The sequence below is a fragment of the Varroa jacobsoni genome, unplaced genomic scaffold, assembly GCF_002532875.2.
Source record: "Varroa jacobsoni isolate VJ856 unplaced genomic scaffold, vjacob_1.0 scaffold_847, whole genome shotgun sequence".
NCBI lineage: Eukaryota > Metazoa > Arthropoda > Arachnida > Mesostigmata > Varroidae > Varroa > Varroa jacobsoni.
The window spans coordinates 8152-75532 of record NW_019213749.1 but is presented as its reverse complement, the minus strand read 5'-3'; the positions used below and the strand labels follow the sequence as shown (position 1 = coordinate 75532).

Here is a 67381-nt window from a genome sequence, read left to right as displayed (position 1 = left end):
AAAGTTACACACGTAGTACAAAGCAAAAGTAGAAAAATTTCATCCATATTTTTTTACCGTAACAAATCAACCAATTTTTGAAGCATTTTTACAATTAATTTGGCTTTCGAATTGTGTTTTTCCTATAAATATTTCAGCCAGGCCGGAGACTAGCTCTGATCTGACCGTTCCGAGCGTCTGCGGATTGACTGATTAATCGACCTAATTAGCGCTAGTTGTGTTGTATTTCGTTTTCTATTTTATCAAAATATCTACTTTTTACTATGCGCCACTTTAATATGTAGTAGACGCACTTGTAGGGGGTCGGCCCGCTGATCATCTCAATGAGTTTGATTCCTTCCTGATGATGAAATTATCTTCTTAACCTTTCATTTATAACATTATTGTTTCGCAATAATAGCTATTTTTTATAACATTATTTATGTCGCTAGACAACTCTCGACTTTTTTTTTGTTTGTGATATGTTGGTTCTGCTACATTTCTACGACGACATCACTGGCTTCTCAATGCTGGTTGGCTTTAGGATGCTCGCTAGGTGGACGTCCGTCGACCAATTTTAACGGACGTATGTATGTGAATTGAATGAGCCATTGGTACTACTAACAATAAACATTTTGATCGATGGAGCTGACTAAATTATTGATCTCGTCCCGGTATGTTGTCGGGTTTTGAAAGTGTTTAATATGTAAAAACAGACATATCTACACATATTACATCAAATGAGGATTGCCTCTGTTTCCAGAACACAAACAATGCTCAAGGGCCTTCCTACCTTTTTTTTTTTTGGTCAATAAATACATGTACATATATTGCTTTGGCAGTTTGGATTACTTCCTAAAAATATATCAGGGAGAAGCTTATTGACAAACATCAATCTCACATTAGCAGCTTTAATTTTCCAATTGAAATTATTATTAAAATCGCTCAAAAAATACGCAAAAGCAATTCGAAATGTATTTTTATCTACTGATTACATAAGTAAGCCGGTACAATCAACAGAGGTATCGCTAGTTACTTTCAAAAACTGCCATTTTCACCTATTGGGGTTGTTTCGTATTTGGAGTCGGCCCGTTAGGGTATTTCCATTGTTAGGTTAAATGTTCACCTGTGAAACGCCATTACCAATCTGAATACTAATTTTTATTGCTAAGCTCGTCATCTATAGAAAGAGGTGGGAAAATATTTTTTGTTATGTTTGCTAAACATTGCTTTTCGCCACACTAACCGCTTCAACCTTCTAACTGATAGCTATCAGAGTTTAGTTTGCAAAAACATCTGATTTTTCGTCAGAATAAATATTCATCCACAGCCAAAAGAAGGATACAACAAATGCCACGTTTGGCTTTCTTCCCCATTCACGCCGAAACACCCACGTCAAATATAAATAAATATACTGAATTTGTTTGCGATTTGACAAAACATGTCGATTGTTAAGGAAAAAAATCTCTCTCAAACACGAAGCCATGCTAAACAAAGCGTAATTTTTACTTGAAAACTGATATTGAGATATCGAAACATGTGGAACTAATAGATTCAGCCGACTGAAGACCTTCTGCTTGTAAGAAGAATGACCCCTTTTGCGTAGACCTCCATGTAAACATTCAGACTGCCATCAGAAGATACTTTCTACAAGAGTCCCAACAAAATATAGCATGTCTCAGCTAGCACAATTTTCTAATGTAAGCGCGTATAAGATTTCATGCACGATCCCTCAAATTTAACACATTAGCATTCTAACCCCCATAAAAGACACGAACTACTTCTCCTATAAAAAGTAATCTCATATTTAAAGAAATCCGATTATAAATCATTTAGGTAAATATCACCGATATGTTCCTAAAATGCAAAAAAGAAGAATATCAAAAACCTTTGCCTAAACCCAATTCTGTGCCTAAAGCTAAGAAAAACAAACAAATTTTACGTATAAATGTGTTACAAGTAACAATTGTCGAGCAAGAGAATGGCTAATTTACTCAAGATAACATTACGCTGTATGGGATAGAAAAATAGACTTCCTTGGGAGAAACGTATTTATCCAATTGGCTTCACCACATGGACAAGTTTTCCCAGGACAAAAGCCTTCCAGTACAGAAAATTGGCCCAATTTGATTGTATTTGAGAAGATTCGAGTCTCGCAAATAAACTGACCAAGAGATGGGCACGAATTTTTAGTATAGACAGATAGATTTGTTAGTGAACACAAAAACTCTGAGAACTTTATCTAGGTGTTCTTTGCGTGTAATAACGAACCCTGCCCGTAAGTATTCTGTGGACCGCATTGTCCTGTTGTATAGAGGGAATACGAACGGTTGGAACGAAACTGAATGGAAACGCTTCTCTTTTTTTTTGCGTACGTAATCACTAACTTTATAAGACTGCCTAAATGGTCGCCATGTAAGTGTATTTCTGTCAGAATAATCGCAAATACTCTTCAATCAAAAATCTATTTTTACTAGCTGTATGTTAATTTTTTTTTAAATGCATACAAAAGTCTTGTTGTTATTTTGAAATAGGTGTGGACAGACGGGCTGCGTCCTGTAATGCTTGCTGGGTAGAATCTCTTGCATAAAATTTTCGCTGAATTTTAGGTATACCCTGATATAAGCTCACCGCGAAATATTTGCTAACAGCTTGAGATTTGACCTGCTGTATATGAGGCACACCCGTTATCGACGTTCAGACGTTTGCGCATATAGGCCTTCTACGAGGAGAATTCCCTATTCTTTAGAGACCACTTCTACCACGTACTTGAAAACACTATTAGCAACCTACACGGAATCGAAAGGCAGGGCCCGACATTAACAGGCCTCCAAGAAAGATACATACGACTTCAGCCATATTGTCTTGTTCACGTTTATGTGTGTAGGAACGCTGCCTACTGCATACCACAAACGGCACCATTGAATTATTCAGAAAATGTATTAGTTCTTTATCCGTTGTGTCTAGTTTTTACTAGATACAAATAACAAATAAGATAGTTAGTTATACGTAAAGAAACTTCAATACAGATAACTCTGGTAATATTTCAGCAGATGCGCCACAAACAATAAGATCCAATGTAACGATAACTTGAACTTTCATTTGAAGCTCGTGTACATGCTTGTCCTGTCCTTACTGACCAAATGGGAAAAAAAAACTCATAAGTACCGTCAGGATATAATAACTGAGCTCATTGCGCAGCAGGCCTGAGTTCGAGCTTCGGTACGATTTAAAACAGAAGATCTGGACTGATTTGATACGTGTATCAGCCAGGTGTTTCTGCATCAAGTCAGAGCGAGGTCAGTAAACTGATACAGTTCGGCTCTGAGTTGGGTAAGACGATGGCAAAAGGAGTATGCGTATCAAACATTAAGGTGATCATTGTAATGCATTATGTATAAAGTGGAACAATATTAGAAAACACGGGCCCATTGCAGAATTTCGAAAAAAGAATCGATCGCGTCATTACGCTACACAGTATCGTTCGAACATCTGCGTACATAGTCAATCAATTTAGCATTCAAAGCTATTTCTATCTACTGTATTTGGAAGACTGACGAAACGCGGAACCACTCTTAGTTATTTACCGTCACTACGGATATGCACAATGGCTGTCTGAAATGGCAACTGGTAACAACTGTTGTAGGTAATACGCCATGAGCGTACAGAGAAACCGACTGCGACATCAGCAAACCGGGACTGACATGCCAAATCAGATCATGCGACTAGAGAGCAGGGTACCGCAGTAAAATGCTGGCTTAAGACATAATGCTAGGTGACGTATTCTATTAGTTTATCTATTTATCTACCATCTAACTAATATTAAACCTATATGACACTTTCGAAGGAATGTTCGCTGCATGCGGGCGGATAGCACCTCACAATATGCTGCAACTGCGGGCCATCAGTTGATTGAAAAAGGCCACTTTCAATCCAATTAGGCTCTATCTACAGTTGAACGATTACGAAATGTACCGTTCAACTCTCATAAATCGGGTTTGTATATAATATCGATGTGCTTCAACGGTACGGTTCTGCTTTTCCACTTGTTCAATATAGCCAGTTACTCTGTCCTGAATATATAATTAGAAGACATGTTATATGTCGTCGCTATGGCTAACGTCATGTAACGCCAACATGTCTAATGTTCGTGTCCGATGCGACCAGTTAGATAAATTTCCGTTACAGACTACATAATTTATGTGAAATAAATTATACAGTCTGGAACAGAGCGCTCAACACATTCATATATTTACAGGACATTGCATTTACAGGATCATTGGCTTTACATCATAATCTTCGAATGAACTCGTCTGAAATTGGACGCAATGGACTCACATTATAGGTTAACGTCATCACACTTCTCGATACGGATCAGCACAAGCGGCAAAGAAAGAAGGTGGCAAACTTGAGGTGTGTTCTACGACGATTTCGTAGCGGCGTTGGGCAATGATCGGCTGGTGAAAAAGGATGAGCCTATCTGGTCTCTACTAGCACAATTCACTGCTGCTGTTGCTATTGAAGGGTCGACCTGTAAGCTATTTCCGCCGGCTTACCTATTACCCTTACGTACAATTCAGCTTTAAATACACTTGACTAGTGACGCTGGTACGGCACGTACCAGCATGTGTGTCTAAAATAATCAAGATTTCATATTACGTTTGCGATTGCTAGTGACGTTGAAAAATCGAACAATTATGAAAGAAAAAAAAAAAAAAAAAAAAGAGTTTATTCGGGGGAGTTGTTTAACTTGAAGAGGGTAGTCATAACATAAAACTTTATTCTGGAAATAGACAAACGATAAGATTTCCTTGAGAGGAGAGTTAGGAACACAGTTCCAAGCTATGCGAAGCGGGCGATCCCGGGGCCTCGACCTGGCAATTAGTAACGGACGGTAAAGAAGAGAAAAATAAATGACGCGTAACAGGTAAGCCAGTAGAGCATATAATAAGGTTTTGTACAGTACTAAGATGGATTGATTAGCAAGCTAAGGCACCGGGAACTGGTGGCAGAAAGCAGAAACCGCACCGAGAATTCAAAAAATACCACGCAGGGCATCATTTCATTGAACGAAGATGCTGGCATAAACAGAGATTTCTGAACAAAGGTAAGTTTTGACGGCAGGCTAACGGAACCGAAATATAAAAGGGCAGAAGTAGCACAGACACATTTAGAATGAGAGCCAGTGATACGGACTTATCAAACGGAACTGCAGTGTAACAGGAGACGGAAATAGGAGAGCAGAATTGCTTAACCAATCAGGGTAGCTGTCAATAACGGTTATGAGGGTAGCACCCACATTTACTAGTAAAGTCGTGTTATGAATGTATAACTAAAACAGTAAGATCTTATTTGACTACAATATTATACACTATTAGAAATTCTAGTCACAGCTCTAAAATTGCCTCGCGGAACGACGTCCGCCTCAAACGGATATAAGAGGTAAAAAAAAATTGAAGCCAGAAGCCTTTTGGGAAATGGTGGTGGTCTTTACACGGTAACGGCGCGGTGAAAATTTTAGTAGGAACAACAAAAGTTTTACTCACGAGTCGGAATAGGCCATGGCGTTTCTGCATCGTATATTACTCGTACAGGCAACCGGCGTACTGCTCGCATTTACGCTACAGGCTTTTCTGGCTGTTAGACGCAAACAACGACGTCGCTGGTCGTTAAACGGGCAATCGAAATAAGTTTCGTGAAGTCGAAGTGCGTCATTTACTCAGACATAATTTCAGCGTTCCAATTGGCGATGCGGCAACGATTTATGCCTAATTCGCACCTTAATTTCAATCAGAACTCTATACAAACATTTATCTAGGTCGCAAGATCTAGGTCGAGTGTTCCTGCAAACAATTTTATTATAACTATTGCAATAGTGTTGTGCCGACAACGAAGTCCTCTACTTCGAATTCGACAGACCATCAAATCGAAATGACGGCCGCAGTAGACACATTGAATCTATTAGATTCGGCATAAACGGCACAGCTTTTGAACTACTAAGTGATCCAATTAGGAAAAATCAATGCTGAATGCTTTTATTGCCTCATTTAGTTGGTCTATTAATTTCCTTCACGTTGCCGTCGGTTCGTCTAACGCCCGAATGATGCTTTCTGTGCCATATAACGGTTGCTGTATATCCTGAATTGGCGTACTTCGCCTTCTTAGTTCCCCATCAAAAATAAGCAGTGACAAGTGTGCCACCCGTTCAAGGTATAGCGGAAAACAAATATAGCATAAGTATTTTCGTTTTAATTAAGCTAAAACTATTCGCTGTTTTGGCATATTGCGATATGCGCGAAGTTAATTGCAACTATGTAAAGGTCTTATAGTTCACCGCAATACGTCACTCCCTAGCAGCGGGATTTCGACGTGTCAGCCTGTGCTAACGTCAACACAAACCGACCCTTCTTAGGATTGCTACCTAATCAAGGCTAGCCGTCACTGGTTTTCGGCGGCGAACCTTGCGAGGGCCTGTACTTTACACAAATCCTTAGCCATCCTATTCAGGGTTATCTGCAAAAGTCAATTTACACTTGTTCTGGATCCATCTCGCTTATCCGCTCCTGTGATTCGAAATGCTTCTGTAGCCGCTTCGGAACGTTCCAGACTAAGTTTCGTGAACGGCCAGCCTACAGGTTCTGCAGGAAGTCATGATCGTATTGTGTATTATGCTCTTCATTTTATGAACTTGAACCATTCCATAACTTATATAAGATACGGAACGGGTGAAGATACTCTTTCGTATATCTTAATACGTTCGTGCCCTTCTGGCCGAATACGCGTTTTTCTTTCTTAAGTTTTCAAACGTACGCGAAATAAGACCAGCTACAATCTTTGGCGGCATAAGTTACAACGAGATATCTACATCGACCGTTGTTGCCTCTACCATTTTTCCTCCAGCCTTTTGCAATACCAAGTCTTTGCCAACAGCAACCATCAATAGTGGCGTCCTCTATGGCAGTTTTTTCGAAAAAACAGCAGCTCGGGCGAAAAAAATGTTTACCTCAAGCTACTTGTTCAATGGAACAGGAATTTCTCTCTAGTCTGTCTCTCTGCATAGCCTAGGCTAAATGTATTTTGCTATTATAGCACTGCTGATTATAGTCGAATACGACTTGCCGCCTGTTTCTGATGAGTTTGCCTCGGCATTTCCTCTTCTAAGTTTGATCGTCGCTTTGCCGTTATTGGCGAAAACCGCGGGGCCTACGTTAACAGGATTAATGAAGTCTGGATTCCTGAGTTTTTATTAATCAACGACTAAGGCCTTGTTTCGATCTTGACTTGAATAAGAAAGGCTTTTAGATTTTAAAAGTAAGCTGCGTATCGCTAAAAGAAAAAAACGATATACTGAAACCAATCAAACTAATTATAGACTAATTGAATTAGCAAAGGGAATTGAGAAATAAAATTTATTTTTGGGAATGACCATGTTTCCAACAAGTGTATACAAAACAGCCAGTTGAATGTCAATGTGTTGATTCATCCAAGATCAGAAGTTGTAGAGAGAGTATAGAAACCTGCTTCATCAAATGGCCATCGAAGGTGCTAACTATTGCATTGCTCCGTAATTTCAGCCTGTAATCTATTTTAGCTCCCTGTGATTGTGTGGACTTGTGCATACTGAACCTTTATATATGAACTGCCGTAAAATGCAGAACTGTGTCACATCACTGTGATAACTCTATATATAATCTATATATATATAGAAGCATCCCAGGACGATGCTATCTATCTAAGCTTCTTTAGGTCTTTTTAAATCGATTTGAAACGGCATACGTTAGATATATTTTATATGAGTTCTTCGCAGAAGCACGTTAGTATATGAAGAGGTTAGGTTCTATATATTATTATTCTCATAACGCAAGGCACCTTTCAAAAGATGTATAAGCTAGGGTAAACAAGAAAAATAATTGAGCATTTATTGCCGGGTTTTTGCCTCGAAAGAACTAAAGTTGTAAGAACCTACAACGTACCCCTGTTTATCGTGTATGGAGGGAGCTTAATGTTTCAGCATCAAGCCCAATCGGAAGCCACTGAAAAGACTGGCAGGTCACAAGCATATGTACATATTTTTTTTAATCAGAGATATATATATATATATATAGTAATCAGAAATTTGCGTATGATATACTTCGGAAACTGTATCTGAATAATCAGTGTGCTAAAAGCGTCAGTACTGACGTTCACATATGCTTATTTAATATAACTAACTTGCTCTCACCTCGATTATCGCTTCTTTAGGTAATTCTCAATAACGTTCCTTTGCTAATCCGCAGGTAAATGTTTTAAATTTAAAATTAAAATAAAATTTTTACTTTTTATGTGACTATAGGTCAAGAAAAATTGGTGTGTGGTTGTGTAGGTGTCGCTCAAATACACTGTGTAAGGAAACATCCAGAAGACTTATATGTTCCGGTGAAAGCGGGTCAGACGTCCTAAAAAAACACAAAAAGGTCTCAAGAAAGTTTGCCAATGAAGTTTATTTAGATGATTCATTTCTCAGTGGCGCCCTTTTTTTCGAAAATAGTGGTTCTTTCCATACCAAATATCGTGGACTATCCCATTTTTTTGGCATCTTGATCTTTTATTAAATTAAAAATTAACATTTGAAACCTTAAAATCTAAATCCTATCGAGGATCATTCGCTCTGCGTTACATATATCTTCCTCAAAGCTCCATGTGGGCTGGCAATAAGGTAACTTTGCAATGATAAGAAATCATTTGTTATTTTAGTACTTCGCGCGAAGGCATTGAAGGGTAGCTGAGCTTCGCCTTTATTCCCTTCCTGCCTCCGCCATAGTAAATATGTGGAAAAACAACTAGCTTTTCTGGCATGCCGGAAACAGCGGATGGGTAGATACATGCGCTGAAAAACAGCCTGCCGCTTAATGTTTGTATGTGATGTGTCCATTTAATTAGAATTGAAAACAATTATTGCCTAGTGAATTTAACAAAGTAGACTGCTACATATAAAGAGTGCGCTCGTCGTACATTGCCAGTTATGATGATTGGGAGTAACGGAGGAGGTCAATTAAAAGAAACTTGAACTAGTGAGGTGAAATACAACACAGCCGATGTATGTAAGCTTCAAACATCACGCCCGCCGTAGTAGAGCTGAACAGGACCAAAGCTGGAAAATTAGGCCCTTTAGGGATTTTACGACAGGATTATCTGAAGCTGTTGTTAATGCTGCAAAGCTATTTTGGCTCGTGAGGAAAGGACAGCGATGTGTTGCCGTAGTTGATACAGGGGGGGGGGGATAGGGCTGTAGGACTGAATATTTGGTAATACAGGTTATGGCAGATAGGTCGTGTTGTTTCGACGATGTTCTGCTGGCCCTAGCGATCGATCATAGCGGGAATGGTGAGTTCAACCAGAGGAGCCGTCTGCCACATGTAGCATAATACGCGTAGTGAAAGAGAGGCGCATGAATAGGAGTGTCTCTAGAAGCATTTGGTAGCGCTAACATTACCGTACATTTAAAGTGAAAAGCTGTTATGCCAGCAGTTTCCGTTATTACCCTGCTACCAGTAGCGTGCCAATCTATCATTACAAGCAGAAGAAACCTGTTGGTTCTTCCATAGCGCCAGCTATCCGATAGGTCAATAAAAAGTTGTGCGGGAATATGAATAATTGTATCATCAAAGTCTTCATTTTACTGTCGGCCCGCAGACGTTACTGCAACTACAAGTTTTGGGACACGCGACCAACGAACACACAGCACAGAAAGCTGTTATAGCGGTAAATTTTAAGTACTTCTTCAACGGGAGTCTAACAATTCGGACAAAATCAATCGCAGCTCGTTTCGATAGGGTTGGCCATAAGAGTCACTTTCTCTCATAGTTACTATGTGGATCTAAAAAATCTATAAGTAGAACTTTAACGATCATGCAGTGACGCTGCCCGCACCGAGCATCAGAGCGCTGCCTGACAATGGTGGTGTGAGACAACCTATCAGAACGAGATAATATTGCAAATATTACTATCAGTTAGACGAGATAGCTGTACAGGGCATTTTCAGCTAAAGTAACAATGAAAACACGTGTCACACATACGAGGTTAAGTATACGCGGAAGTTTGAAATGCTACCATATCAAGTAACTGTTACAAAATGAATGGATATGACCTGTGAAGTTTACAAATATCATGGAATAGTATTGTTCATTACTGTTATTGGACCTGGGGAGTTGCATTAGTAGGAAGAATGAGGGTGTCTCACTATGAAATTAATGAGTTTTGTCGGGTGTCTGTTGCTGTCTGATGGGTTGGCAATCAGGATACTTGAAGTTCATGGCAGTGCATAGTACGTAAGAATGTGGACATCCTCGATAATCTTAACAAAATAATTAAACCGCCCCTTCGCAAGCCAGCTATCTACTGAGTCACTTTTTCCTTTTTTGAAGTGAAGCTCAGTTCTCCTTGTCTCGAAATAGATACCTCTTTGTGAAATTTCGTTCGCATCACTTAACAACTGACAACTACTAAGATCTGCATAAATAAAAGATCTACTTCTGTAACACATTCGTGTAGAAGAATCTAAATTCTTACAATTAACTATCAACTAAATTACATCTTCAAGCAAAAATGATTGTTTCATATGTAACATAAGTAAAATGTTAAATTATCAAACAATTAAACAAATTATCATAGTGTTTAAATACTAAGTGTCATTGAGAGTCACGTTTTACAACGCAGTTGTTGATAATAGTTGCCCCATCGTGTCGATGGCGATAACTTTACGTTGGCATATGCGAGCGGCGGCCATATATAACGAGTTATGGTATTTTTACTCATTTATAATAACAATCTACATTTTTTTTTCATTCGAAACCTCCACCTATGTTTCTATATGAGACGTTGACGCTCAGTGTTGGGCAAATGAATCCAACTCGGTAGCGTTAGACATTAGCGCAAGCAATTTTAGTCGCCAGGATAATTTTATTAAGTTATTTGCTCACTATACAAAATAGGCTAGAGATAGCTTGGAACGATGCTCGTATACTTTTTGCCAGCCAACCAGCCTGAAGGTGAAAAACATTAGCCACGTTTTTTATTAGTTTATTACACTCAAATGCACGCGCTAGTGTTTGTTTTTAATTATTCTTATTATAATTGGCAGAATTTAAGTTTTCTTAATATAACAGCGCACGTATTTAGAAACCTCTGCCTATTTAGTTCACATTTTTGTATTGCTGTTTTTTAGTGCTATGCATATACGTATGTATATACATATGTGTGTATATATACCGTATATCGAGTATCCAGCCTAACATTGAAATGATTGAAGGAAATAGCGCTCTGAAGTAACTTCGTTTGCAGAGGTTCCAGTTATAACGCTGACACTATGACCCTTACGACACCTAAGAACTTACTTACGACGATATGCCCGGTATGGCCTCTAGTACTCGCAGTAGCACCTACAGCACAAAATAAAAAAACGTTAGCTACGACCATGAGAAGGGAAACCATTACGATGCAATGTACACAGTCAACTAGACCGCTTTTGCTGAGCGGTCTGATCAGGCCCATGAGGAGACAACAGTTATTCCAGAAGCGAACTTCTCATATTGGATTAAAGAAACTAACCATAGTATGCATCCAATATAAAATCCGCTGTTAAGTTGAATGAACTGGGTTATTTATGATGTAGGCGCAATAAAAGGTACATTCAGAGCTGTGGTTCGTTCAGTAAACTTGGTACTTGATAAAAGCCTTATGACGCTTTCGGGTGTTAATGGTTACTTATTCATTTTGGCAAAACTGAGTGATTTGAACGGCGTAATATACCCGCTACGGCAATATAGCACATCTGTGAAATAAGTGGAAATAAAATCTATTGGAAATACTCGTTGCAGAAAATAGAGCCCGTAATGTTGGGGTCGGGAAACGGAATTGATGACGGTGGCAGGTGCAGTCAATTTCAGCTCAGGAATCACAGGTTTAAATACATATTTCCTGGTCCAAAATTATGCAATGGAAAATACGTATGATGGCATTGTATTTGTACTTGGCCAGAGCATGATCTTGATTCGACGTATTTTACTGCACGTTACTTTAAATAGAAATTTTCAAATTAAAATATAGTTTTCGTCCGTTAATTAGCCTGTTAGTATAAAAGGTATCTATTGAAAATTTTTCTGCACGAAAGGTACGACTGACTACGACGTAAGTTAAAGACTGTTTGCAAGAGTCTAATTGGACTCAATCGACGTTTTCTGCTACAGTGGACCCATTCCGCTTCAATGATTTTGCCGCCTGACATGCACATTGCAACATAGTCATTTGTGACGAGTTGGGTAAGTTCTTCTTTCTCTTGCCCAACCTTAGCTTTATAAAACAGGGCATCCGTTTCTAGAAGTTTCCAACGTTTCTTTTCACATAAGTTATGAAACTTTGTCATCCATCGATTCAAACATGGTGATATCTAACACGCACATAGAAGAATACCACGTGATGCCGGTATTGAATCGTCTCGTGTGCTTATAAGTTTTGTTTACGCATGAAGACAAAACAAAACACTTACATTATCTTTGTACACGCAATTAGCAAACATATGGCCCTTTCCGTATATCAATTATGTGCAAGTGTTAGAAACAACAACAACAACTTAGTAGTTCCCTTTGAGCTCGCTTACTCGCCTTGAAGTTGTCCTATTTAAACCTTTCGTAGTATTTAACAGACGATGTATGCTATGTATTTGGTCGTGAGCCTCACCTTGAGTTTCTTTTTCTATGCTACTTTTTTTTTTACCATTCTTTTTTTACCTTCTAAATCTATTCGTCTGTGATCTGCGCTGATCAGCTCCCGTACCTGTCTCCTAAAACCAGTGTTAAAATAGGCGCTCTCATGATCAGTGCAAGAACAAAAAGCAGTGCAGATTTTCTTCGACATCTTAGCTTGTTGTCTGGTCTCGACCGAAACTGATTTACTCAGTCCTTGTTGTTTTTAACGAACAGCTGCAAGGTGGACAGAGGCGCCTACTACGTGAAATGGATTATTAAATCAAATATTCAATGAGTAAAAATAGCGTTATGCTGCAGTCAACATAACCTCATATATCAGCTAAGTTGGACGGGACGGCTGACTGGCAAAGACTGTGACCCGAATGTAATATTGAGACTGTACTAATTTTAGCAAGTAAGTTTGCTTTACTGCGCGATCATTTTCGTGTGTTTAATGATATTGTCGTCAACCGGATGTACACAGGATCTATCCTCGGTCACGCATGACGCTAACAGTCACTTAATTGTTTGCCAACCACCAAACTCTACAAGGTGCAATCAAATGTTCTTCGTAAACGAATATGGCTGTTCTTGCCTATACGAAGGTGCAGTCCTAACGGCGAGTCGATTTCGAAAAGCTACGAAAGCGGTCCGAGATAATTCGCTCATGTATGTGCCTCATATCTACTGGTTGAAGGTGATTTACTTAGTTTGATATGAGATCTTGAAACAACTGTCAAAAATTGGCTGAGGAAATGAAGTATGAGTAGCCGACTATTATCAAGCATCTTGGATTTACGAAATATTGTCGAAAATTACGATACCAAAGGTCCCGTAAACAGGGCGAAACGTACAAAAGACTTCTCGTTATATTTCGACGTTTCGCCTGCAACCGGGCGAGATGCAGTAATTGTTAAAGCTTCCCACGCAAAATACCCACGGGTAACAAGAAGGGTGTGTCAATGCCAATATGAAGCAGAGATACGGGTAAATTCAGGGTTTACTCAAACTTCTACCCGGAAAACATTAGAGATTACGTCTTGTGACTTGCTCGGGTATGCTCGACAGACGGGAGACGACCAATAACGATCCATCCTAGAACGTGTCCTAGCTCGTTCCGCCATACGAGATCATTATGCTGCCTAGTAAAAATTTGTGTGAGACGTCCGTTTGCATGGCCGTACTTTTAGGATATCGAATAAACAGATTATCACTTTCGATAATCACCGACAAATGAAGTTCACATGCCAATATGTGTATATGAGGAGTGTCCAGAACACTGACTGGACCAGTTTTTCAGCAATAGATCTGAGAATTTTTAGCAAGACAGCAGGCAAACATTAGTTTAACTAGAATTGGGAATCGTAGAAAGTGGTTGCGAGTACAAAGTAACTTAATTAAGTTTGTTGACAGGTGAACGAGTGGCATTGCTTTCGAAACAACCGAATGTAACGTCCTCTACTTACCTGCGTACTGGAAATCCATTTATTCAAGTATAATTTTGTTCCGTATAAGAAAACATTGTAAAAAGCAAATATATACCTCATAGTGGCATTTAGTAACTCTGCTAAGACGAAGGGTCTGAAGCAACACATTCTCATGAAATTAGTGAAGGTCCGATTATCAACATGGGTTTCTGACAGCCGGCAGGCAATACGGATGGCAAAAACGTCTTGTTTTTTTTTTTAACACAGAAGGGAAGCGCGTTTCTCTTATCTTAAGCTGAACTCGTGATAACATGAAGTCATGAAAACTATTCAAATGTGTACCATGTGTCGCTTGTTATATTTTCGAACAGCATATGTTCTAGGGCCATTAAATAAACTATCTAAACGAATAAAAATAGAAAATAACTTGTGTAACCTGTGTGCAAAATGTAATCTTGTACATTGCAGCTCGATAAGTGTTGATAAGATATATCGACCTATTTGAGCCAGTGGGTTACCATCCTGCTGGATGTATGGTGCTATCTTTTCGTTATACGAGTTGTAAATTTGTCTACCAGCATCTGGTATCTCGTTGAAAAAACAATCTCCCGTTCCAGTGTCTGCCTCCATAGTCTCTATTCATATCTAAGAACTACATCGTATCTCGTTAATTTCCATTGACATAAGAAATGTCAATGGCAGTGCTATGCATGCATTCATCTGTGGGCCTGTAAGTATGCGACAGGTTTGCAAGCTTTTTTGTGTTCAAGCTCCTTCGTTCAAACGGCCTGGTGTCCAGCGAAGAAGATGCCAAATAATTCGCCCATTCCTAAAACCAAAATAGGCCACTGCTTTCCTTTTTGTGAGCCTCTACCATGGTATCGACTTTCTCGGACGGCCGAATGACATCTATCCGCGGTCAAGTCACGCTAACAACACAGAGAACGGTACGTAGAGATGCCTGCTCACTATGCGTGCCTGACTGCGTGCTTACATCGAGAACGGAAACAGTGGCCAACTTGTAGTCTATGTTTCCTCGAGCGTGGATAATGTCACAGGCAAGCGCATCGATACGGCAAGTATAGCATGATAGATAGCATGGCTGATTTAAACAGAAAGTCTCAAATAACGGTTCTATTGGATTGTCTTGATCTGAAGCTACGAGACGCATCGATGTAAATAGTCTGCCACATAATAGTTCGCTGTATTATCATCAACATGTGTGGCCTGTCTAAAAAGTAATCGAGGTTTTAGAGAGATCTTACAGATATCAGTTTGGACATTTCGGAGCCCCCATGTAAATTTATGGCCGGTCCAATATATTGGGTATATTGACACAAAACTTCAAAATTTGGCTATGTTACGAAGTTCGTGCCCCCTGCGAATTGCTTTTCTACGGGCCTTAAGCATTGCCTGTTGATGATGAATAGAGGTAGATTTACAAATCAGGCAGGAAGCAACCTTGTATTATAAGGTCCCATTCTCAATGGTAGAGTAACTAAGTGTTTTGAGAAATAAATACACACAACTTCTTGAAAGCAATAATATAATGCCACTCTACCTTTTTCAATTTTACTGACTATATATGTATAGTCAAGTGGTTTCTGTGTACGCAATATGCGCTGCTTTCCTAACGATACGAACATACTTTGGCTGGGCAGAACCAAATACTGTTGTACCTTAGCACGAGCACCAATGGCGTATTACCTGCTTCACTGCTCATTTCCCCACTACGTTAGCGGCATTGATTCTTATCTGGACCGGAACAGGTAAAAGCGGTAACGTTGAAAGCCCCAGCACTATCGTCCGAATAGAAGGAAATGCCAATTGGCTGTATCAGTAGCGAACCTACGTAGTAATTACTATGAAATAGTAACTATAGAGAGGTCACTGTGTTGATTACTCTAGCGCTGTTATCCTCCGCCGTTCGCTGAAGTGCATTGCCCTGAGGTCTTTGAATGCCTAAATACTTGGAAGCTCACATGGCGAAAAGGGCCTGCAATAAATTATGCTACGTGAATCTGGCCTCGAAGTCGCAGATTGGGTACAATCTTTTCGAACATTTGGATTTGTAGTAGACCCTTATCAAAATACTGTTAGACAGGTTCGTATCACGTAACTTCTACGCAAATCAGAGTTTAGCAATACACTACGAGGTAGTCGTCGGGCCAATCGTGGCTTAACTATTCCCATTCTTTTTTTTTGCTGATGGCGTTTATCGCAGTTTCAGTTCTGCCCATCCACACTTTCATTTTGATTGTATCAGTATCATCGTGTTGTATCAGCTTCTGATCTGGAAAAAGTATTGTAAAGGGAGGGCGAAATATAGAGGGCAAAAATATACGGCATATGCTATAACAGGAATCATTAGCAAAGAGGTCCTTTCTGGTCACGTGTCACTGCAGTGATTAAGCAATAATAATGACAACAAGGCCAGCATATATAAATTCGATTGGAAATATGGCTGTTACGCTTATCAGCCATGAATCAGTCCGGATATACGTAGATAACGGCACGCATTGCCCAACATCAGCGACAGCTTTTTGAATCATACAATGAATAAATAATAAATGAGACGCTGTTGAATTTTCTCGAGCAAATATATATATATATTTGTCAACTGGATCTATAAAATATAGATTTATGTACACAAACGAAAATATCATGGAGCGCCAATACTTCAATTCAGATTACTCAGTGAACAGGTGCTTGATGCTATAAACGCTGTACGGGGCTACCATTTGTTTCGATAACTAACGAAAATCAATATCCATCTCATTTTTCCGCCTTTCAAAGGCTGAATATGAACTGAAGGCTGTAGGCGATAATTCGGTCTGTTCGGTAACCAAAATCCTCTCAATGAAAACGCAGGGCCGAGTGTTACGCAATGCAAATTCTCTCACGGTGCAGGCAGGAACCGAAGTAATAGCGGTTAGCGCATATACTGTCGATTGCTTATGGCCAATTTCTGCCTTGTTGGCCGACTGGACAATAGCTCGTAAGGCTGTCCTTCTTCCAAAGGTTTAGATTTTCGAGATATGTGGCAAAGTACTGAAAACTCTGCATCGATGGAAATCGAAGAAATAGCTCAAATGATCTTAGTGGTGACTGAGTCATCACTTGGCATCATTTTCTTACATTTCGTTGGTCGATGTAGTACAACGATATCAGACCACGACTTCGTTTTGAATCATTCTTTGTACGTAAAATAATAGCACGCTAGTACCGAAAAGGGAAATTTAGTGATGAAATTTGTAAAGATTATTTGTAAAAGAGGGCAGGAAGGAGAACAAACTTTTGTCGATAGTTCGCGAGCAAGGTTGCGAAACTTTCAAAAGCCAAGTCCAATCCGACGCATGCGATATACTAAAAATTAAACAGCATTTAAATTTAGGACATCTACAGGGTCAATGGCTATTGTTCCTACTAGAAATAGGATTTGCGTACTACGGTTCGCTTTAACACTCGTTCACACGATACTCCCGTTACGCACATTTCCCGCCTTTTCACATCACATATACCTTACTCACACAAATTTGCTTACTCATTTAGTGGATGGAATCTTCGTGAGTTTTTAATACGATCGTCGCTATTACGAACTTGCAGAAGTTCAGAAATACTTCTCAATAGAAGTCCTTAATGCTAGTGCCAACTTCTTTGTCGTGAACTATGCTTCAAGATTAAGCTACAGTCTAAACTTGACGTTTCAACATGATTTTAAGTAATGCTAAACAGGACTACCGATAATTAGGATACAGAGTTGTTCAAAGCTGTTGCTAGTATAGGCGTGTTAAGTAGACGACACGCAATGTATAATAACAGCATTCTTAGCATGCTACGTGCATACGAACTACACAGACTTATCATGCCGTGAATGCCGCAGTCCCAAAATCTGAATGTCCGTATTATTTCCAGAATCTAAAGAGATCCACTAGCAGATTAGTACTGTTTTAATATACAGTTAGGATCATCTCTGCGCTCCGGTTTTTCATATTGTGGTATACAGATATTCTCGAACGTGCGTTACGGCTCACTTTAGCGTCGTTGTCGACGACGGCGACGTCGCCGTCTTCGTCCTCCTCATTCCCGTTGCTTTCCATACGATACTGCAATAAAGTTTATCAATTTTAGCCAACTCCCAAGGATGAGTGGAGCTTGAGGAGCAAGGGTAAGAGAAGTCTGGCTGACTAAGTCACTGGCTGTCGCGGCAAGGTAAGCAGTAGTTTAGTAGATGGTTGAGGCCGGCGGCCGCAGGTCAGGAGCACGGCGCTGCCTGACTCAGTATAGGGTTCGCACACGCATCCGTTCTTTCCCTTCCCTCTCATCCGCTCTGCAGCAGTACTAGTCGTGGCGCTACTCATGCGACGATACGAAACTAACTTGAAGTAAACTTCCAGCGTTGTTCGCACCAAAGTGCTATGTAAGCAAAGGTGTAGAAAGCAAATCTTTCGAAAGCGTTCCTACAAGGCAAGGGAATGCTCTCATCGCCTTTAATCGTCCCACAGGCAACTGAACCCACTAAGAGTTTCATAGCAACACGACGGGCGCTCAGCTGGCCTCGAGGGCCATGAATAGATGTTTTCCTTTGGCAAAATTAGTTAATACAGCCTGGAGCTGCCCCACCCGGGCTAGGTTTATCGGGAAATAGAATGAGCTGGGCCGTACTTGTCTTTTGTACTCCCTGTCTCAGCATTAGCACTGCACGCCTCCTCAAGTTGTGTATATAAATGTATGGCTATGTACAACGCAAAAAAGGTGGCGCGCGCAGTTCGTCAGCCTTTATAGTTAATAAACAACAGTAAGTGTTTTAGCTGATTCGTCAATAAATAACAGAAAATATAATTTACTATTTACCACACATAAAGAAATAACTATCAAGCGTGTCAAACGGATACGTAAAGTCATACAATACTTTTATATCTCAATCAGCTCCTACATCAATATGGAGCTAAATTACTAGTTTTATATCCTGGATGCAGAAAGTATAGAATTGGACATGGTGCCGTTTCGCCGAATAGTGCTGTCAAATGCTGAAACAGTAGGTGTCGGCCAGCTGAGCGAGGTGAACAGTTTCTTTCACTTGAGGTCTCGCGAAGAATGTATCGGTATTTAGCGCACCATAATGCTATACGATCAAAAAAAAGTCGTTACCTGGGTAAATAAAAAGAGCCACTATGTTTCATCATACGGATTATCTTTTTGTCAACTTGTTTTGATGATTTTCAAAATGCATCCTTTAATTTGCATTTCTAATCCGTCATCGAAGAACCTTCAAGCTGTTTAGATTACTGAAATTTTTGACATCAGAAACGGTGAGGATGTTACTTATTTTAAATATTTTACGGTATTTAAAACGTTCCCGTAAGAGAAAGCATCTGTTTACAAATATTTCGTACATTTAACTATTGCATAGAAGCATCTCAGCGCCAGATCAAGGGATATAATCATAGGAATAAGTCGGAGCAGACGCCTGCGCGCTCAACATTGATTGAGTTCAACGGAATCGCGACACGAATGATCGACCGTTTCTTTGTGTAAGTAGAGCCGGACAAAGCAGCTGAGTAAAAATGATCTCTTTATCCTTTTAGTTATTTACTAATAATGGTCCATGAAAGGCGACGGCATGAAGTAGAAACGTTCTACAATGTGCAAACAAAATTCTCAGTCTGTGCGATGTGCTCATTGCAAAAGTTCTTGCTAAATACTGGAAGATGCCTTGGAAGCCTGACATGTCAAAGACCGTCCTCTACGTAAATCCACTCTCCTGCCAGAGTAGTAATTTAACTTACCGTAAGTTGCTAATTTTAACTGAAATCTTTCACAAGTGCTGATTAGATTTCGGTATTACAGTGAGCGAGGAAAACAGATTGGTTTGTTTATGCATACTGTCAACTACTTCCGATAAATCTTCCCAGTAGGCTTCGTTATGGAACGTTCTTCTCTAGAGATTATCGTCCCGTTATTAACATATACACACGGCTGTTTCTGAAAACAGCTAGCTGCGACAGGTGTTGATATATGGCCTCCAGGATTTGGCTGATGCCGTTCTTCTCGTATTATTATCTCGTTATTATTCCCGCTGGAGGGAATTTCTCGTAGCCTTCGAGTAAACTCTTTAAAGAGCCAGTTCCAACTAGGCTGTACGACCTGTTTTTGTTATGGACCTCTCTGTAAATCGAATGTAGAAAATTTAGTGGTTCGTAGCGTGCGACACAGTGGATATAGGCTCGACCTGCAAACTACTCTCCAGTCACCTTTACTATGAGTGTGATAAATGTTTCGCCGTGGTCAACGTTGACTGTTCAACTTGTGATCCAAATAAGTTCGAATCGTCCTTTGATCCGCAAAAACTTAGGCGTAATGTTAACAAGATAGCATCAAAAAATGGGCACACAGCAATTTAAGACAGATTATTATGATGGTATTTAGAGATATAGAAAGGCGCTACGTCTTTCTAGAATTATGTTGTATAATCGCCAATTTATAATGCTAAACGCGACGCATTCAAATTATGGGAACTCATTGGAGAGTTTTCTAATAGAAACAAATCTAATGTGATTTAATGATCTATGTTTGATCCTAACTTTAGATATCAACTCCAAAGTCCTCAGGGTACCATTGGTGAACTTAAAAGGCACCTGGACCATTGGTTCTTCCATCCATACTTTCCTGACATTTAAATGACGTTAGGACAGAAATAACATCGATTTCAGTACGTAGATTAAGCTAAATTAGATAAAGGCTTCCAGAAAGTTTGGAAACTGGATGGGGATGCGAAGCTGCTAAAACTAGCTAGAGGGCGACAAAATGCGTAAGCATTTGGTCGTCCTCTAGCTAGTTTTCTCGGCCTTAGACACGCTCTCCTTTCCTACAAATCAAGGATCTGAAGACTGTTCCTCTATTCAAGAGCAAAGGAGGCCGTACTAAACACCCTCTAATATTTCTGGTCGAAACAAGTTGTTTTCGAAAAACTTATGATTAGCAGACCTGACATATTTTGGTAGGGGTCGTAGGTTCTCTGTGGATGGCTCCTTTGCCTTGAACGGGCTGTTCTCTATCCGTAAAACATACAGCGTGCGTTCAGTCCCGCTTGTTTTTAAAAGATATTTCACGATTGCTTTGTTATTAACGAATCGAGTAGACATGATCTTGCTTGTTATAATAACGACGATGCCGCAATAATGAGACGACGAAAGTGTGTGATATTTGGCCTAATAGGACACTTTTGTTCATGATTGCTTTCAGTGATAACTTAAGCGTTGTCAAAATTGTAGCTTCAATCGTAAATTAACCAAAAGTTTGAATTGAAATTGACCGGGAATTCTGCTTGAAACAATGTATACATTGATACAGGAAAAATCAGTAGAATATCCTTTACCTGACAGTAACACAACTACGGCATAAGAAGAAATAGCCAAGATATGTCAGTTGCATTTTCTGTATGTTCACTGATGAAAGCTCTCTACTTCGTTTAATAGAACTATATTTTAAATACTTACTTCTTACTATGTATATTTATTTCTTTGCAATTCGTTGTTGAGAGACAGTAGAGGTAACGACGATAGATATTGCCGTCGCCACCATTACTTGCAATAGAACTGGAAGCAGGACGTAAGCGTGTTTTCAGATAGTTTCAAGCTTTGAGAAGTACCGTGTACCATAGAGACATTTTGACGTCTAAAGCGTCAGCGCTGAGAAGGATGCTAGCCATTCAAAGAAGGATCCCAAAGAGTTGACTGACATTCATCTGTGCTTCAGATGCCCTTCGGGACATATACCAGACGAAAGTCGGTTTCACGATAAGATTTCGAATGGGCCTGAACTACCTGCGCTTTTGTCTAAAGATACTTTTGTTTTGATATGCGCGAAAGATGTTTTACCAGTCCAACGCAGCGGGCAACTGCCAGAACGGCAGAAGCACCCCACCAAAGCAGTATACAGAAACGCTTCATGGGCCCGTAAACTCTTAGTACGACCACGAACTCCAGTACCTATTTCTGGCTTGTAAAATGGCGATAAATAAAGCCCATAGCTCTATTATCACGAATACTATAACCATGATGTTTCTTTCCAACTATGACGATAAGCTGTGTGTGTCAGCGATAGTAACGGTACTCTGTCTCCGAAACAAACAAATAAAAAAAAACACGGCAAAAGCATCCATCTCACACTTTAGGCTTTTATGCCAGGGACGTAATCTTGAAATTTAAAGGCATTCTATCGTAATGCACAACCAATAATGGTAGATAATATAGCAGTTAGCTTTGAGACGTGGCTGCTTCGGTGGGAATGATTTTAGAAACAGATTTTAGCTTTTTGCTGTTTCTCCCAACGTGTTTGTTGAAACATTTCTAATTTTCTTTTTAAAAAAAACTTAAGAAGTAATGCATATAACGTATTATCTATAACGGCAGAACACATTTCAATAAGAAATTATCAGTCCCGCGCGCAGATTTTTAACATATTTTATGGCTGTCGGCTACTTCAGTGGCAATGAAAAATAGTTAAGCAAGTTCTAAGTCGATCACGTAAAAACAGTCCACCGTGACCACAATTACACATTTTCACTCCTGGTTTTTGTCCTGAAATTAAACTGATTATTTCGACGGCCACTTCAAATGAACCATCCTGGTGAAGCTTACCGAGAGAGACGCATACTGATTTGATACATTTTACGATTAAGCTTGACCACTATGCCTACGTCTCTACATTTGAAGATATGATACGACTAGTCGCTTTCTGTTGAGACACGACGGCTACAGGACTCAGTAAAGGTCACCTGTACGAGAAACTCACTTTCACTCAATTAGGCGATCGCGTTTTCAGGTTCGCCCGAGGTTGACTCGTATTCCGTAGGCATAGCAAATTAACATAAACAGGTTGGCCTTACCTTTATTGATGCGTGTCAATATCAGACTTCGTTCACTATCGAATCCACTTAGGATCAGCTCAACTTTTAAAATGTGTGATTACCAGCATACAATGAAACGGCCGTGCGCAAATGGCCGCTACGGTAATGTGATTTTGAGACGCAGAGACAGTGTTACGTTGTTTGATAGGTGGCGAACGACATGGTGCGAGTCGATATTGTTTGGCAATTTTCTATGAACTCAGTAGACACATTCATAACTATTTCCACACGTAGCTACACTGAAGATGTGGGCATCTTAAGCCAAATGGGAACTGAACCAATCGTTCTTGACGGATGGTAAGTTTTCTGCTGCGTAAGCTAAGCTGCCGCAAAGGCTTACAATTCTCAAGAGTATCGTTAATTTGTCCTTGAATACGTATTTAGTACCTATTTTAGGCTTTGTATTTACATTAGACAGTTGGACATTAGATAGATGTGCGAAGACATCGCAGAGACCGAGCGCACAATAGGCAACGCTATGCGTTAAGTATACTTTAATTATTTAAACCTAGCAACCATTTTATGTCTTTTTTTGGGTTTGCTAATGAAGCTTACACATCGTAACTTTAAAAATTGTACAACTAAGTAGACAGAAATAGGATTTGTTCATTGCTGCATATAAATAGCGGATCCAGACACTTTATTTCAGAGAAAAGCAAAAATTGTATTTAGGCTTTCAAAGAAAGCCGTGCCAGGAGGGGGCAAAGTGGAAGTTGTCTCGCCTCTTATGCCTTCGAACAGACTCTACTCAAATTTAGAAATGTATGCATATGAAAAAGGTCACAAGACCAAATCAAATGCTGCACTTCGTCAGATGTAGTTTTCGCAGTAACAACATTTACATAATTCAATCTTAATGTAAAGTCATTTCTGCAAACATTGTAGATTCTGTCAGAACAGAGAACTTATTTATTCAAAATCATTATAATCTATCTTTTCCTTTAATTTAAACGTATTATATTCCCTCCTAGAGTAGAGATAGGGGGGTGCACGTTACGATGAAAGCCCTTCACGCAGCGATGAACAGTTAATGCGTGTCCCCGACAAGATCAGACTTCTGATCTTCGTTTAACGATGTTATTATTAACACATAGAAAATCAACAAACACGCGCTGCTTGTCCTAGAGGTAGCTAATATGATCTCTATATGTCGAATAACTTCTATAGTAGCGAAGTTAGCTTTTTATTTGCCACTGTACATATCACTAGTTTTCGCTACAAATAGAAGTCAGTCGGCATGGCCCTACGTTTCAGCTACGGTTGCTGTGTACCATAGGATGCCTTTTGCCTTGCACCGTTCCCGAATTTTCACATTTCGCGAGGATCGCTGGAAATTGCTACACACATAGACTAAACCAGCATCGCATAATGCCCCCGCTGGACAGAAGTTCCATCTGGTGCTACGCATAAAAATAAATGCATGCCGTATCTGTTCCGAAGCAAATAAATGGAAGTCGAGAAAACCTATCAGATAGTGATCCTGAACGAAAAGCCGCATACTTGCCTCTATTTCACTGAGACCGGCCAAGTTTTATCACTGACATTGTCTGCAATTCTAGAATAGTATCGTTATTATTATTTCATATTGCGCGTATGTATGTGAGCGGTGGTTAAAGGCCCACAAAAATGCTTTATTCAAAATTCCGATACGGATGTATGTCTTCCCTGCAATCGAGACCAACAGAGTACGCACAACGCGTCCTCTGATCCCGCTGCTATTGCGGCAGAGGTGGCAGCCTACCTTTTGGTAATTTTTCTACGTTAAATATAAACACAAGCCACATATTTATCTAGAACATTCTAATTGACCTTTAAATGAGATCTCAAGAACCGCAATAATAACTTATTCTTTCCTGTCTAGCATTTTCGTCACTTATTTCTCCTTAGCACTCACAGCCGGCATTGCATCTTCTAATTACTGAGAATATCGGTATTCGACTCCGACTTAGTAAGTTTCCTGGTCGGAGCTACGAAGACCCACTGATGCCGAGGCACCTTTAACTGCACCTTTAATAGCAGCAACAACAACAACAACAACTACTGTACAGTAAAGCTGGAACAATAACCAACAATCTTTTTTTAGATCCAACGTCTATGTCAAAAAGCACACAAATCTCCCTTTTGTCCATTTCCACCTGCAAACACGCCACGCCCCTTACCTACATTTCCGTTTCCGTCTCCTCTTTGGTCTGAACCCAGAAAACAGGCGAAATGGAAGCAGCACAACAAGACGAGGAAAAAGGCCGATGTCGGAAAGGACCACAGCATTACAGCACTTAGCGTAACGCTGGCCAACAGAGGATAACGATGCCACGAGCGTGGCTCTAAACAACGGTGTGCTTTTCCAGTATGGATTGTCATTATCCGTAAACAATCGCTCAGACACGAAGTAATCTGTAACACACACACGACCTGCGCACAATTGCCAACACAGACATGTTTGACAGAACGATGGGTAGAAAAATTGGGTGATGTATAGCCAACGACGCCGATAAAGACTTCGACGGATGTTGCTGCCAGAATGATGAACATGTCAGACCAAAAGAGATACCCCCTTTTTCCTGTTGCCTGTCGAATCACACGTTCTGTAAGCCTCCGTGATAAACCTCCTCGTGAAAAAGGCTCTGAAAAGCAGGACGGCACTGGCGTAACAACGTACCACCATAAAAGATGAGACTTGTTTTCCTTGAGACGTTCCTACATGTACTTATAATAATGCTAATGAAATCTTTACATATCTCTCATAATATGACTGCGCCCCTACGTGTAGTTTTACCCTATAGTTTTGTTTATCTACAAGGACGATCATCTGCTCGCATCTATTTCTTAACAAACCTTGCAGCTTTCCCTCTGTCTCCATACGCCACATGTTTTCACGAAATAGTAGCATACTGCCTATGACTTCACCGTTAGTGGTCTCAGTGAGTAACGACGAAAATGAGTTTTATATTTGCATGTGGAAGATAGATTTTTTATTAATGTCTGCAAAAGACACATCTATTGCGAGTGGCAGTATGACAAAAAAACCCTATTAAGATTCACCATCCGGCGGCTTTGTAAAGGATTTGACAAAACGGCTCAGCTTTAGATAGACATAAGCCAGGTCGTGTTTAGGGTTAGGACAAAGTAAAACGTCGATTCTGTGCAATGTAGAATTTAAAGGAAATTCAGGGCTATCCGGAAAGCGTCGTACCCAAAACTGGCGGTTTCGCGAGGACCACTACACATCGAATCGTCAAAGGAAGCTTAAAAATGGCCTCTGATAACGGAGGGTATGTTTAAGTTAGTTCAAATAAAAAAGTTTCTCGAGCCTGAAAATCATTCACTCCGACGAGACTGCTAGCCGGGTCAAGCCGAAACAGAAAAATATTGGTATACGTAGCAGTAATTTACCATATAGCAAAATAGATTTTGCTGCCTTGGACGCAAAATCAAAGCCTCGAGCTACGTACTCGTTCCGTTCGCATTATCTTTGTAGAATTTAAAGCTTTTTATATTTTTGAGTAAGTTGTTTTTCACGCACGGGATCATCCATAAGTTAATAAACAAAGTCATCTGAATCACCATGCTTAGGAACAATTTTCTCTTTACATCCTGTTCTAATGTACTACCTTGCATACAATTAAATCAATTCGAGTCACGTGCATAGCGGCCATCTAATTATTTTCTACCTAGTATTAAAGCCTTCTTCACACGAGTGATATTATGCTCTAGGTGTTCACTTATTGACGGTGGCTTCCGTTCACCCTTTATTCATTTATAGCAAAAGCAGACGTTGTATTGTTACAGTTGCAAGTTTTCCATACTTAACTATAGCACTTACCTGCAAAATATTACTTAGGCGTGCTCCCTAGGGCAGATTAACACACACTTACTTAGATAAGGCAAACTTTTCCTACATTGTGTAGTCGAGCAGGATACTAGTCCCTTACTAAGCCCTGTGCCTTTATAGATAAATAAACCCTTATCAAAAAATGTGAAACACACAACTCAGTACCTGTGTATATATAATTCTTTGCTTAAATATGAGTGAATCGTTCCAACAACTGCTCCATTCAATAATCGCTTGCAATTCACGTTTGTCTTGTTAAAAAGTTTTGCCAGACCTAAATGAAATTTCATAACAATCTGGCGCAATCTCGAGCGTTTTTCCGTAAGATTAAGTTTTCGAAAAAAAGAAAGGTAATAATAAGCATTTGTGTGACAAAAGACAGCCGCATAGACATTGCGGAACATTTTGTAGAACGCGTTCGGCAACCAGGACTGAGTAAGGTTCAAGCAAACAAGCGCTTTCGATGAAGAGGAATCGATCAGGGACGACCCTCATCCTAGAAGGCCTGCAACGGAGGGTAACAATAAAGAGCCTCTCATATACAGTTGGAGAATTATTTATTATGAGTTTGTTGAGGCGCTTTAAGAAGATTGCACGAGTCCTTCTGATCCAACAGACCCAAACTGCAACATTAAATGTCCTATTACGACAATATATCGGTTCACATTTTATTATACGTACAACGCTTCTCGAAAGGACTTCATATGTGTCTTAACCCAATTTCTTTAGCCACCAAACCTACCCCCCCCCCTGCGAATTTTTTTCTATTCCTAAAACTATCCCAGCGGTCAAATTTGTGTAGCAGTTGTATCCGGAAGCGGGGGAGGGGAGGGGGGACTTGGGACTATTAAATAAATATTTATCAAACCGGAAAAAATGACTCATTGAATTTTCAACAAAGGTTATAGCTAAGTTTCTAAATAGATAGCATTTCTCCGAAACATATATTTCTCAACCCTCTAAATATTTCCTATCTGTCAAGGTTTGCACAGTTCATGTGTGATCCAAAGCTCATATTTTATGTTATTTCTAATTACTTTGTATTTACAGCCCGTGTGCCATCTAGTTGGCTGGTCAATTCAAGAACGTTGTGGTTCGCTTATTGCTTGAGACAGCTCAATGCAGAATATTCGTAATAGTCTCCTGTTGTTGATCGCGTCCCACCGACCATTCATTCAGTTACCTTCATCATAATCATCCGCATGATATAAACAAGCGGTAAGGTCCATAGACTGCAACTTGCGCCTGCTTGTTATTTTCTCTACGTTTTTTATTTTCCGTTGACGGAATGCGATAGGGCCACTGGCCTGTGAGCTGGCCTAATTTATGTATCTCATTAAGAGTTGCCAGTGACTTTCGTTTGCAATTATTATTTTGGCTATTGGATCGGGTCTTACAGCACATCACGAGGCAAGATGAAGAGTGTTACGTATACAGCAGACATGTCAACTAGCGATATCGCTCAACAGTTTTTCTGCTGGTCCTCTAGCAACAACTGGCACAGCCTTCACCCTTACCGTCGTCACTGTTATAGAAGCTTCATCGTATCTGCACAGAAGCTTTGACGGGCAGAATAATATTTGTTTACTCAGCTGCTGATCTTGTACGTATTTATATCCAATATACTCTGTGCGCTGGTCGATCACCCTCATCGTTATCGTCATCAGTGAATGAAGATGACCCACTCTGTCTGTCTGTCTGTCCGTGTGTTCATAGCGTTCGGTTCTGCTAACAAATATTTACCATCTCCTGTGCCTTTGTTAGTTACATAGGAGTCAATGTGTTTGTTGCACATTACCAACGTCCACGTGTGTTTTGTAAACTTCCTGCTTCGGGTATTTAGCTTGTGATTATTATATGAGTTGAATTGCGCGGATACGAATGTCGGAACGTAAATAGCAAAAGATTAAGGTAAATAAATCATATCGGTCGTAATAGAAATCAGAGATTTGCTACATGTAATTCCTACCTTGAAGCAATTCGACTAAAGCAAAGGCCGCTTGTTAAAACTGAAGAACGTTGTGCAGTAGTTTTTCGTTTGACCTGTTTTATGTAGGCGGCACACGCTTAGTCAGAAGTCTGATTTTGCAGCCACCGTATATTTGATTGCCTTAGACTCTCAATTGACAGCTGATGGGGACACTAACTGACCAATTCAAATGTTTGTTTTTTCCTGCGTTTTTATACGAAACATTATACCTAGAACAGAAAAAGAGTGTATCCGAAATACCGCCTTCGAGATGCTACTTTCTAAGGCTACCTGACAAGAATGCGACTGGTGCTGGCGCTGAGACGATATTATTGTTATGAATTGTCTAGGTAGCCCACTATGAGCGATTTATTGACCTAACAGTTTAGTCCCCGCTGATTAAAGTCGATCGTCTAAACGAAGCAACCTGTTCAGCGCATGCCTAAGTGGGAACTCTTCGATCCCCAAAACATTGTTCGATTTATCAGCGACGCATCTTGTAGAGTTGCACAATATGCTCTTCTTAATGCCAGATTGGAAAAAATGCGTCCTATCTGCAGGCAGGCTTTATGATTCGCTTCCTTAGGTCCTAAAAAAAAATCAGGATAGCTGGAGGAGACGCATACAGCTGGGTTAGCGATATCGGAGATACCATGAATTGGATCGGAAGCGATACGATTTGATCACAAGCGGATTGGACCACGTCTCCGGTGAATCCTCAAGCCAACCTAGGCAAATTGTCTTTGGTTTCGTTCATATGAAACACTAGCTATCTGAGCTGTTTTTTTTACTTTGCTATAATAAATTATGTTTTTCTAGATCCTCTTTTTTCCACATATCTCGACTACGGCCTGTTTTTTTCTCTTATTTGTTAGGCTGTGACCTCAATTGAAAGCTGAGACTACATCTCGAACGTGGAATCGGCGCGTACAAGGTGAAAGCGAATTGGGGCTCCAGTGCACCCCATTGGTTGGCTAAATTCGATAACAGCTTACTGCTGACGTCGACTTGTAGCTCTGCAGGTATATACTCAGCACGTAGTGAAACATGACATGACGTTAGATCTCGTCTGCTACGCCCTCAAAAAAGCGATTTTCCGATGCATCTGATTTCTTCGAACGATCTTGACTTCAGGCTGTGACGGGCCGAGGTCCGCGGGATGCAGAGCTTTCAAAAGGTAAAACCAACTCTATTTCCGCTGCCTCAGTAGAGGAAGAAGGCAAGAGTATGGAGGATGGTGGAAATGCATCTGACCGCCCTAGTTTTGGACACCTTTCTATAGTGTAACTCAGACTTCACAGATGTCGATGCACCTGTATATTTCTATTCAGCAGATAGCTGAGGATACGCTCCCCTTGAAGGCTGCATCTTGAAGGCAACGTAATGGAGCTTTTACAAGATCTGCACACATTCGATGGACACAACATCACCCCAGCGTCTGATAACTTAATGTACTTTTTTTTTTTTTAATTTAAGGATCATTATTTAACGGATCTTGGCGTTTACCGGATATGCTTTAGTACATCCGTTGTGCTCCCAAGTAATGGAAGCAAGTAAAACAATCCTGGCACTCATGGTAACGTTGCCAGAAGTGCATGTATTATTGACGCACCAACGTTTTAATTCTCAATGGGTCTGCCAAAAAGATAAGCAGATGTAGCGACGCGAAATTGCCCAGAGCAGTTTCTAGACCAAAGTGAGGTCCTACAGTTTTTCCTTTAGCTAAGGTAATCCTAACAATATGCGCTATGAATGAATAGTCGTTGCTCATTTATGAATACGAACTAACACAGCGAAGGAAATAAATGGTTGGACAGCGCTATAACTCGAGAAAAATGTACAAAACATATAAATTGATTTAAGACGCTAGACACAGATAGACTAGCACATTGTTTTAGTGCATAACAGCTTGTCTAAAAAAGTATATGTATTTTCAGTTTGGTTGAGGTTTAAGCCTAAGCTGAAAAAAACGTTGATCCCCATTCAATTCAGCCTAAGCAATCGTCTACATCGCAATATTGATTTGCTCGCAATACAAGTATATCATCAAATTTGGTCGGCACTCACAAAGTAATCATATTGGCTCAAAGCTAATATGTTCGTAGAATTCTCAAAAACCTTTCTTATGACCAAAAACGCTAGCCGCCCAGGCAAATAGTACTACATGTACTATTTGCCCTTGCATTGGATACTGCGTCCTTGTCTACCGCCCAAGGTAGACAAGGACGTAGTGTATGAAAACACTCGTAGTAACGCCTACACTTATTCAGCGTATTATCGTCAAACTATTTTTTTTATTTTCGGTATATATATATATATATATATATGCTTCCTTCTTAAAATCGCATCTAAGAAAAACTATTTTTTTTTCTTGTATATGTTAGAAGAGTCATTTCTGACGGCCACGCATGTTAAATACACGACCATACGCCGCAACTACAACCTATCTTTAAGACCTAATCACTTCTAAAATATTCTTTTTACTCTGCAAATGATATTTTAACATACACTATGCAGATATTCCAACAAAGTTAAATTTTGACAGGCCAAAGTCTTAAAAATGAAAGGGTTTAGGTAAATAATTTCAAGAAAGAAATTAACAGTTAGACCTTATTTAGACGACCCAGCTGGCAATTAATATCCTCCTTTCTAAAATGGCTGTCTCTTTCTATATTAAACACCCAGGTGTACTAAAAATGGCGTTTTAAGCTATTTTGATTAGCTTTTAGACCTTTAAATCTGGATTCTACTGAGAATCTTTGAATTTCGAAAATCCTCCTCGAATTTTTAAAAAATTGCGTGAAAACAAGGAGGGCGTAGACTGTTGGTTGTAAGGAATAAAGACATTTTTTTAGTCTTGGTAGGGCTTTGCCCAGTGTAAAAAGACTGCATTAAGGTGACCTTCGCTTAGTATGCGAAACCGACGCACTGTCTTCCACCATGATAAGCCCGCTGTTTTGTTCTGGAAAGGACTGGCTTTCTTATGGTAGCGAAAATGTAACGTATGAGCACAGGGCTGCCACGACAATCAGCCCGGTGAAGCTTGTCCCAATTTAGGTTCCGTATCCTATTCGGTATATATACGTATACCTTGTCTGTGCGCAACAGCTGTGCTCTATTCGGTAATGGTGGTGTCCTTATTGGACACGATGTAGATAATTCGTATATTACACATGTACCATAGACTATACACTAAGGCTGTAATTGAAAATGCTATAGGAATTACGACCTTAGTAAAGACAAACCGTTCGGTTGTTGGAGTTGCCACATACATTATAACTATCTCAAACACTTTTTTATAGCTCGTATAACTTCACTACATTTAAGTGTAAGTAATATATCTTAATATACCTACTTTATATATTCATGGCAGACTTTACTGTTTCCTTGGTGTGCAAAGCACAGCTTTTCCTACTGAACAAAAATTAGACGTTCACTAAACTCATAATTAAGTTCTCGGATAATCTCTTAGGTGGAACTCAAAACTTCTCGTTTATTTTTGTATATTTGTTTGTTTGCACAGAAATAAGTTTCTCCATTTTCGTAACTTTTTTTGAAGTTTCAGAGGGATCGAAACCTTTACCTGGAATTCGCGAAAACATCAGGAGAAGCCAAGGAACGCGAACAACTTACGTTACGTCACTGTCAAAAAGAGCACCCTATCTGCCAAGGGACGCAAAGCTTCGCATCCCCTACAAACGCTAACGACATTGAGAAAAAGACTGATCATAAACGTTATAATTTTGCCGATAAAAAATCGTGTAATACGTTAAACTAAAGGTGCAGTGCTCCGAACGACCTAAAATCTTCTTAGTTCCCTAAATAGAGCCATATGCGTCTGCATACTCTTGTTGTTTTTGATGCAGAAGGATGGACCTGACGAACCATTTATTGTAGCGGTTAGTACATGGCTAATTGTTCCAACTAAACACAAAAAAAAAGTAAATGACAAATAACGGAGCAATATCGAACGCCCTGTTCCTAATAGTTTCAGTATTGCATGATAACCCTATAGTGAGCTTGTTGTACACAGTTCGCGGAACGGATCTTGCAGTTTTACCTGGGAACTGCTCCTAGTTATTGTTTCTACAACAACAACAATTAATACATTTGCAAATGAAGAGTATGGAAGATATTTCCGTGTTGGCGAATCTTTAAGCACTACTTAATTAGTCTATGGAACTGCAGTAGGCCGCTGTCTTTTTCAGCGTCTAAACAATTTTCTTCCCAGTAGATAAGTGAGAGACGAGTGCGACGAGGCGAGCAGAAATGATAGCCTTCTTTATCACGTAAATCGCTCTAGTTAATTTGCTATATGACTGCACATAAAGCAAGCTTCATATTAATTAGATCGTTTTAGATTAGAAACTCGTAATTGGTATACTATAAAAAGAATATATATATACTGGATGCATAGTTCTCGATGAACGTTATCGTGCAGGTAGGCATCTGACACGCTTTGACGTCAGTGCACAAAGCACGCGGGGATTTACTAGCTAGACTGTCAGGACTTAATACATGAACAAGAAGAAAGCTTGCATCGTGCTGGATCAGTTGCGTCCGCCAGCTTCGTCTGCTGTTTACCAATGCAGCCACCGCAACAAGGCCTTCATATAACGATTTGAGTAGTTATTGTCGAGGTACTATTTGCTATCGTCAATCAAAATCATGAAATATTCTCTTAAGAGTAGCTGTTAAGCGCGTGTATATCATAATACCAATCGATGAAAATTAATTAAGAAATTATTAATAATTTCCTACAATTTAGCAAAAACAATAAGCAATTGTGTAAATTGTGACACGTCGTAGCACGTACGTGCCAGGATAGGTTAACTCTCGTCTGTTCATGAACAAAATACACATGCAATATCGTCGGAAACATATCTGGGCTGTACGTTGATGAAATTAAATTAGGGAACAAATAGGAATAAAGTGGCATCCCCATGATGGCGGAGTGCGTAATATGTTCGACTATTGAGCCTAAGCAACATGCGCTGGTCTAAATCTGATTTCGGACATAAAAACACTCTTTTTCGTGATGGGGGTCAGCCGACTAGTGGAACACCTAAAGCCTGTATAGGGCATAAATATTGACACATTTAGCATATTAAAATAGCATTTCGGAAATGTAACCTCAGCAGATGTCTCGGCGCCTTGTTACTTACGCGTATGTTTAAGAACTGGACGCAGTTCCAATAAGCTGTGCGTTGGAACGTGGACCCACGAAGAAACGTTACAGAAAAGCTATTTGAACCACACTTTGTTATCGGATAGTGTATTCACACGCCCCTACAACACAATAACCTATAGAGAGAGAATTAGAGGTACCAAGGAGGCAAGTGTTGCAAAGCGGGTCATCATAACGTTTGGAGCGGGACATCAGCCGCGATTCACTTGAGTCGGCCTTCACACAGAGAGAGATAGATGGAGGGAGAAATGGGAAGAGTTCATAGGGGTGAAGAAGAGAGTGAAGGAAAGCGGTTATTTTATCGAGACAAATGATTACACAACAGCGAAGCTGATTGTCACGACACGTTCCCCAACTATTTAGGTTGACATATTCATGGCATCTTCTTAGCTGACGTCAAGTGTGAAGCAACAGCGGCATCAAGTTAATGACATATAAATAGCCAATGCTGCGAGTGTCTAGTATTACTAATACGATTGTTTTTTTTAAAATATTATGTCATCTATCTGTCTATTTCTTCAACAAACGATAGTCTTTTACATCGGAGAATTCGTTGTTGACGTTGTACACCTTCAAGCAACTATATTTCTGATCAAATTATCGTATTATAACATAGTATGAGTCTGCGCAGTAACCTGTCTGAGCTTCGTTTCAAGATGTTTTTTTAAACCGGTAAAGTCTACGACGATGAACAAAAATTTTATAAATGGTAAAATAAACTTTTTGCCATAAAATTACCGGACGATAATTTATTCTTTTGGATATAGCATACATCATGCACAAAGCATGAGAATAAAAGAGCTATTATTAATGTATTTCGAATGTGACTTCTAAATTAACATTAAGGCTATGACCTCACATGGCTAGTTTGTGTGACCTGTAAAGGGTATATCTAGGCTAGAATACAAAATAACTGGAAATCGATATAAAGATGATTTTTTTTCTACGCACATCAAGAACCCTTTACCGATGGTATTTTACGAGAATATTTTTCTCTTACAGCTATAAAGTTGAAAAAACTTATCGTACTGCACAATCTGTGCCTTCCGCCTTGTAATATAATATTTTAATATATTTTTTTGATAGCGAGAAATAATACGAAATCAAGCCACGGCTTTTGAGAAATAGCATACTCCGAAGCATCTATACCAAATTACCAGTTTATTAAATAATTCTCTATTTTAAGTTATATATGAAGAAGTTAATGTTTCTAGAAGCAAGCCGTCCATGGGATGCTGCCATGGTGATGGCGCAGTGGGGAGCGCTGTCGTATGATAATATGTGGGGCACATGGTGCTTTCGGTTCGAATCCGTGCGTAAACGTGGCGAGTTTTGTACTGCAAGCTAGCGGGTCCAATGACATGAATCACAGCGGTGTGTCAGACGTCAGGAACAATGTGGGGAAACATTGTTTCGCAGAAACAAATCGATCAATATTTTAAAAAATACTGAAAAGGAGTCATACTATGTGCGGTTATAGCCTGCTGTAATATTCAATATGTACATTGTATAATGTTTTGATTTGCGTTGGTGTTGGGCTATTGTTATTACTCAAAAAAAAAAACAGAAATAAAGACAAATATTCATCCTTTGTGAGTGCGAAACGATTTAATGGTCATTAATTGCTAGTGATCCTTATTATTATTTTTTTTTGTTCTTTGATCTATATTTTTCTTTGAGTTCGTTCTTAATTCTAAGATTTTTTAAGGTGTTTGGCTGGTTTTTTTTTTTGTTTAGAGGTTCGGATGTGAACCTGGTTCAAAGAGCCCTTTAAAGATTTCATGGCTACGAATATAGTATTATAATAAGAGAGTGAAGTAAGTAACTAATTAAATTACAGCTATTTATTTTTATATTTACAATATAAATTTTTCACAATTGCTAAAAGAGTGTTTTTATAGTACACAAGAGGTATACGCTCACAGTAATCTGCCGTACAAACGTTTAATTCGGTGTCGCTAATTTATGTCGTGTTTTTTTCAGGTAAGGCAGTTACTGTAACTATATGAAAAGATAAAATCAGTTAGTAGCGAAGATGACACTAATTTGTTTCTATTCTGACCTACAAATTCATTGCAGGTTACCCAATCCTCGAGGCACACCTATCATTAAACAGCTGCTGGACTGGCAGAAGTCAACGTTGCTACATCATCCCCGCATCAATAATATACTAACATCATATAAATCTGATAAAACTTTTACAAATATACCTACAATTTAATTAAATGTGTACATTTAATTGCTAGACTCATAATCGTGAGGTCCCGAATTCCCAGCCGATAGTTAGTGAGTGAATTTTTCAAATGATCCTAATTCTAATCTGAGCTCACCGCACGGTTTACACCGACGCCATACTTATTTCAATACAGTCCTTGCTCGTAATGTACCCGGGACCTATCTTGAAAGTTTCATTGGAAAAAATAAGCTGCTTATATACGGTACTGGTCTGTAGTATTGGTTGAAGAAAGTCCGGGTGGGGTACGAGTTGAATTAGTAATAATAATTGAATAACTTTAAAAATGTAAGTGTTTTATTTTTTCTATTTGACACTAAACATATCGATATTCTTTTCGTTTTCGCTATATTTTTAAATTATTATTATTACTGTAAAAACGATTAGATATTTAAGCTTCAGCAAAACTTTGCCAACGGTTAACTTCGTGGCTATTGAGCGATTGTTTCGTGATTTCGTTATGCCCTTGTACAACCATGGTATATATATATTAAGGTGCAAAATTGTCCGAATATCTACTTGCATCTACATGTAACTATAATTGCTGATGAAGATGATAACATTTTTCAAAGTGGAATGAATCGTGGTATAAGTCGAATCGTTTAAACTGCACGAAATAGCATATACTAAATTTAACTTAAGTGTTGAAAAACGAGGTTTAATCTATAATCTTTTATAAGTTCGTTTATTTACTTCAAGGCATTATCTTGCCAATGACATCAACAATATCCAAATACTGTACATTTTGGTCTGAGATGGGCTAACTAATTAAGAATTCAACCCTGTCCTGAAATCTAATCAAGTAAAAGTTGTGATAACAAACTTGATAAGATATGTATAAACAATGTAGCCAATCGATTATCCAACTTTGTACAAAATACGCAGGACTATATAAAGTAAACAATATAAAGCTCCGAAAGATTTTTTTCAATTGGAGCAATGTCGAAAGCCGACACGACTGCTTGATACTCTTTTGCGTACATAGAGAAGCAACAATCTATAGAGCTTCACGTATGTAAAAATACTGCACTCGTATAATCCAATTATTTCGGTAATCTCAAAGTAAGCGTAGCCTCTTCAACACAAGCATACAGGTCCACTTACTTAACGGTATCAGGCCTTAGAGACTATTTTTGGGGATCAGTTGACGTAGGTACCGTGTTAATTTAAGACCCACCTGCTGGAGCATACCGTATATTTTCACTAGTTAAGTTTAAACTAAATACTCTGAAACGTGTTTCGTCGAGCGTACACTGTCAGCACAGGCTTTCGAGCTTTTCTTCATGAGTTGTCTTTAAAACTATACTCGAATGAAATGCTCAATATGTGTAATAAGCGACATTCCCGGCAGTTATACTAATTCATTGTTCAGAAGGTATCCGTTCTCAGATAACCCTTTAATAGTAAACGTGCATCAAGCGACATCGATAGGTGTACACAAGATAAAGTACTGGCTAGACACGCTGCATGCGGTAAGGCCCAGCGGAAGCGAAATTTTGCCGCGTAAAATTCTGGACAAAAAAAAAAACAGTTTAAATCTTTACTCTTGGTCGGCCTACGCCTTCATTCGAGCAATAGCAGGTGGAAGCATACCCGTCACTATGGACAACCTAGCAAGACTGATCTGAACGTAAGTACTTCATTTGGTTTGCGTAACTGTACGTTCTTCATTGCGTGTCCTGCGGAAACAGATATCGGCCATATATTTACTAGAGTTTAGTTTACTTTAAAAATCATCGCTGAAATTTATTTACTAACACGCTATTCAAACGATTAGAATCGACATGGGATAAATAACCTAAGAGATAATGGCGCGCTTCATGTCGGTCTCCTTTAACGTTATTGCTTAACTCTGTTCGCATTAAGCAGATCTGATAATAATCGATTTTAAATCTGATTAAATAAATCGATCGGCTGGCTAATCAGCATTGGCATCACCTGTTTATTCAACGACAGAGTGAAACGTTCGATGATCTTGTAGGTCTATCGTTCCTTCAGCATTGCGGACATTGTCAACGTTTCCATCGGAAGTCAGCTTACCGAGTAGATACTAGTCGTCCATCTTCGGGCAGAAAGAAGCGAACGTATCGTTTGATGTCGGATGTGCACTATTTCAGTAGTCGCTGCTGACACTATGGTGCCCCCCACTGACTACCTGCGGTTTCCAGCGTAGTCTTGCACGAATTTGCGTCTCTACACGGTTAGACGATTTGTCTAGACTCGAAAGTTTTCGAAGCCAAGGGGCAACGGTGAACGAAACAACGCACGCCGGCACAAAGCGTGAAGATTGCGCGATTAAACTAAGCGAATGATGGCTAGGCAGACAGAAACAGCATCTATTCATCAATTGCGGTGCTCGCCTTCCCGAAAAATTAGCTATACCCTATTCCAGACGAAAGGGAACATCTATTGTCAGGCGAGCAATGATAGCGTAGACGGAGATGTCTCGTCTAGAGTATATCATAGGACTTAATCCTCGTTCGAATTGATTTCTTATTATGAGTCACGTTGATGCTAGCAAAGTCTGCCCGCCTGTGGTAAATTTCGTCAGAACGGACGTGTGTGCCCGATAAACGAAACCACCTAATCCCACATTATCTACGAGGAAGTCGCAATTCACAATTGGTGATGCGTTATCACCGCATCCAGTCGTTTCTGGTTGCACGTGGATATATTTTGCGGGCATAGAATATTTTGTAGGGGCTTTATGAGTTGTGTTGGAACACATTAGAAACGAATTCATATTTTGTCCCAAAATCGATATTTTTTTTAAGATTTTTCTAATAAATATACAATCTCGATGGATAATATATTAAGAAAATGTAAATGTTTTCATAGGCGGCCGATCACGTTGGAAAGAAAAGGTGCCTTATAAACATCTAGTTATTTTGCCCCTTTACCGAGGTCAAGAAACTGTTGAAGAAAGCCAACACGTACGTTCGTCGTACGGGGCGAGCTCTGTGTTTGAGAGGACTGCTTAAAAGTAATTTGTGAAGTTTAATCACGGCATTTAAAACTGGTAGATGCATTTGTCCTGATCGGTCGTCCCAGGTCCATGAAGGCCTCTTAAGAGAAAAAAGGCGGCATGCAAACAATTCGTGAACTGACTGAGAGAATGAATTCCAATTATCTAGTTACCGTAACACATTGTGAATCTATTGAACTTACTGAAAAATTAGGAGCTTAGACGAGCCATGAATTGAGTGAAGGACACAAGAGAGTATGGCCTTTCATTTCCTTGAACATACCGCCCGAAAGCAGGCAAAACGCAATTACAAAGTCCGCTTACTACACAGAATTCCTATCGGTAGCGAGAAGTAGCATACCGATGTCAATACGAAATCAAGAGAAGGACTGATAGCTTCAAGAGATACGACTAAGTCCAAAGCTAGGACAGATCTTCACCTTAAGAAAGCTTATTTTCGCTTGATGGGACCGCAGGAGCCCTATGTGCGGCTAAATGCGTGAGAAAAATAAGATGATCTACATGTATATGTATCTGTTCGCGAAACACCTAACAGAAAAGACCCGATAGACAAGATTCTTTTTCACCACAATGCCATAGCCCTTAAGGCAAAGGCCGTTAAAGCCGTCCCGCAACAACCTGAGTAGGAAGTTTTTGTGCCCCCGATATTTTCCAAAGTTCGAGTTGAAGGCTTACATTTTCCAATCACTGGCAGACAAAGTTTGTATCAAAAAAATTGACACTGAACAGAGTATGAAAAATTGACTCTTTACTTGGAATCTTTGGTGCCTGCGAAGGCAACCAACAGGGATGTAAATAAAAATATCAAACTACAATAGTCCGTTAAAGTCTAATTCTTGCTTATTTGTCTATTATTAGGAATAAATAACGGCTCACTTAGCGCAAAAATACTTAGCTTCTAAGTAGCATCAGGTGCTTTCTTTGAAAGCCACAACCTGAATCACCAAGTAGAAATCCTGTTATGCGAAAGATTCGAAAAATGCGAATTCGCAAAAGGACTTCATTTGTTTGCCCGAAGGCCGACCGGACCGGACCGGTCCGGTCCTATAAAGGCCTCGTTGTCGAGAAATTTGCTCTACGTTGTTCGATCCGAAAAAACGGTCTAAATTTTATTGCACATTTGCGGCGCAATGGAATAGAATGTTACTATAAATGCTGCAACAGCGGAAGAACACCGACCGTCATATTAATATGCCAGCTCAAAATAGTTATCAGTCTGACAATACACGCTCGTAACAACTAATTCAATTATCAACTCGAATTTTGTACTCAGGATTTATATCCGCTGAAAGCCGACAGTCATCGATTAGTAAATAAAAGTGAGAAAACTTTTGTGAATTTGTTAAAAATCGGTCGTTGTAATCATAGTATTTTTTTTAGATGGCTTTCTCAGAGAAAGGAAGAATTTACGCGATCTGGGAATGATGGTTAACGAGCAAATACATTTTTAAAAACGGAATGATTAACAGAGTGAATAGTAGGCAATGTAAAATTGTAAATATTTCGTATTTTAGCACCGAGAGCCCTTGTGCAACTAAATAATGGTCGAGGCTTTTGAGGTTTTTCATTTATGACGATATGGGTCGTTATTCACAAAGTGGCATTTTAAGCCCCAAAAGCAAGATAGAAAACTTTGTTCGGGGCATCTGCTCGCACATCGGGCAAAAACGATCCGGCCTGTTTCTGCAGCCAACACGCTTCAACTAAGTTAGATTTAGAATTATTTTAATGGACCATCATACAGCCGAATAATGGGATAATTGGCCTCATTTTTAGGCAATGAAAGATGCTTGAATATGCTAAGTTAAGTTGGACGGAAGATAATAGCAGTGATGATGTTTATGTAAGTAGCTGAAACATGAATGATATGTAGTCATAATGCTTCAATTTATTTTCGATACGACACGAACGCACTCACATAAGGCACTTTGACTACTACCGACATGGGGCTGACAATAACAAAGGTCTTGTATTAGTCAACAACAGAAACTATGCGGAATGGGGAAAATCAGCCTAATGCGAATTTATAAAAAGTCTAAATGGCTGCTAGTACATCAACTAGAGTAACAAACATCCGTCCGAATTTTATCGAGCGACGTGGAACGTTGGCAAAGCATTGCGGCAACTCCTAAGAACCGAGACACATAGTATTTCTATGAATTTTTTTTTTTTTTAATACGAGGCAATGATCGACTCATATTCACAATAATAATCATAATAAATTCATTCCCGCCACTATTTACGATGTGAATGTGTGATGTAACTTCATGCAATGCATGTAACTTCATAGATAAATATTTTTGCCAATAAGGCTAATACGAATGTAGTACTTTGGAAAAACACCCCGCAAAAACAATAATGTACTATTGAATTATGTGTGTTTTTGTTGATATGACTTCTTCCGTAACACAGATGTCTAACGGCAATACGAAACGTAGCTAAGAGGCCCAACCGCACATAAAGTATGAGCACTTTCCTGTGCAAAGGACGAATAGCTAAAGAATATCTAAAAACAAATAGGTTAAATTTTAGATAGCCACATCATCACTGCGTTACCATATTAGCCCTAGCTTCTTGCAATGTTGTTATTCTTTCTAACGGTGAAAACAAGAAGCCAGTTATACGCGAACGGTAGCGGACGCCAATCACATGTTGTAAGCACTATGTCAGAAGATTATGAGACACGTCGCGTTGTCTGTATAACAGTTACTCATTAATACTACTTTATGCCATTGTTGCTTACATGATTTAGATACGTAATTTTTTACGCTATAAACTTAAATCGCGTCGCTGTAACAAACTTTTCAAGAAAAGTCTCACTATCTTTGTATGAAACATTTCGTCTAGTGTGAAGGACACTGAAGTTTTGCGAGGAGGTAGAAAAGTTTCGTATCGGTTTTGAAGCGGAACTATCGCAGAGTCAGAAGCCACAGGCAACGTATGACAAAAATATCACAAACGAGTCCGCACGCCGTTTGTTACACTGATACGTTTTTAATCCGCTAGTAACTCTACAAAATGTCTTTTTAGCAGACGATTAAGGCATTGCACACATACATACACAGTGAAGTTTATAAAGAGCTGTATTCAAAAATCTTCATCAACTTTTGCCCATATTTGTCATATCGTCACAGAACCTGCCTCTTTTTTTCATCTTTTTTCTGCGTTCCATTATTAATAACAGTAGCAGCAGTATCCTAAAGGCTAAAATGGTCGAGACGGTTTCCCTTTTTTTCTTGTCGTGACGCGTAACGCTTCATAAGCCCTCAGCAGCGGCATCAACAGAGGTCTCACGCTGACTTTTAACTCATTCGCAGCTCACCGTTGAACGCACGTTCGATTCTATGACTTACTACCGATGAGCGTATCATTAAGTGAGCGGGTGCGACACCTCTTGCCCACCCACGCATCAATGATTATCACTCATTATCGGTGTCATTAGAGTTCGCACATTTCCGTTATTCCAATTATATACATGCTCAGAGACGCCGGGGAGGAAGGTAAGCTCTTTGAGAATCGCTACGGCAGGCTTCCTTAGTCCTCTTGCTTGTTTTCGACCTTTTTGGAGAAATCGAAACATTACTACGCGGGTAGCAAGCGAACCCTATTGGTTACTTGTAACTAAAGATTACATCCTCCAGAATGATAACTTGCGTCGTCACCATTGTGTTTATAGCAATGTATAGTCGGACGTGAATGACAGCGTGGAAAAGCGATTAGCTACGTCATGATAAGCCTTGTGTCACACTAGGAAGGCATCGATCGCTTCGGATAACTTTTGAAGAAAATGTATGGTGTTCCACGCGTAGTTTGCATGTGTATACTTCGCTGCTACATAATTTTATATATCGACAAGTTAGACAATGCTGTACATCCGCCACGTAGCTAAAACGGCTGGACAGCGTAAAAGCACACAAGTATATACTACTTCACCCTCGACGACGTTTTCTCATCGTTCAACCAACGTGAATATTCCGTCTCGCCCGGCATATTTCAGGTCTGGTGCTACGAAGTTCACGCAACTTCCTTTAGTATTTCTTTGGTCGTATACAAAAACTTTACAGTCCTATCAAAGGCAATTTAGGGTTTTTTTAGGACAGTGATACCGCCTAACTCTAGGCTTAGGCTCATCTCGCAACGCTTTCCTCTCTTTTTTTTGCTCTATATTGGTGTAGACCGCCAAAGCTACAACAACTTTGTATAACAATTTACCTTCTGGCTGCGGGTCGCTCTGTATCGAGTAGTGTTGAGGGACAATGAAAAACGTGTTTTCGTCAGCCGTTTATTAAACTAATGTAATTTTGAGTAAAATTTCATGGGTTCAGCATGCTTGACAATAGTTGAGCGTTTACGGCCTAGCATATGGGCCAGCTCGCAAGTTGTTTGCCATCTGAGGCCCTCAACGATTTCGGATAGCTCATCGGGGTCAGGTAAATCCTCTAGATCATCCTTCATATCTGGTCTCTGAACTAGGCGAACCATTTTCGAGCAGCCCTGTGAAATCCTTACTATACATGGCGCAGATTTTTCCGGGCAGCTTTTTGGCCCAGGCAAAGGGTCACATAGGATCCGTGTTGAAAATGCATTTTTTTGCTTGAAATATTCGTATTCGGTTTCAAAACTTGAAATAAAATTCTGTTAAGTGTACAGTAAACTATGATTGAACCTATAAAAAAGAAAAGCACCGATCCACAAGTGGAGTAACCAAGAGAATTTTGTGATATATTTAATTTATCGTGCAAATTATCACGATATATATTAGACAAAAACAAAAACAATTTATCATCTACGATTGGATCATTTTTTAGGCATTTGGGACAAGGAAAAGTTATGATAGTTGGACGACAAAGGCGTGCTATATTTTAACATTACCTATTATGGCCAGTGCGCTGGATGTTTGCTTCATTCAAGAATGCTTATTACGAGAACAATATATTAAATAAAAAGGTCTTATAATCTTCATTAGTGATAATTAAATTGTAAAGCGCAGAGCCAGTAATAATACTGAAAGTTAAATTATTTCAATAGTTCCTTCAAACTTTCTAAATAATTTTGATAAATAGACCAATGGAAAATTGTTATCTGCTTTTAAGTTTAAAGAATAGTGAAATATATGATATGTTGAAACCTTTGCAATCCACAATCTAATTTTCATTAACAAGGTTTATTTTTATAAACTTTTTATATTAACTACTCCATTTGATCGACACGGTAGCTTACATAACCAAGCTTCTACTTTCGAAAAGGTCGCTGCTTCAAGTCCCGCAAACGTATAATCTAAACGAGGAAAACACGTTTTTTTTTAGATATGGTGCAATATTTAAAAAAAGTCTTAAATAAAGACTCGTTTAAAAAATATAATAGTGTTACATATAGGTCTAATTATGATGTAGAGAAAAGCGGCAATAGGAAAGAAAAACAAGACCGAGGAAGTGTTTGTTTACTTTACTTTGTGGCTGTGAAACATCAGTCGATCAGTTCGCAGCTATTAAACGACTTACGTGCTTCGTGTATTGACGAGAACCTCACTAAATTCAGCATTAACTGAACGCACTTTTAGAATCGTTGACCAAACTTATGAAGTATCCAAAGTCAACTAGCTCTCTTCGAGTTCTATGAGAAGCCTTCCGAAACCTACTCACATGTCTGCTGTCTTTTGCAAATGGTTGAGGGACGACAGCTGAAACTAGCCTACTTCGACGGCTCTTAGGGCTCTACTGTGGGTGTCTTAGTGTGAAACAGCAATATTTTATATTTCAGCCTACTCATGCTTAGGACTTGGCACAAGGTGTATGCTTGACTATCGTCTTCAATGGGACATTTATTACCAGATGTAAAAGAATAAGGGCTATATGAGCTGTTCTCTTTTCCTCTACCAAAGTGTTGTTTAAGTTAATATTATCAAACTTTCAGCGTTATTAGGATACACTCGGGTTGGAAATTTGCTTCAATTTAAAATGCTGAATTTTTTTCTATTAAATTTCAAATGGAAGTATAATTTCGGACAACAGGATACTTTTGCTCGCATCTTATGGAACGTTTGTTGATTGATTAGAAGTATATCTCTACCACAGTTAGACTAGTTTTACGGTTGCATTTTCCAAGGCAGACTGAGAGCATCTTTTGGTTTGTAAAGGTTACAATACTAAGTAATATGGTATTACAACGTTTTGTGTAGTATATATATATATGACAAAAATAGACTGACTAAAAACCCGAAAGCCTTGAAGAGAGTGTCACAAAGAGTTATGGCACAGGACATTACTAGAGAAGAGCTCCAGAGAGCGCTTCATGAGGCCTTTCCAATGGCCTGTATCTTTACCACACATTCCAGAAACCGGTGAAGCCAATATACTGATGCAATACAGGCATCGCTGACACTAAAAGAGCATTTCTACAGATTCGCAGGACTTTTAAGAGTCAGAGGAAGTATAATTAATGAAGTCCAGGTTGGCGAGCCATCCTGAGACGTTTCATCGCGAACAGTAAGAAAAAATGATGGAGAGAGCCACTCGAAGAGCTTAACAAATACCCATGGAACCGCCCAAACAAAATCATCAGAAGCAAAATGATAAGCGCCCGCACGGTTGAAATTCTCAAGGAGTAAAAAATTCACATTCCGCCTAAGCTATTCGCTGAGCGGCATTTGAAGAGGCAAGATCTGATTCAGGAGAGACACCCATCGCACCGAATCGGGAAAGGCTCCAAGTTCAAGCGGCATACCGCGCGAAGCGGTCAGAATTCTCTTCAGCAAGTTCCCGGTGGTAGCTGTGAACCTAGTGCAGAGTTCTCAAGGAAAGCAAAGAAAGGCCCCAAAGAAAAGTGAGGAGATCTCACTCAATCTAGAGAAAAAAGTACGGCCAATCAATCTTATCTAAATTATCAACAGGCCAGGACAGTAAATCGTACAGGATACTAGGGAGTTTATTTGGACAAATATTTAATAGTAGTTTAAATATTAAAAGGGCTACAACTCTCCAAAGCATACATGAACCAAGATGTACCGACTGCAGCAGGCTGTTGATATCGGTTACGGAATCAGTCGCCTTGTTTGGAACTTCGAGGTGGATGAAGGAACCATCTAACACGAAAAGGAAGAGATAGCCACTTTGCAAGACCCAGAAAATGGTTACGCTCTGGATTACACACACATGTCGTATGGTTAGCGCCTCTGCAACGCTAGTTCTAGCTAAGATACCACCCTGGGATCTGAAATAAAAACGCCTGTGGAACAGAGGCGTCAGGCTGGCGGAAACAAAACAAGCATAAACGGATATTACTACAGATAAGTGGGAACGAAAATGGACGGCCATATCAAGAGGCAACCCTAGATCACTCATCAGAGACCTAGTCCCGAATATCAAGAAACGGCCGGACCGCTCGCGAAGCGAAAACCAATCGCTTCCTTACCCCAGTCATAGACACGGCAACTTTCAAAGCTACATTCTTAAAATCAACATTGCCCCGTTGAAAACTTGTTTCCATTGTTATCTAGGGGGCAAATAACCACCCAGCTCACACCTTATGGACACATGCCCGGCACTTGAAAAAACCAGAAAGGCAGGAAAAACCAAATGAAAGTCTAAAGAATCCGAGGTTGCGACTTAAAGAGCAAAATTATATTAGCAATGCGGAAAGAAGGCATACAAAAATTTGTAGACCTCATATACAACACCATAGGTGGCTGGAAGGGTGACTCAACGACCACAACAAAGGTATTAGAGATACGTAAAGAGTGAGATGAACTTATAGTATTAAGAGAGCTAGACTTGACGCAGATTATGCAACTACAAATATGACATAATGCGTCAGGATAGAATATATGCGTCAAATACTCGATTTTTTTTTGTCTATTTATTATATCCCTTCTAAGCCCATTATAGCTTACTTTTATAATTTACTTCTATAGTCTATCTTCAACACTTACTCTCCCTCCTTTTACCCGAATCATAATTCTACCAAGACGGAGATACTGTGCTGAATACAGCGAGGATTGCATAACTAAAGGAACTGTATGAAGGCTGTTCACTAAATTCAAAGATAAATTTTTGGAGCCTGAGCTATGCAGCTCGCGCCCCCTCTTGGTCCGACACGCGAAGCCGATGAGAATTTCAGAGGGTAAACAACTTGTCGGTTGGTCGAGGAGATAAGCTGCGAACAATCGACATGTCGGACCTATGGGTTTTATGAAAAAAAAAAAAAAATTAGCAGCTTGAATACCCTATAAGCTGAGGCCCGGATGATCAATTAATTGAAGTTGTTGATTCCCTATAAACTGAATAGCATAAGGAAATATATGTTTTTACATTGTCTTCCACTACTTCGTGCGACACTCAGCGACACGCCGCCGCAATGACCGATTGGGTGTTAACAGTTTTACGAACCTGTCGAAATAGATTACAAAACGAGCATCTGAATAAAGACGTATTTATCGAAGATCGCCTTCTTCCTTCAGTAGCGCATAGGCTGATAACTACTAGAGGCCGTAGAGCCATCCAGGGTCACTAACCTTGCAGGTACCTTGTATGGTATATTTGCTGCGGTAAGCTTAGTTACCAGTTGCCATTTGATCGCAGGACACAAAAAGCAAAGCTCACGAGTTTTTTTGCTATTCTGGTCTCTGGACAATGCAAGTTCGTTCGCCTCAGCTGTCGAACCAAATTAATTCAAGAAACTTACGTAGTCTAAATATGTATGCTGTTTATCTGGCTATTAGCATGTCTTTTCCTTACATAAGCTAAGAAGTAATATCTATTCAACTACTGTTGAGCTAAAAATTGTTATAGCGATGTCTATAGATTCGAATTGTTTTAGCTGATGTCTTAGCAAAAAATACTCGACGGTCCGTATAACCCCATCTCGGATCCGTGTAATTCAATGGCATGGATGCCTTTCACTGATATTTTCCAAAAAAGCAATAGGCTATTAATCTCGCGTAGCAACAGTTATTTTAAATAATCGCGGGTGGCTTAAAAATAGCACCAAATCTTGGTTCCTATTCTCCTATCAGCCCTGCCACAAACATTGAAGCTATCAGGATTTCGGCAACAAAGGAAATATTTCAATGATATTAGAACGCTAATGCCGATAACGGTTACCATTACTCCAAAACGGACCTTTTAATCCATCGAGGTTAGATCGACTAAGGAGGTCATATATGCGGTAGTGCGCAAACTTTGCTTATACATTCAACGGTTGGCTTCGCGGCGAGATAATTAACGATTGATTGCCGTTTCTTCGTCGATATGTATTAAATGAGGTCTTACACACATTTTGTTTCACAGAGGGTTGCCATTGTGTTATCGTGCTCTGGTACGGTACCTTTCATCGTAACAGCCGAAATAACGGCTTGGGTCACCAACTAGAAAGGGAAGAAACTTTTGTACAAAAAAAATTAAATTATTTTTAAAGTTCGGTGAAAGTTTTAAAACGAATTTTTCTTGAATCACGGTTCTTTGCCTTACGTTTGGCGATTGCTCTACGGGTTCATGTGCGAGAATTCATATAGACACGAATGATCTTAGAATTATCCAAGCAATTATGGATTTCGGATGCAAACCAGCTAAATATGATTTGGTATTTGGGATTTCCGTCCATTGAAAAAGTTCGTCGTAAACCCTAGCCATGTGGAAGCGAGAAATGGGTTATCTTCCACACCTCAATGAAGGTGTAGAAGGTCTAGTTAGCATGTAAGAGGTTACTCAGTGATAGCTATGGTGACTGCACCTGCGGTATTTATCCTTGGCCAAAGATTAATATGTTGCCTACGTTGGTTGTGTAAAAAAGGACAATTAGACTGTTAAATACTGTTACTGTAGAAATAAACGAGACTCGGCATAAAGACTTCTAGAGACTCTTAGAGAACAGTTCTAAGAGATCAGTGTTCGAGTCGATCTTTAGTCAACAACAGCGACGAGAATGATGCTTCGTCGCCATCCGTCTGCCGGTGCTGGTTCTAAGGGCTTGGCGGCATCTCGCAGACTCCTATAACATTTCATATTTACAGGCGTGTTTACTTAGCGTTTACTGTATAGTTTTAGTGGTGTCAAAGGATTTCGATATATCACATGTTTGCTCGTTACCTCTCGAAGGCATCCGCCATCACCTACTATAAATACCGAACGGGGATACTCCGGTGTACTCACTTTAGCGAACATGTGACTACACATTCTGCTTAGGCAAATGTGTACTTGAGGTGCCGCTCATACTGAGGAACCTGAACATTTCCGTTTACAAACTGAATTTTTCGGATTAAGTCGGCTTTGCTCCAGCTAGGGAATATTTATTCACGTAGCCCATGTGCGGGTAGTAGCATAGACACGAATTTCATCATTAAACGACTAGATATTAGTTGGGTAATATTTGAGACTTCAATAGATTTAACAAGATCGCTAGTTTTATGTATAACAGCAAGAAGCCGATATTATTACCCTTGGGGTGCAATATATAATAAATAAATAAAGATCTCTAGCTTGTTCTTAGACAATTCAGACGGCTGGCTCAGGACGCTGAACACATTGTGCTTAGGCTGCTAGTCAAGCTATGCTGGGATTGCGGGGAAGTGTACCCAGGTCAGTTACAATTGACCCTAAAGAAGACTGCAGCAGTGCGAAAAATGTCTTCATGTTTGGTTTCCAAATAGATGGTGCCCTTATATCTAATTGGACTGCTTAGTATCGAAGGACCTTGGCTTAGACCTGAAATGTAGCTGGCCAAAAAAGAATTGACGTTCGTATCACCTAGCACTCGAAAAGTCAACACCTTAACCTGAAAATTGAACTATCTAGGCGCTACTAGGGACTACATGATACCTTAGATACGTAGTTTCTAAAGAAGATTTCATCCATCGTAAGGGATAGGTATGTTGAAGATGATTAAAATTTAAGAACAACTTTATTTAGCCTATAATGAGCATTGGTTTATGACAGATAATAAAGAACGTCGCCTGCGTGAACAGCCAGGAAAAAGGGTAGACATTGAAACCCATCAATTCGTCTCTATTCGAATGTTTCTGCTGGCAAGATGGTGCACTAAAAGATGATAGAAAAATTCCGTTTTATCCAAGTCGAAGTTATCGAATGCTGAACTTATCAAACTTTGTTGCTAGAATTGTTGTTTGGAGGCCTTACTTCCTTACGACAATAATGCAAGCTTTATACACAAAGTGTCGTACGTTTGATGTCGTGACTGAAGAGAAGTTGCAACATTTTATATCGTAAATAGCCTTCTCGTTTGATTCGTATACTATTCATGATTCTACGAAGATGAAGTGATCGTACAATATTTTCGGATCAATTCTGGGTCGAAGCTGTCATCGGACCGTTTTTCTTTTATTCACAATTATAGAAATATACTGAAAGGCTCTTCTTGATCGAAATTGAATGAGCTTAATTTCGAAAATATATATAGATGACTCGAGCGCCATCTGTTGCTTTTTAGCAGACTGCGTCTGAAACCAACAGCCTACATGTCCTATGTCTGTCGTAAGTAAATGATATAGTCCAAACATTTATGCTATACGTAGATGTCCTCAAGAAGTAATCAGTATAATAAAAGAGATAATTAATTACACGTGATTTACCAAAACCCCGAACAGCCTAGTTAGTGGCATAGCATGATATTCATATTTACGAATTCGATTATTATATGAACTAAATAACCCATAATATATTATAGAGTTTTGCATAGAGAGGACTGCAATAAGAAAAAAGCCGTATTTCTTTCATTGCCATTGGTACTTCTTACTCTCGAAATAATGATATTGGAAAAACTCTGTGTTAAGTGATGCTACCGAAAACACATAATCTACACATGAGCAAAACTCTCCTTTGGCAAAAAAAAAAAAAAAGAAATACGACCAGTGTTCGTAGAGACGCTAATTACACGTTTTTTTGCGTTTTATATTCTGTATTCACGCCGTTAGGCATCACCTTAAACGGCTGACTTTTGCCAGCATAAAAGAATGCCTGTTTACGCTTGGATTTGAACCTAGGCCACCACGTATCCTTAAGTTTAACAGACAGTACGTTATCACGTACGGTACAATGTACGCGTGAATGTAACTGAGCTTTTTCATCTTTTGGAAAAAGTGGGGTTACTTGATTGTATCGTTAATTGTATCTTGTGTTATGACTGTTTTTTGGCAACGAGCCGTTATTTTATTTAGCTATGAACAAGGCGATCAGCTAGATTCGAATTGTTTAGATACAAGTTTTAACTGCATGACCAACGATGCCAAAGAATTTTAGAATAGTGCAAAACAATTTGTCCTCTGTGCACTACAAGGGATGTTGGCTTCAGATGAATATGGGAAATGCTAGCCAAAGTCCGAAGACCAGCAAAATACTCGCTGTTCCAAACATACACATTGTTAATATTCACCGCTTACTGCATCTCATCTGAATATCATTCTTGTACCGATATACACCGTTCGACTATTCGAAAAATGCTTGGAAGAATCGTGTGCTCAGACCTGCAACGGTAAACATTTTAGAAGTACTGCCAACGCAATGTCCACTTCCTTTATCTGGCTACCGCCGTGCCTATGTCACACAGATCCTATGGTTGCCCTTTACGTATGGCTCGCACGTCGACGTCTCCGGCAGTTCGGAAAATGTGCTTCAAGAAACCTTTCCGATACGCTTGCAAGTGAGCATGCATTATCTTCCATGTAGAGGTATGCTCTAAAGGTCCATTGTTTAGGCTTCGCCCCGACCATCTGCTCGCCGGCGAAAACTTACCAGTGCAGCCACCGTTCTGACCGTCAACCAGCTCCAAGCCGCGGGAAGTCTCGGAGAGCATGAGGGCGTGGTCATAATCACCCGGGTCGCTCGAGTCCAAACCCAATTGATCTAGGCTTCTACAATGGAGTTACCGTAAACTGCGATGACAAAGTGGAACCGCTTCCATAACGATCAAAGAATCGACGATTTGGCGATCGTTGAGCAGCGGCCTCGATCGCACGTTCATCAGAGACATAAGGGGAGCTGCGCTTGGTTTAGGTCGAAAGCAGCGAAAATATACTGCCTGGGGAGCAAAGAACTCATATGGCAAAGGAAGATCGCTCATTCTACGTATCCATGAATGCACATACATACACAACACATAATCTGCCATTGATTTGAAGCACACGAGCGACTAAGGATTTTCGTACTTGTCAACAAAGTGCTTTTTGAATTGTATTGTAGGGTGATAGATGTTGCAGCCAATCACTCAACAATGACCAAATCCACACTTCCAATTTAATTTATCAACGAACCCGCTTGAAAAGTGTTTGCCTACGGTTTTCATAACGTATTATGCCCCCATTGAGTACTAATTCAGGGCAGAGACCAAACCGAAGCTAGATCAGACATCGGTCTTCACCGCGTGCCGTTGACTGGGAGACGGATACGAAACCCTTTGGCGAAAAAATGGTTTTCAGTGGGACAACACCGAGAAGCAGAAACGAATACCGCCAACAATACGATGACGCACAGCGCCGCACACCATTGAACACGTCTACACCGTGAATAAATTGTGCGATTTGGTGCTCCATCTACGCAAATGGGTATCATAACTGTAGAAATGCTCACAGCAGATTAGAACTGCTCTTATCATCACGGCTGTCCAGTTTCTACATTCTGGATCTTACCCAAACACGATATATTTTGTCTCATCATATGTGTCACAACGCACCGCGTAATGACCGGCTTGGTTGTTATGTATATGAAGCCCACAGCAGTGTAGAACACTATTGAGCTGACGAGATGCGTCCGTCGGACCAGGAAGTAGACAGTTGTTTTTGGGGACATGAAAAGAGGACTTGATTGCCTTACTGGAGCAAGAATAACAGCAGTTGCCGGGACGGTCGTTAGTGAACCTGTGGTTACGTACCGCACGTTGAAAGTGTAGGCCGCATAAACGATAGATTACGTTCAGTAACTACAACATTGTTGAATTGACACTGGAGCATTATCTATTCAAACGCATCGTTATTAGGCCTAAGGGAGACGCTTGCAGAAATTCACACTTTTGCTATGATCGCAATGTTGTACTACTCCCTCTGCTGTCTGTCGAAAGCTGTTACCCTAAGAATGGCCATGTGCGAAAACATCAGTTTACAGTAAGATTACGTTTTCGAAGCGCTGCACATAAACAGTAGTTTGTTAATCTTATTTGTAAATACCATATAATCGCATGAACGCATATACTATAGCATTTTGTTAAACTTTCTGTTAAATAAACCGTATTATTCTGGAGCGTATTCCCAACGGAAGGGGCCCATACTGAATCTTATAGTGTTTGTTTGTTAATAGTTTAGCCAAACAATAAGAAAATACGACTATACTCTACGTACACTATTAGATGAGTAGAACCGGGTTGTGACAAACGTTTTGTGCGATCTTTTTGCACATAAACTTGCATAGCCTGACAGTAAAAGGGTAGTCGGTATTGAAGCAGGCAGGATGACAGCCTAAATTTGAATAGAGCCCGCCAACAGATAGCAACTCGTTTTTACAGTACAACTATACGAGTGAAACTTATGTATAATAACACGTATTGATCATCTTACGGATTTAATCGGTAAGATATGATACTAAACTGTACAGATCTACATAGGTATAAGGCAAAGGTACGATGCAACCTGCATATTTTCCTCCGTACAATATCCTATGAACGTTCCTACACTTCAGTTTTAAGATTCAAGTATCTCAAAGTTCCTGCGAATCAATTATTTTAGTTATTTGTATTTTTCAATGTTTGCTTGATTCTATGCAAATATATCATTGGCTAGCTGTCGCCTGTAAGGACGTGAACGAGAGGTTTTGCGTCGACCATATTCTCTAGACCCCTGACCAATGGATTACCACCTTCTCTAGTTATCGATAGATTAAATTATTAATAGTATATATGATGATGATGATAATAATAAAGAATGTTTCAAGTTAGCCTAGATTTCTTTTCGACTAATCTAACATAATACTAAAGTAACTTTTATAGCCGCTCTCGAAATGTTATTAATAATGTCGTCTTGCCCGTATCATATAATCTAAACATAGTGATTGTTTATGCCTTTTTGCTTTCATAGTTTTTAGAGGGTCCAGTAAGTTCCCCAGATTTAGATCGAGAAGTATCGAATCATAGCAAAAAAACAAAACAGGAAGCTAACTGTGCGTGCACTTTCCATTATTTCAGTCCATATTTCCAGTAGCTAAAACAGGCCGATATGAACCTATCGCTTCGTTGACACTATATCTCTGCAATGTACGCAAATGTACAGTATGTAAGTACAGGCTCTGAACAACAGCATCCTCTTATGTCTATTTTGGCATAGGTCCCCCTAAATTTCAATAGTACAAAAATTACTATCACGTTTTCGGTGTTTTTTCGTTTTCGAAAATTTTTATCGGCGAAAGATAGATGTTTGCCTTTCTCGAACCCACTGTTGACACGAACCTATACATTGTGCATGAACGGTTGCCTCTAGTGAAATGGTTATGGGTTATTGAGGTACGATAGTGATTCAAATAATCCCTCTATTTCGAGCTTATTGGCTTTAAATGGCAGAGGAGTTAGCACTTATTAACACTGAAGTCTTTTTTAAGTCGAATACTTCTTATCTCAAGTACTACCTGTACAAAGGTAATTGTTTCATTTTTGTCAAACATTGCTATTTGAATACACCTAGTTGAAATCGCTGGTTATGGATCCAACTTTTTCAAGATAAATCTCAGTTCATTTTAGAAGGTCAAGGGTTCGTTTGGCACTTTGTGTTATATCATTTGTGTTTAGCTTTTCGAAAGATATAAATCGTCTTATGTGCGCTTTCTTTTTAATTAAATTTAACGTAGGAGATACACATTCGATCCTTTCGTTATATCTCGATGTGATTAAAATGTAGCAGTTATGATTCCGATACCTCTGCGTAACGTAGCGAAGGGCAACAACATGCACGATAGGGTTAGTTCCGACAATGGGTTTTAGTCTTTTTTGCTCGCGTATTTGGAACGCGTTCGCCCGGCCACCATGTCGACGGCGTACCCTCGCTAACGGAACCACGTGAAAACATGCCATTTTTGCTCTATATGAATTACTGCGGTGTGAATTTTAACTGGAGGGAAAATTTGCTGCTTACAATTAGGTGAGGTCTTATTCAAATGTTCAGCCGACACTTCTAGCAGACGAAAATGTGAAACCGCAATGCGGGTCTATGAAGGAATAACGCTGTCGCAACATGGCAGCACGACCCTAAGACAATCAACTGTCGTTAAGACCTACAGTCACCGAGACGACGTCGACTGAACAAAGAAGCCGAGATGCTCATCATACTTCGTATAGTAGAGACTATCCTAGCTGGGTAAAACCTTATCATTTTGCAGTCTCTCTTCGGCCGTGGTTCGTTGAAATCTGGCGCGTCGGTTTTTACCACCTGGCACAGCCACTAATCTCATACTGGCATCCCTCTTAAGGCGGCGCACACGATGCCTGGTTCTAGTCCTGGAACTAGACCAAGGCTTGGAGTAAACTTAAACGAGAAGATAAGCAGCTCCGCTTGTTTTCTGTGAGAGGGTCAGCCGGCAGCTGGTCAACGGCGCTAGCGTCAAAGTAAACGGATCCGTATAGCGGTAACTGCGTTGCGACATACGTGTGAACTAAAAAGGAAATCAAAGCTGACGGTGCGACATCATCAAAGCCGTCCTTCTCGTGCGTCTGTATATTGGATAGATAAGAAGGTGGAAGAAAGCAGTATCAATTTAGTGCATTATTTTTGTAGTTTGATTCTTCAATACGATTAATAAAAAGCCAGCCATGATGGCCATTACGATTTATAGACAGGTGAAGGCCCAAGAGTTTATACATCCACGAACTAGGAAGCTAGCATGCATTTGTTTAAAGATTTCAATAAGTTCGAGCACTTACGTGGCCTGTAATAAAATATTAACAAACAAAATAATCAATGATAGTGCTTCATGCCAGTGACAAAAGTACAGATCTCGTTAATAAGGGGATTGGCACATATGACATCAATGGTTTTAGGTAATACCCCGGTGAATTTTCTGATTCATCTAAAATATTTGTAGAAAAGACATGTACATTCAAGTCAAGTGGTTCGGATCCGTATGCAAAATAGAAAACTAGAACGGTCTCTTCACTTCAAAAACCCTAGGTATAATTAAAACATATACTTAACTTCATTGTTTTCCAGAAATTATATCTTTTTACAATATGATCACTGACAAAATCTTCAGAGGGCTTGATTATCCTTGACTTATTATATTAGCTTCTGTTATTTGTGAAATTATGAAAAAAAAAAATGAAAAAAAAAGTTCCTGAATATTTTATTAAAAGCAAATAAATATAATAATAATAATAAAATTACAATTCAACTGACGACAATTTTCAAGATCTATTCGTTGTGATCCACGATATTTCAACGTTTAGGGGGCTGTCTACTTTCTCAGGAGAAGTTGTCGGCCCGGACGACAGAGCATAAACTGTTGTTAGAAGACGCCTGGCTGATTCCGTCTACCTTTAGCCTGGGCTTGTTGCGTTACGGTATAGACAGAAACAGAAATTATGTTTAGGATGACCTTGTCCGATCTTTTCTAGATACTAGACGCTCGGTCAATGCGAGACTAGCAAATGAGACAGACTGAGAATGACATAACATTACCCAAGAAGACTTTGCGTAGAGAAAGCCGAGGATTGAGAATTGTAATAACTTGAATCTGATAACGTACGTTAGCCTAGCTAAAAATGTTCGATGTTTTTAATTGTATCTACATACAGGCACGTAACATACAATTCTTCTTTCGAGGATACACGTATTCGTACTCAAAAAAACTGTTTTCACTACAAAACGTAATACAGTTGTACCAACGAATAAAAAAGACTGTCCCGGATGATGTCTGCGCGACGTGAACCTGGGTTTCTAACTGACGAAAGCTGTATAGCATATGCCATATACGTAGATGAGAAACTGTGGCGTAAATAATTTTTGAGATGGGATACGGGTACAAAGATAAATGAACAGGGGTTTAACCTGTATACCATTATATTATGTCTTTGAGCATTTTAGCGGATATTCAATAAAACGCGTAAAAATAACGATTGTACCAAATGAACCTTCGATTATTTTTTCTATGTTCAAAGGTACTTGTGTTCGAACAAATACATACCATCATCCTTTCCGTAGTAAAAATTCAGCGTCGAATTTCTCAGGGAGAAGATTGTTTTTACGTGTAACTTACGGAGGCCAGAAGTGGTTAATTAATTATTTGAAAGTTAAAAAGAACGTATCATAAACTATAGTATATTGATAAACAGACAATAATTTAATATGAATAATTACACAAATCTCTGCCGAAAGTCTCGATTTTGGCCCCCTAATTTGATGTCAGTATCCACTAAAAGAGCCGCATTATCACTATTTGAATTTTTTCCATTATCAGAATACAAAGTTATGATATGAAATAAATACATCTAGTATGAATGTACAATCTGGCCGGCTTGCATTGATTTAAATTATAATATATATATATATTGCCTGGTTGGTTACATGCCCAAAATCTAGTTATCACTAGATTATGCAGTACCACGAGATTGACAGGGGGTGTAGTTTCCTTAAGAAGTAGCTTTGCAACTTCGGAGAAGCACGATTATACTTTCTACAGCTCTATAAAGGCTGTGGCGAAACTTAAAAGGTCAACGTCCGAAATATTTGCACGGTATCCTAGCGTGAAGTGCAATCAGGGAGTATTACTTGCTGTTAGTTTTAGAACTACATCGTCTAGGTCTGGTCCTAGTTGATTTCTAGGCCGGCATCCGTTATGTGCTGCTGGAGGGGGGCCATCGTCCGCTGAATTTCGAAGCGACTTACCCCATAGATCGCGAGATCATATATATGAGAGATAGACCACAGTTAAACATCGAGAACATGCAAACACTGATATTTTAAAATATGGACCGTTGAACTTGCACTATTGATGGATCGCTCTATTTTCATAGTATTGCTAGGCAGACTTATCTAGCCTATGTGGGAAAAACAATCCAGACAATATCATGTGTGTTTATAAACGAGCCAGTCGTAACTCGTATTTCTCGCGGCTTGGAATCTGTGCCATAAAGCAAATTGCTTTTACCATAGAAAATTTTCTGCTTCTGGGGTGTACATTGTTGCTACTATGTGTCGTCTTCAAACTGCAACAGTAAACTATTAATAAGCAACAAAAATAAACTTCATTTTACGCACTGGTTAAACCTTACATGTTTGACTGTTACTGACGGAAGACAAGCAAAATTCTGGGAAAGCTAAAAGCCTTCGCCTTGACCATAACAGCAGGCCTAAGTAGGGCTAAAATAGCCATCCAGACCCATGTTTAGTGGTCATGGGTTACGCATATGATGTAAATTGAAGCAAGATACTTTTAAAGTGTAGCAATCGGTCATCACTACGTGAGTTTCAAACATTAGATAAGAGAAAAGTGGTCGCTTGAAAGATTAAGCCCCTATGAAGTGTTCGCCGGGCGTGAATGAATAGAGATACGCCTAAAAAAAACACCGTACAGGGCACATTTTTATATGCAGTCCGAAACCATCTGGCGAACCAGAGTAATGACGATCTAGCAAAGGTTACTGCTTAAAGAAAGTAAAAATATAACATAAGCATTATATTCTTCAGAAAAATGATATCATGCGGTATCAAGCCGAATGTTCCATGGCGGGTTCCCCATGACGAGACTGTAGTCAGTCGTTATTTTTGCAAAAAATGGTGACATCATCGGTGCGCTAAGTATGTTTAACATTTTCTATACATACGACTGATTTGTCAGCGTTAGAAATCTTACAGAAGACAACAGGTTAAGTTCACATTAAGATACAAATACGCTTCCACTCGTCAGTCTTTTTACCTCAAAGCAGCCATTAATGTTACAAGATTTGAGTAATCTTCACTTTCACCGTTATATATCTCTTTAGCTTAGTATTAGTAAACTGGCTTTTTAGTAAATTTTTTTTTCAAACCTAGCCAGGCCCTTCGCTTTTCAAGTGAATTTCCGACATTTTTGGATTAATTTGGAATTAATTGGATGTCTAACTCTGTCACAAAGGCACTACTTTGGTAATGATCTACGCTCTGTTTCGTGAACCTTTCTATGAAATATTTGTCTTATACCCTCTTGGGTAAATTTTCGATGGCCATTACTTACGGTATAAGTGGACTCTGTTTTCATTTTAAAACAACAAACAGAGGAGCACAACATTGTTCTATCGACTTCGGACATTATATACGTATATATATATTCCGTTTTTGCATTTTCATTGAGTCATTTTTCGTTGGCCTGTCATTTTTCATTTGGTGTAAATCATACCGTTCGTACCAGCTGCCAGCAACCTCGTCAGGGCTGCAGTGTGGAATGGAGTTTGCAGCTCACATAAAATTACTGACTAGTTTGCGCCAACGAAAGGACGAGACAAGTAGAGCGAAAAAGAAGCTCGATCCAAGGCGTCAAGCCATGTCTCTTTCGCTCACGGGCTGAACCGACCAAATCTGCTGCTGGCTTCTTCTGTGCACCTTGAATGTTTTCTTCACGCCATTTCAACGACGCTGGGGTTCGTCTTTCGTCCCGGGGTTCGATCATTTGCTCGCAGTTCATTCGCTCCTCCTGCACAGACGTTCGTATACTTCGTTACGGATGTTCCTTCCAGCTTTCCCTGCTCGACTGCTGCTTGCTTCGCCATGTCTTCGTACGGCTTCTTGATGGCCTCCTGACCGCCTCCGTCAAACGTCTCAAATGGATCGTTCCTCGCTCGCTCCCGTGCCGGCCTGCGCCCTCTTCCGTCAACTCCATCATCATAGTATTTCCGATTGGCACTCTTTGCCTCTAAAATTCCGCTTCACTTATCGTTCGTTACGTTGGCCAGCGTTCCCACGACCTCCATGAAGGATGAAGGATGCCGTGGGTTTGCATTGCATGATTGAATTCAGGGTTCGTGAAGGTTGTGACGGTGGTAGTATGGCGATTATATTGTGAGTATAGCACACTGCTTCGTTTTGTGCTGTAATATATGTGCGCTTCATTGATCCAAGCCTGTTGGTGAAACCAATTTTTATAAAGTCTATAACATGTATTAGATCTATGCATGTTAGAGGCGCTAATCAAAGGGAGATCATAAGGCTACGATCACGTTTTTACAAGAAATATTAACTTCTGATCAAAGCACTTGTTTTTAATTATGCATTCATTTCACCTTCGCAACCGGCCAGTGAACAACCCCCTGCCCTGCAATCATGTGATTACATACATTGTTATTGCTATATGTATACTCATGTAGTCTAAATTAAATACTCAAAAAAACTTCTATGCAACTTTTAAATTACATTCATAACAAGAATATAAACAACTTACGTCATTCACACAGTTGTATATACGACAGCGGTAGGTAAGTTAAACGTTCCTACTTTTATAGCTCATAGTCTTCAAAGGTTCGGCTATGTAGCAAACCTATATAGAGTGGACTGGATTCTGAAAAATAATATAATTTAATTACAACTTATGATGCTTTAAATGATTATATAATAGACGCGAAGTAAACTGGAGTCAATTTTGATGATTAGACCAGGCGTCTAGCCATAATATTCCTTTTTATTGGTGATCCCGGGGTTTTTGGCGCAATAGCTAAAGAGTGCTCAGAAAGCCTTGAAACCCCTATGGTGTTCACAAAACTTAAACGACTCGCTATAAAAACGCTAAGCACAATAAAAGCCACAAGTACCAAACAAAAGTGTAATTTACTATACCCGTAGTCACCATTTTTGGATGTCCGAACCGAAAAATGGCTTCTATGATCGTTTTTTGATCTGTAGAAAAGTTTCTAAGTTTTTTTTTTATTTCGAAAGAGGGCAACACTATCTTGGATGGTTTGGTTTTAAAAAGTATTGTATTATCGAAAAATTCATTTTATAAACCGACCCTGTATATGTTCAAGCAGATAAATGTCTCTTTGGTAAAAAGGCATCCATATGCGCGCATAATATTTCAGTTTAGGTCTAACCAAAAAGCCTCATAACCTTAGATTTGTCTTGCACTATAAGGACATTTTGAAAATCAATGGCTTATGTGAAAGCCAGTCGTAGCTACATAAATGACGAATCATTTGCATCTTGAACGTAAGTAGATAATTACGCGTTAGACAGCTTGCTGAGCAAAGTAGTGTGCTCTATTGTCAGGACGGTTTTTAAGATAGCGCTTCTAGAAGTAATACCTGCACTCGATTTACCTTATACCTAGAAGGGATGCAGTCAATGGTTCTCTAAATCATTAGTGTGTCTTTGATAATGCGAATCTTCGTGCGTATTTTATAAGTCATCAGTGTACATTTTGTATGTAACGTCTAACTGATGGGGCTGCAGACCTGTGTTTTGCACAAAAACTGCATGCAGGAGTAGGTTGAGAGACAAATCCTGATGCAATCCGGATAGACTGGTAGATTGGAGAAACATAAAATAACGAACTTCAACCATGAAGGTCTGGTCCGTGAGGTACGACTGACAACAATCATCTACTTTAACACTAATCCCTTCAAATGCTAAAGAAGGACATGATGGTCAAGACCGTCAAATGCAAAAGAGAAATCGTAGCACAGTTCATGCAAAGGTACTGCTCGGCTGTGTGCGGGGGCCCAGTCACGGCCCATTTCTAACTGTGTGCTGGTAAGCCGCCTTTTCTGAAGGCCCCGCGTTGTCGGAAAAGCAGCCGCTTGTATTATGATAGAACGTGGTAAATGAAATCAACAATTATTTTTTCCAACGTGAGACATTCGTATGCAGCTCTCAATAATAAACTTCCAGTTTTCCGGTAACAAATGGGATTTTTTTTGTGAGCAGCAGTGATAAGAGATTTGATTTGAGGGAACTATACCGTCCTCAAATTGCAAATGAAGAAGAAGCGATTTAGTAAGTACATTACTAGGTTTAAACCCGGACTCGTTTTTCTTAGGTAAGTACAGCATCTTCATTAGACAAATTACCCAAACAACACGTATAACGCATGCCATTTTCAAACTAATTAATCAAGTATTTCTACTTAAATGTCTAGTCAGCAATTTATCAAATCTAACTGATGAGATCTGAAAAGGATATATAAATATGATTTTCCCTTGATACGTCTAACAAAAGGCAGTGGAGTCAAATTGCTCCGCAGGTTTATCTCCCATCGTCGTTATTACCTCCCTTTAACAAAGTGTGTCCTAGAAGTTTCACACCAGGCAAAAACCTTGACCCACATACATACGCACATTAGACTTGTTCTGGCTTTGGATGTGCCAGGACTAGGGGAATGTCAATTTGTCATTTGACCATTATAGCTTTGCGCGTATGAAATATTGAGATACATCGGTGTGGAGCTCGTGTATTTGGCTATACCCTGGTCGTACATTTGCTAGGATTGGACAGCGGAGAAACGAGTCAGAGACAATTAATTTTACAAAGGTAGCTACAATGTCCTCCTATCCACTGTTCGTTTGTCATGGTGTGCAGCTCCGTTCTTCCGGGTCTCCCATCAGCCTACTAAGCCCCCTGTAGTCAAAAAGCCAACAGCGTTGTCGTTCTTTATCTAGCGATATTTATTACAGCGTCTTAGATGGGTCATATTATCGTTGGGTGAGGGTCATTTAAGGATAATGCTGCTGCCGATGTCATTGTCTTCCTATATACAGAGGAAAAGTTACATACATTTGTACACCTCTAAGAGGGGCCTTCTGATCAATGTGTCATACAGAGGACCACGATAACGATATCTGCAATATGCTGCGTGGATAGGAACGAACCCCACCACAATGACTATCCCGATAACCCCATTCGAGCAATTCCCTGAAAGCATTGTCATAGCTGCGAAACGATGGCAACGCACCATCTCTCATCCTCGCCTCACCTTTAAACAACCGACTAAGTACCGATAGAAGTCGACAAAGAAATACTACGCTATGGCCATGAGCACGACGAGTATGGACATCTTTACACAATAGAGTCTATTGCTTATGGCCCCTAATAAAGCAAGCGTGCGATTCGTTATGGTGCCTTGTACTTGGGTTTATAGTACCGCCCGTAACGCTGTTAATACAACCACTACTACGCGTGATACAGTCAAGTATGATCGATCACTCATTTGATTTTGCGTGTAAATGAACAAGGACACAATACCGAAGACATAAAAAGAGTCACGCGGGCATGTAATGGTCTTTAATATATGTCTTGACTCTTCAGCGTTCCTTGTATGTACAAACAATGTGTATTCGTACAAAGTCTGGATACCCATTGCCGTTTAACGTAGGCGATTTTATGATTAGGTCACGCGCTCTCGCCTATGCCCTATCTTTATTACATATGATTGTTGTAAATATATAACTTCAGCACTATCGAATCGATGATTAGTAAATATAAATGAATAACCAATAATACGGTACCCCACAAAAAATACACTGCGCTTTGTATAAGTGAGTCGTTTCGCCATATAACATCACTGTATTCAATCGTGTAAAGGTTGCTACAAGTTAACGCTAAATAGAATTCACATTTCAGGGGGTGAGTTTATCAGGGGGGATTATCTATTTTGTTCATAAAGGGCTTAATGTACAAAGGGTCTGGCTGATTGAAGGAACCGATTGTATGAGGTCAAAATGAAATACACTTAAACCGAAAAACGTTCGTAGGAGGCACAAACTTTTTTCAACGCGTACCAAACATTGGCGCATATCACTACTTCAAGATGCGACATATCCTCAATTCCTATTACATATATAGTAATTTTTTTGGAAGTGTCCTGTGTAAAAATATTTAAATCAAATTAAGTGGAGACATAACACACATTCTATAATCAACCAAAGCTTCCCTTATATAACATTACCATAGAAGGTAATTTTATCTGTACGTAAAACCGTTTGGTATATGTAGTATTGAGATGAGTGCTATCAGGACCAGCCCAATAAGCTTCTTCAATTAGGCTTAGTATAAGCCTGGTTATGATTGTTATTATACCTCATACTTTTAAAATTGAACTATCATAAGAATTTTACGGCCGCCGGCCACTGTTCTGTGGTCATTAGTCGTCAGATTATTAAGCATTAATTTTTCTATTTAGAAGTTATTGGTGTGATCTTACCGCTTAAAATGTCTATCGACTAATTGAGCCAGTTCTATGCCATAGTTAGCATCGCATGAAGTGACTTGATGTTTACATATGAATCGCCTTTGCAGTTCATTGGAAGACTTCGACTCTGAGGCGTCTTGTTGAGTGCTTTCTCATCTCCCCGCCTAGCCATCTACGTGTATTTATTTATGTAGATGTTATCCTTCGACGGTATCTGTGTTAAAGTGACGTCCATAGAATTCAGCGTTGCACGGCGGGCTGTAAAGCGTCGGCGCCATTTTTCCTCTCTCAGACTCACAGTCTTACACGTCTACTCGAGTTAGGTGTACATCAAAACGTAATGATAATCCTTCGTACGAATCGTTTTCCCTCTGCGCTTGTTTCTTTTTCCTAAACATGATGTAGTTATTTCTTTTGAGTACGAACACACGTTCACGAGGGTGTGTTTACTGAAGTTAGGCAAAAGGGCCTCTACATTTGCTTGACTCGATGGTCTCAAAGGCCGACAGCAACCATCGTCTATCGGTATAACTATCGTTGAGTAGCAGCCACGAGGCCACCGATCGTTTCCCCTCATCCAGAGAGATGTTTGCCTCGGGCGGAGAAAACGTTGGCAAAAGGTACCGAAAGGCCTTTGCAGTGACTTCTCATTAGAATTTAGAAGCTTTTATCTCAATACCTGTTGCGTTCATTCGGGCCTAATCATACATCCAAATAATACCGTTTTTCAACTTAATGTAAATATTTATATGAAAAATGTATGCTTACTATAAATATTGTTAAAATGTTCACTGCCATTACGTGTATGTAAAAATACACAAAAACTGTGACAAGTGTGGCTTCCCGTGCGACACGGAACGTTTCTTTGCACGCACCGCTGCATCTAAGTAAATTTAACACTACATCTTTTTGATATCTAACTGTGCCCTGTATACATGGCAAGCGCATTTTGGTAACCAAGATATGCGGTAATGAACGTCCCAGGACAGATGATCCTCATTAGCGAAAGTATACGAGTTGTGCCCCTAGGAAATATTGTTTTCAGCAAACGTATTGATTTCAATCGACGCGAGGTGCATGTAATTCACACTGATGTGGTCTCGGGCTCGTCCCTCAGTGGAGACTCAAACATCTTTTCAATACTAATTGTAACTCATTGCAGAGTTACGTTCAGCACTCTCGAGTATATTCACGCTCTTCGCTCATAATACAGACCCAAGCAGTAGTCCGGCCATCAGTGTCTATTGCCGGCAGATCGGAGATTTCAGTCATTACGAAAAACATAAAAAACGGAAGAATACGTTCCTTTTGTAACAGGCAAGACTTTTCTAGGACATTATTACTTCGTATCTAACTGCATGATCTTATAATAGCAAAAAGTTCGATATACGTTATAAGGTCTCTGACGTCTTGGCTTGAAGTTCATACGGTTGCGTTTGAACATAAACTGTAGGAGGCGTTAATACTTGACGACCGTTTGACACGCGTGATAGCCAGTTACATAAAAGACAGCTGTCGAATTTAAAATTTACGTAGCCAGACCAGTCAATAAGAATTAGTGTATGTATAACGCGATAATTCTGCTTCTGAACAGGGACGGTTGCAGGGACTGTGGTACGGTTCGTTATTAGCGTCCTATGTGTAGTCTTCTTGCCTATTCATCAACTAGCACCATTATAATAACAAACAGCCGAGAACTATAAATCAACGTAAAAAAGTATTTTTAGTTTTGAATCTCTGGTAAGCACGATTTACCTTTACTACTGACTAAAACGTAACTACCACTGTATCTAAGACAACAGTCTATGAATACATGTGTTGATAAACTATAATATCATTAATAGTTGCTGTTAATTATATATAGAATACTACACGCGGAACTGCAGGCATTGCGGTGAAAGTAAAACGGCTTGTTCTACACTGTGTCCTGCCAACCGTTCCAGGATTGCTCTTTTTTTTACTGGGGACTGACGCTAAACGAGAAGACCTGGCAGAAGAATACAGAATCGAGGAATATCATAGGGAGCGCGAAAAACAGTTTCTCCATTGGAATCGCTCACCACAGAACAGGTCGCGTCGCTGAGAATAGTTCTGCATCTGAACTCGTTAAAAGTTTGGATAATAACTATATCAAACTGATCCTGACGCTCCCCGAAAAGATCAAAGACCCCTCAAAGGGACCCAAGACGCCGCTCGACCAAGTTGAGTCAGGCCGTGATAGGTCGCGCTGAATAAGCTGCTAGAACGAGAATCCGCCCGTCTTCGACCCTAGAGGTCACCAAACGACCCTCTTGGGAGCCACAAGAAGGCCGATATGCCTCCACTACCCAGCGTCGGGATAGTTTTCTGCCCAAAGGGAGAACAAGATCGTGACTTCATCGGCAATATATCGTATCAGGGCAGATAGCAATTCTCCCATAAATAGTCCATATACAAACACACGCCTATATACGCGAACGCAGGTGACTCACGCTTGATCATAGTTGGCTTTTTCACACATCTGGATATTAGCAGTATTTGTCATCGGAACTAATGGCGTTGTTGCAAAATCATCCAAAGAACCGTGGAACTTATTGAAGAGATGTATCGCGGTGATGGCACGTTTTCACCTTTTAAACTGTACACCTTTAGTCGTTTTTATTATAGTTTTATTATTATAATCGTTATTACTATTATAGTTTGTTAAGCAAATATAGGTGTGTAAATACGATTTACCTTCTACATTACCTGCATTATACTGTATTTGCATACTACTTTCTTGATTTGATCACAGGAAACGAAGTACGAGCAATCCGTGCACAATACGTGGAAGACCCTAGACATATATTTTCACCCAACTCTTCAAATGGCAAGTCAAGTCCTTTTTTCAGTGCACGTAATCCTACAGTCTTGCTACTCTCAAGGAATATAATGGCATAGCAAATGGTGCATAGTATGGTATTTAATAGGCAGCGCTGTTCGTTTTTGCACATACACCTCCATTCATCCCTCGAGATTTCCAGACATC

At 39.6% G+C, this 67381-nt stretch overlaps 2 long non-coding RNA genes across 3 annotated transcripts; one reads left to right on the top strand and one right to left on the bottom strand.

Moving 5' to 3' along the window:
• The first annotated feature begins 27481 nt into the window (after positions 1-27481).
• Positions 27482-32683, top strand: LOC111264327 (uncharacterized). Its single transcript, XR_002682814.2, has 3 exons — positions 27482-28782; positions 29716-29862; positions 32400-32683. It is a non-coding gene; the product is annotated as an uncharacterized LOC111264327 (long non-coding RNA).
• A 2489-nt stretch (positions 32684-35172) lies between these two features.
• On the bottom strand, positions 35173-38751 carry LOC111264326 (uncharacterized). 2 transcript variants are annotated; one of them, XR_002682813.2, is made up of 2 exons: positions 38200-38751; positions 35173-35372 (listed from the first exon to the last, which is right to left on the bottom strand). It is a non-coding gene; the product is annotated as an uncharacterized LOC111264326 (long non-coding RNA). The 2 variants fall into 2 exon arrangements; XR_002682812.2 differs by having other exon boundaries at positions 38302-38751.
• Between the last annotated feature and the right edge of the window lie 28630 nt (positions 38752-67381).